General features: G+C 35.7%; 7 non-coding genes across 7 annotated transcripts; 3 read left to right on the forward strand and 4 right to left on the reverse strand.

Moving 5' to 3' along the window:
- Positions 1 to 35,032: 35,032 nt before the first annotated feature.
- On the forward strand, positions 35,033 to 35,121 carry TRNAY-GUA (transfer RNA tyrosine (anticodon GUA)). The gene is given in 2 exon segments: positions 35,033 to 35,069; positions 35,086 to 35,121. It is a non-coding gene; the product is annotated as a tRNA-Tyr (tRNA).
- A 7,063-nt stretch (positions 35,122 to 42,184) lies between these two features.
- Positions 42,185 to 42,303, reverse strand: LOC114361381 (5S ribosomal RNA). The gene has a single exon (XR_003656591.1). It is a non-coding gene; the product is annotated as a 5S ribosomal RNA (ribosomal RNA).
- A 1,490-nt stretch (positions 42,304 to 43,793) lies between these two features.
- LOC114361377 (5S ribosomal RNA) lies at positions 43,794 to 43,912 on the reverse strand. The gene has a single exon (XR_003656587.1). It is a non-coding gene; the product is annotated as a 5S ribosomal RNA (ribosomal RNA).
- Positions 43,913 to 46,037: 2,125 nt separating this feature from the next.
- Positions 46,038 to 46,156, reverse strand: LOC114361380 (5S ribosomal RNA). The gene has a single exon (XR_003656590.1). It is a non-coding gene; the product is annotated as a 5S ribosomal RNA (ribosomal RNA).
- A 5,142-nt stretch (positions 46,157 to 51,298) lies between these two features.
- Positions 51,299 to 51,370, reverse strand: TRNAH-GUG (transfer RNA histidin (anticodon GUG)). The gene has a single exon. It is a non-coding gene; the product is annotated as a tRNA-His (tRNA).
- A 2,044-nt stretch (positions 51,371 to 53,414) lies between these two features.
- LOC114361379 (5S ribosomal RNA) lies at positions 53,415 to 53,533 on the forward strand. Its single transcript, XR_003656589.1, has one exon. It is a non-coding gene; the product is annotated as a 5S ribosomal RNA (ribosomal RNA).
- Positions 53,534 to 54,442: 909 nt separating this feature from the next.
- On the forward strand, positions 54,443 to 54,561 carry LOC114361378 (5S ribosomal RNA). The gene has a single exon (XR_003656588.1). It is a non-coding gene; the product is annotated as a 5S ribosomal RNA (ribosomal RNA).
- The last annotated feature ends 17,528 nt before the right edge of the window (positions 54,562 to 72,089 follow it).

A 72,089-nucleotide genomic window follows, 5' to 3' on the forward strand; every position in this document is an offset into this window, starting at 1 on the left:
AGTCAATTATTAAATACGTTATTGGTTTTTTTTATTCTCAATGATTGTCAGTCTGTAACCAATCAATAAAAAGTAACGAAATAATTTACGACTCGCAAAACTATACACCCACATATAAACGCTTATTAGTGAAAACCCATAAATATGTCAACTTAAAGTGGCCCAAACAAAATGGCAGAGATTTTCAAAATTGACCCCTTGTTAGAGGTGCCGTGACCAATTTTATCACATTTACACTTGATTCAACGAAATGTCTTTAAAAATACATTGTCCGTGAACACCGGGGTCATTTAGACTCGGTCATAGTGATTTTTGGGTTAACAAAAAAAATGTTTGTGTTAGAATTTTATCAAACATACGTGACACAATCTAATATACATTCTACATTGTAATATTATTAAAGGTAATTTCAAATATTACCTACCATAAAAAAATTGGCTTGATGAAAATAATGGATAATTATTACTAATTAGTGCAAATAAATTGTAGCTGCCACATAAACCTTAATGTTTTCTTTAAGTAACACAATCTTGTGACCTGTCATGATAAAAATGGTCTTGGAACCTGTCACGTAGATACAGGAAAACGAGCAATAATTTGTGACCGACCGGGACTCCAGATGTAATTGCTAAAAGCTGTACATATTTTATTTTCCTTTATTTCAAGCACGTGACTTGAAGCAATAACAACACCAAATACAGATGTGCTATTATTTTACTTTTGTCAAGTAATTTACTACCAAACTACGTGACGGATACAATAGTTCAAATCGGGCGTCACATTTCTTCTATTCGCTACGGTCAAGACATTGTCCCACAGTGCAAATCTGCTGACCACGTGCGGGTCATTTTGACCCGTCACGGTCAATAGTAATTATGACGTCGGCACTCGAGGGTTAACAATTTAAACATTGTAGTTCGCTAATAATTAGATATAATCGTGGAAAGCTATTTAACTGTCACGGTAAGACAGTTGGATGTAATAATTTGGAGTAAGATCAATTTTGATAGAGTCAGTGTTTATTATATTTAAATGAACATTATTTTACTTCCAAATAATACTTTTATGCAAAATTTACATACCTACATTTTCTCTAAATCAGATGTTAAAGTAAACTTATTACATAAAAAGTTACTAATAAAAAATAATATTTGAATCAAAAACAAATTATTTGAGTTACCTTTTTTGTTTTGCACTAGATGCGACCTATTACGATTCAAAAGGTACCTATTTCATTAATTAATCAAAATCAAAACTATCATCAACACTTTTAGAACGCACACCACATTGCGTGTGGTCTAAAAAGCCCCTGTTTTAATAGCATCGGAAGGGTTGAAGTAATTAAGACTAATTAATTAATTTGCAGTGTAATCTTCACATTATCTCCCTGTTAAGTGACAGTTACATGACGTTTTGACGTGATGTGGGTTTTAAATTATAGCTTATCTGTGGTAGCATCATTTTAATTGGTTTATTAGATCACTATTAATTTGATCAAATTAATAAAAAGGACTAAAATTATTTGAGTTATAGGTGTAAGCCAAACAATTTTGCGTAACCTATTGAATGATAGATTTTTAAGAATGTTAACGGCCATAGTAATATTAGGTATCAAATCAATATTTTCGAAATAAAACTAATTCGAAAATGCATGAAACTAAATTTAAAGGGAATCAAACAAAGAACAAACCATAAAACACCATTAAATACTTGAGCGACATTTTAAAAATGACATCAACTGTAAAATGTCCTGTCAATACCAGTCAATCTATTGACTGCGAGCTGTCAAAGTCAATGAAACTGGAAGCTTAATGGTGTGTCAAAACATATAATCAGTTAATGGTGATGTGCACTCTGATAAATGGTGTGATGATAAGTCCTCGATGATTCTCATAGTTGATTTTTTTTAGTTCATTGAAATTTCATTTTAAATGGATAAGACGTAGTTATTTTTGAAGAAAAATGTTGTAACTGTCACATTACGAGTAATAATGATTCAATGAATGTTACGTACTGGTGCTAAAGTTGGTATTTTACATTTCAATTTACTTGGGTATAAAAGACCTATGCGATATTTTAGGGTTATTTTTGAGTTTTTTAGAGAAACTCCGAAAAAAAAAAACATTGTAAAAAAGGGTCGATGATGAAATTACCTTGTGAATAATAATATTTTTGATTTGGTAAAAGTTCATTGCAGTCACCAAACACAACTTGTATTATGGGCACTAGATTTAAATAATTATGTGTCTTAGGTATTATGAACATGTCTGCTACTTGCTAGCAATTTATCTCTCGCAGTCAATATGTGGTGCTCCAATCCAATTAAATAGAAAAGCAACCTTTTTATGGCCAATAAAACCTACGAGCTACGCAGTCGAAGTGGAAAACTGACGAATAAAAATTTAAGTGGTTCGGACTCACTCAAAAATATGAGCGACACAGGTCGTAAACGACGGTAAATAATACAAAACACAATAAGTGGCGATATTGAGGAAGATACGCGAAAAGCGTTGGGTTTGGGACACACTGGGGTTATGGACAAAGTTAGATGATCTTTTTCTTTAGTAACGTAGAGACTGTAGTATTCAACAGTGCGTTTGTAGTATGAATGTAGGTTTGACAAAGGCCTCCTCCAAGATTTTCCACAACGCGGTCCTGATGCTGCCGATTTAAATTTTTGTGTTCAAGTACTATGGTGTAACTTATGAAAATAGTACTATGGTGTAACTTTTTTTTCTTTTTTCTTTTTTTCTTTTTTTTTTTTTCCTGTGGCAACACTNCATAAGTGCCACTTGTGGTCTAAACTGAATAAATATTTTTGATTTTGATTTTGATTTTGAATGTATTCATGAAATGAAATTACACATTGTTAAACAAGTGATTTCTCTTGTACGAGCGACGGCACTCAAACTAAATAGCTGCGGCATTAGTATCAATGGCGATTATTATTCTAAAAAAAATTTACCTAGTCTAAAGAACTGTCAACAAAATAAAGTTTTATCAACGTAAGTAAGTATACCTTTTACTTGAATTTTATACTGCTGACATTTATAGGTATTGAAGAACTACATAGGGGAGAACCAGGTGAGTTGTAATAGGGGAGAGTTGTGACATTGTTGATTTTTTGGATTGTGACATTGTCTACCAAATACGCGCTGTTGCGAGCTCGCTGATAGTTAATAGGTTTTCAAAAATGGACAATGTCACAACTCTTTTCTGTTACAACTCTCCTAAGTCTCCCCTCAGTGCAAAACTCTTTCCTCAGTGCGTCCCCAGCCTTACAGACAGTCGACAGTGTCTTAGGCGTCATAAGGGCGCGTTCACACCGAGTCGCGCTCGTAAACATTTACGACCGGGGATTAACTCCGGTCCGGATGTATCCGGTTTTATTAAAAAACGTCTATCCGTGTGTTTGCGGAGATCACAATCGGGGTATTGATGTTTAGTTCTTGTTATTGTATTGTAGGTATTGTAAAAAAAGATTTACCTCGTCACAGTCTCATACTATCATATCATTCATAGCTTCATCAAACCATTTTGGTCTAAAGTGCATTCGAAAATATGAAATTTTATATTTGTTTACAGGATGATTAACGAATAAAAATATAAATTTAAAAAAAAACATATTATAATTAGGTAACACTCCAATGGATATGTTATTGAGGGTTAGTAGTCGAGATTTGGTGTTAGTGCAGTGCACCACATAATCAAATAGATAAATATTGAGTTGATCCACGCACAACTTAAATACCTATTTAGACTGAATAACACAAAGTTATAATACTACTTATTTACATCCCGGGTGATCAAACCTAGAGCTAAGTCGATAGATCCTAATTTTACAAGCTACTGAGCAGTGCCGTAACTAGGGCGGTGCCAGCGGTGCCCAGGCACAGGGCGCAGACCCTGGAGGGGCGGGCGCAGAAATGACCCGACCAGTATCTAGTTTTGTTTCATGCATGGTAGTTAGTAGGTACATTTTGTTTTATTGCGAATATGGTGTAGACGCGCCCTCTGTACTATCTATATCTATAGGGCATTTTTCAAGCGATCTTGAAACAACAACACTTGTAAAGGTGGTTTTATATTTGTTTGATGTGTCGTGACGTGACGACGCGTCAGAACGGTATCGGTTTCATACATTTAGTACTAGCTGGTGCCCGCGACTTCGTCTGCGCAGGATTAGTATTTCGAACAATATGTTTATAAATTGTAGCCTATATGTTATTCTGATGTATAAGCTATATTATTGTAAAGTTTCATTAAAATCCATTCAGTAATTTTTGCGTGAAAGAGTAACAAAAATCCATCCATCATCCATACAAACTTTCGCGTTTATAATATTAGTAGGATGGTAACGTTCAAACTAGTGCGTAACGTGTTGTGTTGTGATGGCTTATGTATGGAACCGATACACCAGATAAATATAAATCCACCTTGTCTTGCTCGCAATATTACATACTCGTACACAAACAAAAGCCTACCTATACCGTAACTATGAGACAATTTCTGTCTATATTCATTTGGAGGGCGCCACTTCTAACTTAGAAGTTCTAAGCAAATCTGTCAATCTAGCTGAGGAGATGTACATATAGTTCACGTTACGCTGTCATTGCTGTCAGCCACATTCATTGGTCCTCCCTTTATCTTTGATTTTATTCATTAACTAAAAATTATGTCATAAACTGCATTTAAACATGAATTTGATTTATTATTTGTTATAAAAAATGAGTTTTAGCCAATGTTTTTCGTTAGTGAAACGCAAATCCATGAAACGTTTTTATACGACCGGTCACTTTTCGGTCTTCATGGAATGGTCAAAATTTCGAATTTAGGTAAATGATTGATGATCAATTGTATTCATTTTCCATCCATGAACAACCTTACACAATCGCTCCGCACGCACCCCCCCGTAGAAGGTTACTTTTTATTCAAAAAGGTTACATTTTTTTATATTTCTGACAAGAGCATTTTTCAAGGGCGCAGTTTTGAAAGCTCGCACCGGGCGCATTAAAGGCTAGTTACGGCACTGCTACTGAGCCATGGCGCCTCCATTATTTTATTATTATTATTTTATTAACTGTAATCAGCATGTGCTTACGTAATTTCAGGTTTTTCCACCTTCTTAATATTTTCTGTTTAATGACTTCAACGGTGCGTATTTGAAGCACACTAGTTTCATTAATATCGAGTGTTTGAAGGGACTCTGCACGAACATTGTTCAGATTTGAAAGAATGAATTAACCGCGTAAATCATAGATCTAATCAATTAATCAAACGTCAATTAACCAATAGCGATCAGTGACCATTCGTATCTTTTCCCACGACATGAGAATATCTATAAATCCCAATTCACACAGTTCCTTTAACCTTGTTATCGCCGGTAAACTGGACTAAATCGGATTAAGGCTGACCAGTGGCCAGTCCGGCATTTTAGGGTTAAAGGGTTGAAATCCGCAGTTTACGGTAAATGTGCGGATTTTGCGGTAAGTGGGTTAAGATAGCGTGGGAAAGGGATCGCTTTATGACAAATACATCACACATCAGCACACCGAAACGATTCAAAATAGACACTAATTATGTAGGTACAATTAGCTTTTGTTTAAAGCGCCAAATATTTTACGCCAGTTAGGAAAAAATGTAACAGAAAAAGTTTGAAACAAAATAAGCTAATAATTAGTATTTATTGAGAAGAACGTTGTAACTCTATAAAATATTAATTTTTTCATGTGACTTACATGAAAAATGCCCCTTTTTATCCAATGGTATGATACTAATGACTTCAAATTAAGTGATTGTGAAAAGTGCATGTAGGTACTTATAGTATCATCAGCTATGAAAGTAGGTATAAATGATACACACAAACAAACTTCACTTACTAGTTTTCCTCACCCACCTAATTTGGATCTCAAAAACAAAAATAAAATGTTCCACAAAAAACATGCTTCATATTGGAAGACAGAAAATAATAACCATTCAAAGATACCCTATGTTTATAGGATAAGAACAGTTGTCTCCTAAATTCGAAGCGATAGCATGAACTGCGATCGCTTACCTACTACAACGCGAGCGATAGGCGAGATGGAGTGGGTGAAAAACGGTAAAATTGTATGGATACGGCGGAAAATTTTCACGAAAATATTACCTAAAAAAGCACGCCTCTTAATAAACGACTTATCGAAACAACTTCTCTGAAAACTTTTGTGTAAGCAGTAATGAAAAGTTATACGATTCTTACTCGACTTTCAAGTACTGTTTACTAAAAGTTCAAAAAGTTAGTACAAGTTACTAAGAAGTTAAAACATTACCAAGATTATGTTGAGCTTAATAGGTAGATAGGCTTACATAATAAAGTTTAAGTAAGCACAACATTCGGTACCCATTTTTTCAGCAAAGTAAACATTTTTGCAACATCATTATCTGTCAAAAAATCTAAGGATTTTTTTTTATCCACAACGAGGAAGCTCTTGGCCTGTATCTCACCTGATGGTAAGGGAGAGTCCGCTAATTTGGACCAGTTTTTTTCAATCCCATTTTACACATAGTTTTCTTTTGTTTTTGCTAATGTCCATGGTATATAATAAAAGATACATTATTCAACTTACTATTTCATAAGTATTAATTAACATGATTGTTGTATATTTAGCACAAATCAACAAAGTACGAGTTCAGAGCTTCGGTCCAATTTAGCCAACCGGTTCGATAATTTGTACCACAGGGTTACTAAATTGGATTTCAATAAATTTCAAGCCTATAAAAAAACTATGGCAAAATATTATACGATACATTCTTAACAAATTAGGAAACGAAAAGGAACAGTAGTTAATAACATAGACAATCGATATTGTTTTACACGTTATCACGATTTTGAGTACAAGTTTTGTAATTCCAATTATCGTAACGCACACTTGTACCTAATCTACTTTGCCAGTCTTTTCCTTTCATTTATTGTTAGTCAAACATAACTACGCTATTATAACTTCAAAATATGATTTACAAAAAAAAAATTCAAAATCCTTTGGTAAAGTTCCATACAACTTGATGTGGTACAATTTAGCCGACTAGGTGATAGTGCTTTTAAAAAATCGGTAAAAAATATAGCTTATAAATACCGAAAAATGTTTCAAATAATTGTAATCCACACTAATTTACGCTTCTAAATAATATATTAGAAACACCCTGTGATTAAATTTAACAAAATTACAAACTAAACATGTATTGTCAAAAGTTACTTGAAAACAATGAAAAAATACTTTTTAAAATAAAACACACATATTTGTTGTCACGGCAATAACCACATGGCCGATATTAATTGATTTTAGTTGTGTATCGCTGAGTGTTACAATTACAAACATTCAATAAATACTTTACGAAATATGAGGGTGGTACAATTTATCCGGCGGTACAATATACCGAACTCTCCCCTAAGTGATGATCAGGCCGAAGGTGGAAGCGAGCTTCACCCTGAATGCTCAACCTACTGACTAAGAGATTTAAAAAAATGACTGATTTTAAGTTAATAGTGTAGGAATATACTTCAAGTAGGTAGTAGTAGTATGACATTCGGTAGGTAATATCTATTTTATTCGGAAGTGTATAGCATTTTTGCAAGATCATTATCTACCAAAATATCTAATGTATATCTAAATAACTAAGTTAAATTGATAAGAACCAACAATGTTTTTCAGCGAATTTTCTACAGACATATCCACAATATCCTCAACGGAAGACTGTAAAGGAAAACCTTCAACGGAATTGTAAGAAAATATTGGATAGCGATTAGGTCATATACTTTTATTGGTTCCTTCCACTATATTTATTTAACGTCGGATTGCGAACTTATCTGGCACTCGGGGATAAATCTTTTTGTTTGTTAACACACTTTTTGGGGGTTCCTGAAGATAAAGCTGCGCAGTGTACTTTTGTATTGTAGGTAGTCAATACATAAATGTGGTTTTGTGGTATTCCTAATATTCCGATAAACTACCATTTGCTAAAATGTGACATGCAATAAAATAATTTGAATTTGAAAATGTTGAATGCAATTAAAAAAAATATAAGTTTTAGATAAAATCATGTATACTCGTAAAATACCTATTAACATCTACAATGACCTGCATCCGTCTCTACATTGGATGTAAACGCCTCAACGCGACTGCGATTGCTCTGCCTAGAGCGAAATAACAGAAAAGAAGATTATTTGGTGTTTATTTTAGTTTCTGGATCGGGTAATTTATTAATAACTAGCGGCCGCCCGCGACTTCGTGCGCGTGGATCTCGTTTTACCCCCCCTTCATCTATCTTACGCGGTTCAGATTTTTTCATACAAATGTTTTTTCCCGCTAACTCTCGTTCCCGTGAGAATTTTGCAATATCCTGTTGTTACTAAGCTTTAAGTTTACTAAGGTACCTGCATGCCAAATTTCAAGAGTCTATCTTACGCGGTTTAGATTTTTTCATACAAATGTTTTTTCCCGCTAACTCCCGTTGCCGAGGGAATTTTGCAATATCCTGTTGTAACTAAGCTTTAAGTTTACTAAGGTACCTGCATGCCAAATTTTAAGCGTCTAACTTAAGCGGTTTAGATTTTTCGTACAAAAGGATTTTCCCGCTAATTCCCGTTTCCGTGGGAATTCCTAAGTATCCTATAACCTGCCCAGGAGTATGAAGAATAATTGTACCAAGTTTCGTTAAAATCCGTCAAGTGGTTTTTGTTTCTATAAGGAACATACAGACAGACAGACAGACAAAAATTTTACTGATTGCATTTTTGGCATCAGTGTCGATCACTAATCACCCCCTGATAGTTATTTTGAAAATATATTTCATGTACAGAATTGACCTCTCTACAGATTTATTATAAGTATAGATAATTCGCTAATAAATTGTTAACCTTGTTGGCAGTTTTTTAAGTTAAGTAGGTATTATTAATAACAAAATACACTAACCGTTTAAGTTTGTCATAAAACACATTACTTAACAAAGCCATACACTTTCAAATATAATCTTTGTGTCAACGGAATAAAGCCCACGATTTATTTCAGTATTAATATGTGGGTTTTGTATTTGTCCGAGTGGGGACAAGTTATTGTACAAATAGAGGTCAGCGATAATGTCTGACTGAATTTATTGTGGTTTGTATTTTCCTTTGCTATGTTTTTTCTGCGCCACCTTTATTTTGTTAAGAACCATCGTGCAAAATACTTTTAGCAGGTACCTGTTGAGATTTATACCTCAGTGACTTGAGAACGTTCGTAAATACCAATACCGTTTTTGTTTCTAGCCCAACCACCTAACCTAGATAGAGCCTAGACTGCATCTCAATTAACATCAGGTGTGATTGCGGTCAAATTCCTGCCTCGTTTTGCATAAAAAATAAAGCAGAACTGTGCCTTCAATAGGTATAGGTACCTATAACAAATCGTGTATCTTAAAATAATGACAAAATAATTATAGGACTAAAGATTACAACATCGGAAAATTAGGACTACAATAAAAAAAAGTATAATTGCAATCATAAACGCGCAAGCATCTTCAAATTCTTCCTTCCTACAAGTTTTTACTGGAATTACCCGTATATTTTTTAAATGGAATCAAGTTTCTCCAAATAAACAGTAAGTAATCTGTACACAAAAACTAAAAATGGACAAAACCAAACGTTATAGTAGTTATTTACCCGATACAGACCACAACACCGAGTTTCCCACATCGGAAGCGTCGCGTCCGAGCTACGACGACGTCGTAAAATTTTACGATAACTGACGCACGTGCGACGTCACCCGCGACGAGATGGACGGACGATATTTATGACGGACGAATATTTTGAGGGTCGCGGGAATGATTACTGATGATGAGTAAATAAAATAAGTATATACAAGAATATAATACCTAAAGAAATCGGCATCTTTAGTAGTTTTTAACATGTCTTTTTTTGGCGAACCTTCGCAATTCTTCTGTAATGGTACGGTCGACAAAGCATATTTAATTATTTTATTTAAATCTATTTTCGAAATACACACGTTATCTTGCTATTGTATAATCTCTTTAAATGAAAGCTCACGTTCTAAAGAACATCAGACTACAAAATACATTTAAGACGAAAAACAGCACTTGAGTATTACAACTAAATAAGATGCCGCAGTGAAGCATCATCTAAAAAGTAGGGCGAAAGTGGAAAAGTGTATAAAACACAATGACAGCTTACCAGATTACGCGAAAGAAGTAAATACTTCACTGACATTTTTCTTTACGCTGAATTACAAGTTTTCCTTTCATATCTACTACTCATAGGTATTTACGCTAGTAATATTACTCCAATGACTGAATTACTCTATTTCTATATTCCATACTAGCTTTCCGCCTGCGGCTTCGCCCGCGTTGAATTTTGTCTGTCACAGAAAAACATTACCACGCGCGTCCCTGTTTCAAAAATCGGGATAAAAACTATCCTGTGTCCTTTCCCGGGACTCAAACTATCTCTATGCCAAATTTCATCAAAACCGTTCAATGCTGAAAGCAAGACAGACAGACAGACAGAGTTACTTTCGCATTTATAATATTAGTATAGATTCCCAGCAATCAAACTTGGACCCTCGTCCGATTGACAGCGTCCGCCACTCATTGTTCATCAAACCATCGCCAATAACATAAATTTTAATATGGCCGCGAATTAAAAGAGAGTGTGCTACTCGTAAACTTTACGCCTCTGTCGATCATCGCAGGGTTGCCGGCTTTTATGGGTATTGTTGTATTATGCTCAATAGCTTAATTACGTCTGTGAATGTATTGCAATATTAATTTTCGTATACGGGACTATTCCCACCTCTCGTTCCCACCACTGCAACTCCTGTGTAGCCAGGATCTACAGCTTGACCGCCACAAAAACCCAACCAATGAAGGTCAAGTTTGACCCGGGGTAGGGTTGCCAGGTCCAGAATCACAAAAGCCGGACTTTGTGCTTCATTTGGCCGGACATTTTACCCTAAAAGCCGGACATGGTGACGGGGGGGGAGGGCAATTAGTGTCAGCTCATGAGTGGAGTACTATCATCATATCGGTTGCTAACCAACATCCTGATGCGTGCGCTTCATATGATTCTGTGGCTCGACTTTTGCCTGGTGCGGCAACCAAATAAAAAGCCTAACAAAAGCCGGACAGGCCGGACAAGGCAATATTTGGCCGGACAAGTCCCTAAAAAGCCAAACATGTCCGGCTAAAGCCGGACGCCTGGCAACCCTAACCCGGAGGAAAGTTAAACTGTCATTGGACCCGCAACGAAATTAATCAGAAGAACATAGGAGGAGTTCGAAATTAAGGTTCGACTTCCCTCCATTGCAAAGCGGATGACAGGTGACAAACAAAGGTTTAAAACCATTAAGAAAAGATTATGCACCACGGACAATAAATTAAATTAAGGGGGCCTATCTTATGAGCAACTACCTGCCAATAATATTTTTCACAAAATCGCTTAAAAGCACGGAAATTTTTCCTTGTCGCGACAAGATCGGTGTAATAAATTGCGGAAACAGATGTATGTTTTATTGAATTAAGCATTATATCACGTTCATGTTTCCAAAGATCACACTCCCACAAGATATGATGGGCAGACTGCTCATGACTGACATCATCAGTGGAACACTCGCAAAAAAGAGACGGAACTACTTAGTTTGAATTCGTGAAGTTTATGTTTAAAGTTGCCATGTCCCGTGAGGAACTACGACGAGCAATGGTCGATTTCTAACCATCGCCTAGTTAGACGTTCGCGTACATTCGGGAAGAATTTATATAAGTGACGTCCTTTGACTGACGTATCCCATCTTTTTTGCCATTCATTAAGTAATTCTTCTTCAACGACTTCTCGGGAATCAAATAATCGACTTATATTAGAACGATCGCGGCTATTTAAGAAATCGGAGGTTATATTTTCCCTTGAATTAATTTTCGTATATAAGTATCATTCGTTGATATTATATTAAAGGTTCTCTACACTAATATTTTAGATACGATTATTATTTGTTTGTATTGAATAGGCTCCGAAACTAATGGACCGATTTGAAAAAATCTTGACACGGTAAGTATAAGATAAGTCACCCAAGTTAATTTATTCTCGGCTATCAGGGCCTGTCTCTACAATTATGTATTATTGCGTCTACAACGCACACAAAATATCGTCACAAAATAAAATTCCATGACCAGTGTGACAAGTAAGAGCTCAAATCTACGCCAAACTCATCGGCTGTCATGACTTTTGTGTATTTTTTTTATTAGGTAAAGGTTAGTCGATCAGTTAGCTATCGTAAAGGTTGACAGCCCTAGTGGTGAGGGTCTGAATAATCATGTAAGTTAGTGCTCGTGGAGGCCGTTAATGGCGTCGTAAACGGGCTTCGGCTGCGATTGGTCATTAGTGACACTTTACACATTGTTCATTTATCGCCTTAACTTGCGACTTTTGAGGATGTAGAGACTTTAAGAAAACTTTGGGCCCCTTGAAAAAATAAAATAATATTAAAGTAAATTCATCCTATCTATCCAATCATCCTATAACTTAAGGTTTTTGTAAATAATTTTATCAGAAGGTAAGGGAAGGACAGAGCTGAAAATGTATGTTACAAACTTATGCGATCTGTCAATCAAAACACTGGCAATAAAATCGAAATTGCTAAATGAAATATAAATAAAATAAAGTTTAGTATGTAGTTACGTATTGTTAAATGCAAAAACGAACTAAAATTCCAATCAGTTATTTAGCATGTGCATATTTGCACAGAAAAATAAAATGCGTAGTGGTACTTTAAGATGAAACTTTTATTACTTACGTTACAGACACAAAACATCCTCTTTTAGAATAAATAAAATTATTAATCTGGATAACATTCTTTGTTTAGAAATAACTTTGATTTTTTTATTTTTTTGTTTAGATTTCCCTACTATATTTTTTTAATCATAAATTCACAACAGATTTTTATTATAATTATCACTCTGACTTGCGAATTTCGCGGTCAATTCTCATTCCCAGCCCCGGCTATGGCTATTATCCGCCATTCACACATTCAGCAGAAATGTCCCATAATCGAATTACGTTATGTTAGGCTTAACCCATTAGCCGGCAGAGGTTTCAATTTGCGACACGACACTCGCGATTGGATTAGTTGCTCGGTTATGGGAAAGTCCACTGTCTGTAAGTGGATTGGGTAGGTCTATGGTATTGTTAATAGCCGAGATAATGGCTGAGAGAATTTGTAGGTAGATTAGTTTAGTTATAGATGAACACTATACATATTGTACACGTCACAAAACGAGAAAGAAAAGAAATACAAAAAAGAACGGCATACTTTAGGCAAACTTAGCGGTTATAAACCTACCCAGATGATATTTTATAACTTCACTCTAAACTTGCTTCGGTTATGTTATGAAAAAGTAAGAGCAAGTATACACGCATAGGTATCCTTATCCGTAACTTTGATACTAATGTTGTTTTCTGTGATTATAAAGACGTTCTGTAGATTAACAAACTGATAATAATATGAAAAATTGACAGAAGCTTAGCAAGTAAGTAGGCAACTAGGCAACGTGTAAAAATTGGTAGTGTAGATAACGCTGGCTGCTGCTATGGATTAAATTTTACTTGATTTTGTCTTGATCTAAATTTATTAGAAACTAACTAATCTCTTAGTCATGACATTGGAAGTTTATAAAGTCTTATTATTTGTTGTTAAGTCAATAAAATTTTAAACGTCGTCATAGTCCAAGTGGATTACTCATTCCCACTTTACACAAACGCTCAAACGTACAAAACGATTAAGTAAAACCACCATATGGTGGTAATGTTATCAGAATTGACTGCTAGGTGGCGTGAGCGGCGTTTTGTCACGAAATTAGCGGATAATTACCACTTACGGAGCGATTGCATGGATTTTAAGCTTTTAGATTGAGCTTAGTAATAGCACAGTATATATATGAGCTAAAGCAGTACGGAAACTTATCCCTTTCGGCGAGTTAAATACCTACACTTCAACTGAGTGTTAGGGTTGGCACTCTTAATCTTTATAAAAATAATAAGGTTCTTACTTACTTATTTATTAAAACGTTTATTTAGGTTTTTTTAATTATCAAATACCTAATGGAATAAATTAATTGACTAAGTAGTTAACAAAAAAATAAAACGTTAATTAGGTTATATAATGATCGAATACATAATCGAATAAATTGATTAAGTACTATTAGAGGCCGGTAGAAGATCTATTCTCATAAATAAAATACCGGATACTTACTTTCACATACCTATTGCCTCATTTTTACAATTCAGAATTGTTACGAAGTTTAAAAAATGAAAGTTCTGGTTTTGAAGATGCCGAGTTCAAGCAGCCGTATACTACGCAATACACTCGTGGCATGTTTTTAAAAATACAGCTGACAGTGCATGCAATAAAATTATTATTAAAAACACAACGCGCGCGACACTCGCGACGGATGGACTGCGAGGTTCGCTTAGAGCTCGTGTAAAGCGTGCGTCTGTGTGCGTGAGTCTGATTTCGAGCGTTTGTATGAAGCTTCCGTACTGTTTGATTTATCTACTGTGGTAATAGTGAGTAGCTATTTAGTTAACAATCGGTTCGGTTCCCAGATAAGCTGCATGATGATTACTTTTCAGATTAACATTTAATTTTCAACTTAATAATGTTTTGCATCCATAATGTTACTAGAGCTGGTATTTACTTATTGTTTTAATCAAAAGCCATATCAAGCTATGGCGGATCATCAAGAAGATTGATGTGGTAGCCTTCGTTTATTTGGAAGGTGATCTTTTGTTCGACTTTGCTGAAGGAAAAATTTATTTGTCCTCCGAAAAATACTCTTGAATTTTTATAATATTGAAATCATCTTTAATTAAAATTGCTTTTCATTTTTTATACACTTTTCCATCATTAGGTAATTTTTCTTTTCACCAAAACAAATAAGCCTCTCAAAACGTAAAATTGTCAAAAAAGCAAACGAACAGAAGGGCGACAAATTGCTATAATTACCATTTCCCTTACATTTGATTTGGCTGAGATAATAACTACGTAATTTTTGCTCCCCCGTATCCAAAAAAATCATAGTCTAGTAAGATCAGCCATTTCACCATCAACCAGTTTTACTAGAGAAAATTACTTCAATGGGTGAACAGAACTCACAAAAATATTTCACTATGCCTGGAGCACCAAAGACGGATTTTAGCATAATATTTTTTAAGTTTCACTAATCACAGCAAACTTTTAGATTTTTTAAGATCTTTCTTACTAAGTGCATACAGACATTAAAACTTATTACTTGTAACATAATTTTAGTTCTATTTTTTTAGTAGTTCTACCAATTCTTGTTAGAACTTCTTGTTGTTTTCAGGAAATGGCAGCTATTATAGAAATATTTTGATAATAAAAAAGGGCGCACAAGGCGCGTGGTCATTTTAGTAAACTGTCTTTTCTTATTTTACTATATCACTATCGGCCAATCAAACGCGAGGCCCAGTGTCAAAATATGACAAATATTTAATTAATTGTGTTATTTTTATCTTCGCGTTTTATCTTTGATGGCGGAACGCATGAATTGAGCTTGATTAGCAGGTGGTCAGAAATGTGAGAGTAGACAAGTGGTAGAAATATTTTTTTATTTCGATGTTTTCATTTGGTTATCCACTACTAGATTAGATAAATCTTGATACTTGTAACTGTCATGTTCACGATAAAAAAATTATAAATAATTTTTCACAGCGTTCCGTAGGACAAAATGTTTTAGGCTGAGTTACACCGCCTTACTTTAATCGTAACTATAACCATTACCGGTGTTTTTTGTAGTACGGAGTTTGTCAGCCTTTTGACGTCAACGACGTTTTACAATTCATAAAAAAATCTCAGCACAGAAGTAATACCTACCTACCTATACATTTTCTAGTTCATTTATGATTTTTTTTTCCTTGGTACATTTATACAATCCTCGGTACACCAAACGTTTATTTGTTACTGTCTTCAGCAATCCCGTTTCTTTATTAGATTCCCTTACACTCATTAGCGTTGGTCTCCACAAAATACGGTTGCAGTAAAAATGCTTACGTCAGCATTATAGGGGGGTGCTGTAGGCATTCGGGAGGAATCCCTTGATTTGCCTCTAATGGCATACCTGTCAGGTTGGTACTTTATTTTTCTCGTTTTGTTGTTGATTGCGAGGATATGATTTGTTTGGATCTTTCAGAAAACAGAATACTGTTGTCTGGTTTTTGTTGGTTACCCACTTCGTCTCTTGATTCTGAGAAAAAATCTAAGCGCATAGCTCTAGTCGAATAGTCACTTTACATGCTTGTAGTTATATACTTGTTATGTATGTTATGTAATGTTAAATTATGACGAAATATTAGAAACTAATTATTATAAAAGTACATTTTCAAAGTTTGATAAAGCGTTACTAAACAACATTACGTCTTTAAATTACCTACCTATCACACAAATTCTACCCTTACTAGTTACTTGATCATTACCGTAAAAACTCCAGTGACCTATTTCTTAAAACAATATTTACAAAGCTACCTTTGCCAGCAATAAAACAAAATAAAAAGGAGTTACGACCCACAGTTCGCAACATCTGGCTTCTTAATTCTTATTTACTAATGTTCCAGCGTCTAATGAAATTGTCAGGGGTCCCCAACTGCGGACAGAGATTAATTATATTTAAAGAAAGAGTCGTTAGAGTGAGGATTAAGAAGCGAGACACAAGATAACATGATAGTAATGGGAAAACAAGTTATTAAAGTGGAAGAGATAACAATTCTGAAACAATGACAATAATGGTCAGATTTTCTGTCTTAATAAAAAGTAGCTTTTAGCCTGCATCTCACCTGATGTAATGATCGGGCCTGATGTAATGATAATGGTCACCAGAAAAGTAATGATCAGGCCAAAGACGAAAGCGAGTTTCACCCAGAATCGTCAATCACAGAGACTACCTCTAACTGCTGGAACAAAACAAATTAAAACAATTTTAAAGACATTGCAAATAATAAGATTTACCGTAGGATCTCGGCCTCCATAAACCTATAAACATCTGATAAACAGCGAAACAGACGCACAGAGTCATTTTATTTCATAACCGAATAAAACGAATAAACCCTTCCCCCAATTCCCGAAGGATCTAAAACAAAGGACTTACGGCTTTTTTACGAGCAAATTACTGTTTTCTCTAATTACTGAGACTATTACAAGAAATGATTAAGGTTTTAGTGCGAGTCTTGTTTGGTGATGAAGACTACGAATGTAATGAAGTTTGTTAATAACGTATTATACTTCATTAGATAAATTCTGGTTTAATGTATTTAGGAGATTCTTGTTTCTATCAAGTTTTGGTTTACAATCAAATTAGAAAAATAAACCATTCAAAGTTCTTCTACTTCTTTATGCAAATCTACACTAATATTATAAAGAGGAAAACTTTGTTTGTGTTTTATTATAGAGGTGTAACAAAAGTAATTAAATTACTTTAAGCAGTTTCAATTGTGATACGTCACATCTGTGGAGTTTACTCGTATTCTTCACTGGTGTTTAATTTTATTAAACCTAAAATTCCCACCCTTGTTAGTTCAATCTTCTATTCTTTCACTGGTGACATTACGCAATTCTTATTCTTAATTAGTCATACCATTTCACTTATCCCAACTCATTCAATAATTCGCACGAGCACCGATTCTCCACACTCCTCAACTGTCAGTCAGTTTGACGCAACGCAACGCATTTTGTAGTACCTACCGTAGATAATTTTGACGCGATTTTAAAACTGTCACTTTAAATTAACCCTTTGATAACACTTTTACTCGTGGGAACCAAAAAATTGACAATTTTTTATTTCAAAAAACGTTAGCTTAATTTTTGATTCAAATTTTATCACCACCGTTTAAAGTTATAACCGCAGATGTGTCTTGAAATTAAATAGAGTTATAACTTTAATGTCAGTATTTTACTAGCGATACATCAAAAAACTAGTAAACGTCATCTCTTCAATCATTATCACCAACACCCGGCGTTTGGTCCTTTCAGAAATCATCGTGATTATGCAAATTGGCTTCATATATTAACAAATCAACCGTTACAAATTAATGTTTACTATCATTAGCATATTTGACAATGAAAACGCGTGTCATGTCACCTATTACTTTTTTATGATATGCAAAATCTTCAGTACCATTTACGGCGTCATAAACTTTTTGTCAAAAAAATCCCTTTAACCGATTTATTTTTACAGCATCGATCGATCTTCTTATGCAAATCCTTGTTAATTAATTCATTTGACTTGTGTTGAAATGCCGATCGTAAATTGTTATTTTATGACGTCATTTGGCAGCACCATTTGCAGCAATATCTTCCGCGCGAATTCTTCGATCGGCGATTTTAAAAGCAATATTTTTAATGGTATGTCAAATTAATATCAATTCTTTTGTGTGCAGTATTGACAATATGTCGATAGGGTTGTCTAAAAGGAAATTCTCTGGTGTTGTGCCATCCAACCCCTTCAAATTTCATGGTGAAGCTTTATGTTACAAATCGAATCATCACAATGCGACCCTCCGCGCAGTTGGTTCAGTACATTCCTAAATCTATGTTCTGTGTGCTAATTTTAAAATTTATTGGACAGGAAATATTGACAGTTCGATTTTTTAATGTTCTGTTATTGGATTTTTGTGTTGATAAAGTACATTGTGTCTGGCATGTTAGAAGCATTCAGTAATGTTTTTAAACTTTTAAAGTGTAGGTAATTCAATACGCCAATGATGATTGATTTTTTAAACATCAATTTACAAGATAGGAAAGATTTTATTTTATCCTGTAGTCTTACAAAAGAATAAAGAACAAATTCAACATCCAATATCTATGACCCTTCTTCCACAAGAATCAACCACTCAAAATTAATATAACATAACAATACCCAATAAAGTACAAATATCCTTAGCAATATTCCAAATTGCTGCAAAAATACGAAAACACTTACGTGTGTCAGCCAGATGAAAGCCCAAACAAGGAAAATGAAACCAAAATACGACGTACGTGAGGTAACTCGAATCTATCAAGCAGAAATAACAAACAATGGTTAGGAACTGATGGGTTTATCGAATAATATAAATATTATTGATGTGCCTTTTCTAAAAGTCTTAAAGTGCTTGAATCATCTACTAAAGAATTGCAAGAAGAATCAGCAGTAAGAATAATTAACACAGTATTATATTGGTAGTTTATTTTACATCAGGGGGCCGTAATGTGACTTTACGTCAAACACATTCGATGTCGACTGCATAAAAAAGTGACATTAAATGTATGACGGATTGTACAGCGCCCCTAGCGGAAACTTTTGAGAACTAAAATCTTCATAGATTTTTTTAACGCGCTCGCTAGTGACGGCATTTGATGTAAAGTCACACTAAGCCCTCAGGTCAGATGCAGGTTAAGAACTTCTCATTTGTGGTTGAAGAAATAGATGTATTCAGTGTAATTAACCCTTAACACGCTGAGGACTCTATAAATCATGTAAAAAATACCGAGGTCTTGCATTTAATTTGTTTAAAATAAATATTGTTTACTTCTTCTTCTTCTAGTAATACGTGAATTTAAATAAATGTGAAAGAATAAAGAAAGCGGATGAAAACTTTACATTTAAATGTATCTAATTATATACATTCAAATAAATAGTTATTTTTGTTATAGTCCAATAGAATTTGATATAGCTAGTATTATAGAAAGTTTAAACTATAAGCAAATAAAATGTGAATGCTTGAACAAATTTCAGTAGCAAATTATAATAATCCTGTATGCCACCATAATTTAAGCCGCCATCTCGGTAACGGCTCTAAATCATGACGCCTCTTCAGCCGCGTGTGTGTGACGGCGATTTGCATTCCCATCGGCACTGGGACACGTGGGACACTGGTACCCAAACATTTTGGAGTGAACCCCACTTAAATAATGACTGAAGTGGAAAAGGAAATATTAGCCAAGTAAAAATACAAGTTTATTGAAGTGTTATCTTCAATCCTCTCCTATCATAAGGAAATATTAGTAATGACGTGTGCAATAAAATAATAAAAATGAAACAGCGACTAATGAACAATTTCTCTACTTTTTCAGTTGAATACAGAGGATATGTGGCATGTCTCGTTTGATATCAACAAACATAACGATTGTATTGGGTTTCCCGTGTACGTTGTCACTACAAGTCTAGCTTCTGAAAGATATCGAGTATTATTAGGCACAAGTATTTCAGGCCCTGTATAAGATTGTTTCTTCCACGAAGACGCGCCCCACCAATTTTTAGTCGAGGGAAGCGCGGGGTGCGGAGAGTTTGATCCGAGCAATCCGAGCGTCATTATTGTAATGTGCGTGTGCACTCATAGATGATTTAGTGTGTATCGATAACACTCAAACATTAGCGGAAGAATGGTGGGGCGCGTCTTCGTGGATGAAACGATCTATAAAAAAAATCGACATTTTTGACTATCTCTATCTACTTATCTTTAAGTCAAATCGAAGTCATAATTTTAATAAGTAATAACGAGATGCCAGTTTGAGAACCACTGTCTCCAAGAGACGTGGACTAAGATATATGGGGGGTCGAGTGCCTGGATATGAAGGTGTATTGAAACTTTACGCTCTGTTAGAGCTGATCACTTGTGGTCCAGTGATGTGGGTCGAGGAGCTCCGAGATTGCAGTGATTTATTACCGATTCTCTGTATGGACTTATGGAGCATATATTATGAGGTATTAGCGGCGATTATAACTATGGCAATAAGCAATAAGCTACTCACTGTGGCAAGTAATCAAGGTAATATACCGCATAATATTCGCGCACATAGAAACAAATGATGATTGGTGTAAATAAATATTAATGAAAGTAAATAATAATAATAATAAATATCCTTAGACATTTTACACTGCGTTTCTAGTCCCAAACTAAGCAAAGCTTGTACTATGGGTACTAGACAACGGATATAAACATACTTAAATAATTTTTTTTTGTAAATACATACTTATTATACATAGAAAACACCCAGTCCAATACAAACAAATAATTATGTTCATGCACACAAATGTTTGTACTGTGCGGGAATCGAACCCGCTGCCTTCGGAATAGTAGTCCGTTTCGAACCACTACACCAAACGGCCGACGTAATAATTTGGCATTAGAAACTTATTATGGTTGGAATCTATAAGAATAATCATACTAAATATTGAAATAAGTTTGTATGGAGCTATCTATTCTTTATGTAATAAATATAGGTACTCGATCTTATTTGTAGAATAGGACAATTCCATTATTCACATAATTATGTTTTCTTGGCATTTACCACGCGCATAATCTTTACATTGCACCAGAGTTAAGTAAGTGCTTCTTAAAGAACATCTACCAAACTGTTAACCCTTCAAGTGCGGCGCGAATTTAAAAATAACAAAGACGTCAATCTCGCGCATTAGATCGCCCGCATATTTCTGGAGGGCACTTAAAAGGATTTAAAAAGATTTCGAGAGTTAAATGCGGTCCTTCTTAGACTATGCAAATGTATTATCGAGTGGTACTTGTGTTTTATTAGAGAAATCTTTTAAGGAGATTTTTATTACGATAAAATTGAGTCATCTCGATTTGTATAGCTTGCTTTTAAGTGGGACTGGTAGCTTTTTACCCGCATTGAAGTTGTAAAATGAAGGATTTTCCATTCTAGTCCTTTTCATCTGAGTCAAAATCCTAAATATCTTTTATTTGAAAACTCTATGCAAAACTTTCCTAAAAAATATTTATTTCCTGATCCCATAGAAAAATGTAGGATAAGTGTAGTGACTGTGTTATTTGTATTTCAATCTATTACTTGGTAGTTCAATCTCCAAGATTGATTTTCCCGTCGCATTCAAATCACATAGGTTAGTAATACACGCCGCACTTGTGTACGCGTTACTGATTCACAAAGCGCACCCGTGTCATTGCTGATCGCTTGTGCCTTTTCAAACCAATAGTCCAAGGGACTATTAACATTTATTTAGCATCTTGCAAAATGGAAATTAAAAAATGTGGAAAACAAAGAAATTGGCCTAAAATTAAACATTTATGTCCATTGTCAAAGCTACAATGAATCTTAGCAGAAAGCGTCAAATATTTTCTGAATAATCATAATATTCATAAGGATATCGTAAATTATAAAAAATCACTTTCAACTTACGAGTATGACTCACTACGCCACTCACGTGATGTTGGCGAAATGAAATGTGTAAAATCAGTATGCCATTATATTAATTGACATTCTAAATGAGGAAAGCTTTATTAATATTTCACCCAAATTAAAAAAAATATCACGAATTAAAACCTATTCGCACCGGTTAGAGTCGTATCAATTTTCTCTGTTAGAGTGAATATTGTGTTAGTGAAACTTGCGAAGGGCCAACACTCGTTTAAAAATTTAAAACAGTCTTTCCAGTCCCTTGTACTACAAACCCTCAAAACCCTTTATGTCGGAAAGGCGTCGGAGCGTCAAAACCAATCTGATGCTTGCGTGGTCGATTTGCCCTTTGGTGTTGTGGAGTGCGGTTGAGAGAGGACCAAACTCCCTTTTCAGTTTGTGGACGAATGTACTCGTAAATTCTGTTGAATGTTGACCACTGCGACCATTGAAGGGTTAAGTGGCCACTGCCAATGCCGAAATACTAAAGTGATTTGGTGAAAAAAAAAACATCCAATTCATTTTTTTTATGTAATAGGTGGCAGACGTGCAGACGGATTGATTCATGAAAAAGCATTTTTTTAATAAAGAAAACTATGCCGACTAGTTCATATACCTTCAATATTTACATACAAAACTTTGAAACATTTTTTCCCCTTAGATCCTCAAAGAATTATGGGGCTATTTCAGCTTTTCTAGACTTGATGAGTTAGTAAATCGGAATAACTCACTTTACTATACTTTAGTATAACTAGTTTATATAGGTACTAAAGTATAAAAAAATGTGATTTTCTTGCAAAACTCTCTTAATTTTAAGTTTCGAGCAAAAAAACACGCTTTTCTACCCACTCATTACAAAAATTAGTATCACTGTCCACTGCCCCAGCAACCAACATCGAAAATCCAAAATTTAAAACTTAACCCTTTCACAGTTAAGTCGACTTAACCCCCGAATAATCATCCGGTCTTAATTACCCGTGTACTTGTCTGTAAGAGGATTTGGGCTATCAGTATCCGGTTGCTAATTGAGGCTCGATAATCTGACATACCTACATTGTATCCGGTTACAAGGATGCTTGGCATCTTAATAAACTATCCGGTTAATTCTGGTTAAGTAGTTGCAAATTAAGCTGTTTGTTACTGCTTGTATTGTAATTGTTGATTTACTCGAGTTATGGAGAAGATATACATTACATATTCAGTGATTGAATTAATGGAGAATTGGGGATGTTGCCTGGGTCAAAAAGCAAGAGTTTTAATTAGTCCGTCAGTTAACTTATAAAAAAATACTCTACACGTATTTTTCACTTTTTCAAACTAATGAAAATTTAAAGAGATAAAGCGCCCCAAAGTTCATAAGAAGAGGCCCGTGACGTCAACGCTTGCTTAAAAGTGCCGCACGTTGTGACGTCGTGCGCAACTTCAACGCACCATAACTGTGTAATTATTTGTTAGATTGACAAATAAAAATATATGTGTCCAATATTTTTTGATATTAAACATTACGGACTAAAAAAATTTTTTTAGGCAACTAGCCTATTAAGATGCTTCTTATACAAAAAAACAGCGTGTTGCTTGTTAACTCTATTTTCAGATAAGTTTTTTGACATAGATAAATCCTATCCATTTTTGAGTCAGTAGATCCAAATTTTTTCGATGCGACCTTCATTTTCGGCACTTAAACATTATTTTGTTTAGAAAAAAAAAACATAATAACCTCATTACTGACTGAGGCCCATTTTTTGATCCGTATTTAAAACAATTAATTTTCTTATGAAAAATGGTTAAAATTACTTTTTTAGCGAGCATTTTTATTTAACCAGTTTATAAATTTTATTATTTGACAATAATTGGTTGAGTTAACCATGGATCAAAAAACTAAACAAATAAATTGTTTTCTATGATGCAACTTTTTCAACTACTGTATCAATTAACTCTTTAAATGTAATTACACAGCTTTAGTTACACGTACGAAACTAATCAAAAGCGAATGAATTTGGGTTTTAATTGGCCAACATACCCGGAGCGGCTAATAAGGCCTGTCAAATTAATTGGCGGTAAGATAGGGTTGAAATAATCTCTGGATGCCGTTAGGAACGTTTACAGAGGAAGCTGAGCTTTCTATTGGCTCCGTACAGATTGACGAAGTGTCAAATTTTTGCAGCAAAATCCCCACTGAATATGATGCCACAGTATTCAGCAGTGCACAGATTAGGGGAGACCGGGGCTGAAAGTGCCGGGGGTAAATTGTTCCGATGCAAAATATCTCGACAACAGAAAGAATTAGATATGTGATCGTATTATTTCGTATAATGCCTAACAGTTGGCCACATATCTAATTCTTTCTGTTGTCGAGATATTTTGCATCGGAACAATTTACCCCCGGCACTTTCAGCCCCGGTCTCCCCTATTTATTATATAAGCATTAGTTGACACGACACAGTAAGGAGAAACTAGAGAGCTTTAAAAAGTAGCTAGGTAAATCATATAAAATGGACATTTTTTTCTGTGGAAAACTGAAAAATACGAAGACCGTGAATTTTTTAAGCCTTTTTTGTCTACAAATATTATTATTTGTTTGAAGTATTTTTCCCTAAACCACAGAATAAATATTGGATAGACCTTCATTACTAATAGTTAGTAACGATAATGTATAATGAATAAAATAATATCATTTTTGTCACTAGCCTTTAAATCCTATAATGGTAAATCATCTGCTAACACAATTTTAACAACTGCAAATTTATAAGTTATTACTGGAGCACAAGCACTATCTAATCGACCCTTCAACACTCTACCCTATCCATACATGTACAGAGCTGATTTTCCCATAATACTTCATTTGCAATACTATTTCGTTCCCGACATTCGTCCCATAGGCTTAGTGGACGCGTACTCCGAAGCTTGTTTAATTAGTCCACGATTGTGTAAGGTGTGTGATAAATGAAGTGACAAGTTTGCTTCTGGGTTGATGTAGTGGAGTTTATTAATCTGTGATTGTTCGAGACCCTTGGGGTAAATAGTTAATGTGATGAACAGTCAGCACGAGAATTTTATATTCGGATTCAGGAACTATTTCTGCAATCAGCCTAAATTGAGTCATTTTAATGTAATATTCGTACTGATAATTAAATAATAAAGTAACTCTATCAGCCTGTCTATTGCTACTCAGTTTTTTCCTCATTGAAGTGATTTAGGCGGCGTACAGATTTTGTGACCCAAGAAAAAAATATAAGCATTTTATTCCGTTTTCTAAAAGAGGAATATGTACGCGATGTCTTTAAGGGACAGACTGAAAACTAGATGAAAAAAACTAGTAATAGAGATTCACACAACAATTTCATAGCTGTTCCTGAGATTGTAGTCTGCAATCTTATGTGTAAACTTTATAAACGAATTATTATGGACTTCACTAAAAATACTGTCTAGTTAAAGTATGTTCCCACATTTTCCAGCATGAGTCACATTAATAACAGCATCCGCATATTTACCCGAGCTCATTCGCCGTCTGAGTCCCGTGTAGCACACATAAGCACTTACTGGAGTTTGTTCTCAAAATACTGAGACAGTTCCTACGGGATTGAGAGCGATCCACTACTACTAGTCTAAAATAAATAAATATGATTATGAACCCATTTTTTTGAAAATATTTTTGTTGGAAAAATGACTAAAATCAAAAGTCTAAAGTTAAATAAAATTAAGTATAAAAATAAAATTATTAAGTTTTTTTTAATTGTAAGTAAATAAAAACATGTAGCACTTATCAAAAATAAACATTTCATAAAAATCTGGTTTTAAAATCGTCTCAGCGTTAAAAATGCATACTCGTACCTACTTTTATCTGAAAGTTGAGAAAATTTGAATCTTCTTATTGCAAAAACCTGTAAAAATTATGAGGCAATACATTTATCAGTAGCTTTAAGATATTAAAATACCTAGTCTTTATCATACATTATTAGTTCTTGCAGACAAACCGACATGTCTATCACGTATCTCCAGCAATGCTGACTTTAACTTCTCGTTTGTGGAATCGCTATACGTCACGTTCGTCAAACAGCAAAATTTCGATAACTACACGTCACTCATACGCTCTCAAGTTCTCCTTGCATGCATCTTTCATTAATTGACAGCTCGTTTCTTTTCCGTCAGTCCATCGATATCAAATGTCATTTCATCGCTACAAAATTGCTCGACAATTTTCTAAAAGTCACTCCATCATCATCATCATTTCAGCCATAGGATGTCCACTGCTGAATATAGGCCTCCCCCAATGCTTTCTATGTTGGTCGATTGGTAGCGGCCTGCGTCCAGCGCTTCCCTGCTACCTTTACGATGTCGTCGGTCTACCTTGTAGGTGGAAAAAGGTCACTCCGTTATCGAAAAATTCTAGATTTTTATCTTAATGCTAAAGGAACAATAGTAAGATCTAGACTGGATCTAGCTATTACCATATTTCCGCAGAGCGTTTGTCTTTTTAGCACATTTGTCCCGGAGCAAGAAAAAGGCTTGGGTGAGGAATTGGGCTCTTTCTATCATAGCAGGGAAATATGCACGATTGCTTAGGGTTGTCTACTGTTTAATTATATTGACGGTAGGTGTAGGATATTAATACATTTTTTTTTTTTATGTGATAGGAGGCAAACGAGCAGACGGATCACCTGATGGTAAGTGATATTGTAGGACCCCTGAAGTTTAAAAGAGGATAAAAACCTGTTTACCTTTTTAGAAGTGTTTTGTTGCAAAATCCCGTAGCAGTGATAATTTCCCCTTGAAGTTTGTTTTGTGGTTACATACAATTTATTGCAAGAATAGTTGTCTGTTTGTTTGGCGTGGAATAAACCACAGAACTACTAATTTTAATAGATTGATCATTATAAAACGAACGAATATAATGTAGTAGCTACTGTGTATTTTTCAGTTTAATAATATGATAGTACCTCTTCTTTCTTTTTGGCTGCTTAAACTGTTCGGTTTGAAATGGCACCAAAGACTTTTTGTGGAATAAAATGGTGATCCAAACAATATCTGCATCGCGACAACCCTGAATAAGCAGATTATTAAAAGGGGAAAATATTTTAACTAAAAATTGTAGCGCGAACGTAATCCGACAGCTTCTTATATAAATCTTTTCTTTGGCCAATTTAATTTATCACTGAAATGCTATTTACATAAAAACGTAATAAAACATAGGCTCCATTTTACGAACGTTTTTCCTTGTAAACCTATGGTATGAGTTCGTCGATATTTTCAAAATAGTTGTTAAGCATTTTAAAATATAAATATTTAACATAACAATTTTCATCAATCCGAAAACTCATTTTCATTATAATTCAATTAGTTTATTCAAAAATCAACCTTATCACAATTAATTGTAACACAGATCAGAATAACGTAACATGTTATAATATTGTCTACAATATCTAAATACCAAAATCAATATTGAACCTTAACATCATCACCACAGAGTTTGCAAAAGCAGTTTATGATTAACAGAGTAGGGTGACCACCATTCAATCAGCAGCGGGACATAATCATAAAGCGTCCGGAATGCCGTAAATTCGGACAGCCGTCCGGGCCGTAACTGTCCGATATAAAAGTCCGGTTATAGTCGCCATGGTGTATGAAGGGAGCGTAATTGATACGAGATTGTTACGGTTTTTTGGAGAACATAAAATATAAATAGTATTCAAAATCCTTATAGGTTGTCCGCATTAATAAAAACGTTTCTACTTTGTCAGTAAGACTAGGCGCAGACTCGATTTTTAGTTGGCCGATAAATTGTGCCCGATCTTAAATTGTATGAAGAATCGGCCAAATCAAATCGGTGTAATGTGCGCACTTCCATACATGCCCATACTGATCAACTGCCCGACTAAACTATCGGCCGACGAAAAATCGATGATCTGCGCCTAGGCTAACTTTAAGTTTATTCTGTAGCTACTCCTACTATAGTTGTACTTGAATTAGACATTCTGAGCCTAGGAGAATTTGAATACCTTTTTCTCTCAATAGAGAACAAAATAAATATTCTAAATGAAATAGTCAACTTGTATTCAAATTCGGCCTTCTTCTTGAATTTGTAGTAGGTACAACATTTTATTCCAATTTAATTAGACTTACCGTATAATTCTGTGCTGTTTTACTCTTTGCTATCTTAAATTTTGTGTATTTTTTTAACATTTGACTTTCTAGGTGTGAGAATAATTTCAAGTGTCTACTTTTTAAAACAACTGTCAATTATAGCTTCAAAATCACGAACAATTATTAAGATAAATAAATAAATAACTCAATACAGACGTAGACAATAAACCTCCGCCATTAGCATCACGCACACATGCGCGCGCCATTAATGAGCCGAACCGTAAAGTTTACGAGCGGTGCGCGGTGCATCCGTAAAAATGATCCGCGCGTGACGTCATCAGATCGTACCGGACGTCCAGTGGGGTTTACATGAGAAGACACTGATCGTGGTGTTTCTGAAGTCGTCGATATTTGACGAAGTGTGGTCATTATACAAAACATCTTGATGAAATAATACGGCTTCTTCAAGGACAATTTTTGTCTTTAACTGAGTTTCTTTAACCGGAATTCTACAATCAATTTATTTTTGCCTTGTGCACTTAATTTCACGAGTATTTTAGTTGTAAAAAAAAATATTCTAAGTAATAAGTAGGACAAATTAAAATTTTGAAAAAAAAGGTAAATTAAAAAATTCCCACGTCAATGGTTTCACCAAACTAAAGTGGGATATCGCTGCACAAATCACTGTGCAGACAAAAGTCGCACCATATAAACTCCATAGGCAGAAGCAGTCAGTTTATGAGCTTCGATTGTCGTAATTCATTGGAGCCATAAACGGTACCAATAATGTAAAAATGGTTGTTATACTGATAATAGTGTATTGTGAGAATAATACAAGAGCGCACTTCTTAATAGCATCTAAAAGGGATGCAATGCACTTAATTTTAGTATTTATGTTTTTATTGGATAATCAAGGCGATCAGAGGTTAATGTTCTGGTGAAATATTTTACTATTTGAAGTGTCTGTAATCTGTATCAGTGAAAAACTAAATTTATGCAATTTTCCAAATTTTAAAACAGCCACAGCCCAAATCACTGGACGGATCGGGCTGAAATTTGGCATGCAGGTAGATGTTATGACTTAGGCATCCGCTAAGAAAGGATTTTACGAAACTCCACCCCTAAGGGGGTAAAACGGGATCCAAGCGTACGAAGTCGCGGGTGGCCGCTAGTAGAAACATAAATGTACATCTTCAAATGAAAATAAACTTTATAGGGCAATTTATCCCAATTCAAAGACAGTCAATTTGGAGTTCCATTTCATTTGAAATCCATTATCGCCTCATCAACATTATTACCAGACTTATTTTGCCAAATTAAAGATGACCCTCTTGATTGCGACCGAGTGATTTACTTCATAATCATCAGTTAATTTAGACTCTTCTACAGGACCCTCTTTAATTTACCAGAGGCGAATGTAGGATTTGGTGGGATGGGGTCTGGTCAGACGGGTTGGAAATTTACCTCAACAACTAATTACCGACCAGTCATCAAAATTCATTCACCTCTACCACTATCCTTAATTATACCATTCATTACAGCATATTCAGCTTTAATTACACCTACGATTATTACCCTTTCAATGAGACTAATGAATGGTCACAAACAAATATGTTCGTCATAATTGGCGATAATTCAGCCATTCAAATCTGGTCGCAAATCAGAGCCCGTATCGTCTATGGGAAAGTAGTCTGTTTAGGGTCAAGGAGACAAAGGCGGTGGACAGGGCCCACCCTTTTGTTTGGAACAAAAAAGGCGTGGAGATGCGTTGAGCTTATTTAAATAGTAAATGATACAAAAATTTTGTAACAGTTTTTCCTATTTAATTTATGAAGATTTGCCGAAGTGTTTGAACTTTTTGCCAATATTCTAGTGAACAAAACTTTTTTATTTCAAGAAATAAATATTATACTGCACTTGAACTGTTATGCAATCTGAAAATTGGAATAATGTTAAAATTATAATTTTAATGAGAAATAGATAACACAATCTAACCTAATATTTTTTTACTTTTTAGATCGTAAGTTGACCACTTGTACCAACACCACACAAAAACTAAAATTACAAAATACATATTAGAAGTTTTCAAAAAATACACTTGGCATATAAAAAAAACAAAGCTTATCTCCACAGCATTCCCTATTCAAATATTCAAAGCGCGCGTTTCCGACGCAATGAAGTGGACATTTTTTTTATTTCGCATTGATAGCCAGCATCCAACAATTAAGGACGGCCACGCGCAGCTCTTATGCAAATGGCGTATTGACTCCGCACGCCTTTCTTCTGGACCCTCCTTTTTGACAACCTTGCTTCCAATTTCAAATGTCAACTCTTTCTTTTTTTACTTAGAGTCTATTTTATCTGCATTTGTTTTTTGTTCGTTAGCAGTTTCGGATTTCAAAATTAAATTTCTGTTATCTTTAAACTCAACCTTATTTTGTTTTTTAAAGAATTCATTTTGGTGAAATGAGTCAGTGTTTTGAGCATGATTATTGATAGCTTCCGTTTCGCTAAGAGCGTGTAAGGGAGATGGTAGATAGAATTGTTTTGCATGCAGACCTTTAATGGACAGGACATCATGGGGGTTTATTGTACACTGACCATTTAGGTCAATAAAACGCGTGAGAATATTAATTTAGGGTCATAAAATGGAACACTTTGAGCCATAAAAAACTTAATTGCTTTAATTACTTATTATGGTACTTTTGTGTTGGTAAACTGAGATTCAGAATCCATTTGCGTTTGTCAATCAAACTTCTATTATCTGCTAACAGCAATAATAAAAGCGGTTAGTAACAAAGAATTATATTGTGCCTAACTGCTAACGTACTTCAACACATTTTTCCAAGGAATGCGCGATTTTTTGCGCCCGCATCGCACACTCCAAGAAGCCACACGCCTGCCGTTCATTCATCTTTCTACCATTCACACCTGTCCACCTAAAAACGCAACTTTCACCTTACCTCGTTAGGTAATTAAGACTGCAATTCCTTAGCATGGCATTTTACATAAAACAAAACCTAAATTGTGCTCTAATACTCAGAGTTAGGGTTGGATTTCAATTGACGCGTCGATACCAGGGTGACCAGGTGTTTCACGGTCGGTAAGACACGGAGGGGTGGTCTATGACTCAGGCTGTCCTTAAGGTCAGACGACACGTGGTCACTTTTTGCAAGCGTTGACCTTTAAGTGGACAGTTTTTGCATAACTTCCGTTTAGCTTAATCGTTTTGCGGAATAACGTCTAACGGTATTTTAATTTTGAAGGCTGAAAATAATACTATTCTTGCGAATTTGTTATTGTGGTGTGGTAAATAAAATAAACTAAATTAAAGATTTCACTTACCAATAATTCTCGTCACGAAAACAGATCTGAAACAACAAAAGAAACAGATAAACACCTGGACTAGAAAAAACACACAAAATTGTAACTTATACATACAACGAGCTCCTTTTGATTTCTGAAAATGATAGTTGCATATTCTATGAACAAAAACTTCTTTGAAGTGGTCTTATTAATACCCTAGACTTAAGAGTTCCAGGAAATCAACAAAAAGAGCAATTTGTATAATATTTTTGTACATAAATCACATACTAGCTTCGCTGGTGAGATGAATCATTATTATACCCACCTACTACCTACCTATGTATTCGTAATAATACAAGCATCCAAAAACGATAGATTGACACGGAAAAATAGAAATGGTATTGCAAAAAAAATAACTGACTTAAGGTATTAATTATTGTGCAAACGCTTACCGTATCGCAAACATCTGTCTGACCTTTCGACACGCGGCGATTGCCCGACCACAACTGGGCGTGGGCATATTAATGAACGATGCTTTTTGCCCACACCTCGCGCATTAATAGTATGTGAAAAAATAATCACGAAAAGTGGATCGTAAGCGTGGTCACCGTAGTATTTGCGAAATTAACAGAACATGAATTTGCGACTTGTTTTGCGCTTTAATATAAATATTTTAAATATTATTCTGTTGCTATACCTAAGTAAATAAATAAGTTACTATCAAGGTACCTATTGACAAAATTATTATCAAAAAAATTCAGTGCTCGTAGAAATTAGGATTTATCTTACTTAGATATTAATCTCAAACATTCCTGTTGACGAATCTGGGTGAAGCTTACTTCAGTCTGATCATTATTTTCCAGTTTCCATCAGGGAAGGTAAGAACTTTTTCGTTGTGATACTTATTTTCAACATAATTTTAAAATTTATTGGCTTTATTAGCATGTTTTTTAACATAATTTAAAAATGTATTGGCTTTATTAGCATGTTTTTTATCTAAGTTTTTCCCATATTCTACGTATAACTATGGCCACCGCGAGCAGATGTCATTTGCTATGCCCTTACATCGCGTGTCGTGACATGCATTTTGCAATACGAGTGCATCGTATAATTGCTTTTATTTGCACTTTAACAGTTGTATTATTTGCCTTACTAAACCACAAGCTAGATGCTTTACGCGGTTGTGAAATAAAATAATGGTGAAACAATACTTTTGAAAATTTTAGCCTATTGTAAAGAGCAGAAAACTTAGCATAGCATTCCATAACCTTACGTCATAAAGGATGATGGGCACAAATGTATGGAAAGTGGTACCCGCTCCAATAGCCATAACCAATATATATTTCAAAAGGCCTTTAGATGCAGGAAAATATCTGCTATGGGGCCAGTTCTAATTCACGTTTTGAAAGCAGTAATTCCACTAAGTATTATAAGAAAGTATAACACAATCATCCATGTATGCGAGTATGTACTATGACTACAATCTATTAATATAACTAAAAGAAGCATTGAAAAGGAAAGTATTATACCTACGACGAACTACCCAAGCTATTAGCCCTTGATTCTCTTTCATCATCATCATCATGATCATTTTAGCCATAGCACGTCCAGTTGAACATAGGCCTCCCCCAATGATTTCCACAATGGCCGGTTGGTTGCAGCCTGCATCCAGTGTATTCCCGTTACCTTTATGAGGTCGTCGGTCCATCTTGTGGTTGGACTTATTGGGTCTTGTGAGTTTATTCACTTTAGCAACCCATAATAAAATTTTTAAGAAGTAATAAAATTCTAACCCCTTTATTAATAAAATTAAGTTACATCCTAGTTGAACTCTGGCTTAATTGTCATTTGGTATGGAAATGTCATTTTAATCCATGGTTCATCCTAGATGTAACTTTTTATTAATAAGGGGTAGTAGTTCTTCAAATAAAAATATTTATTTCACAATTATCCCTATAAATAATTATAGAGTTAAGGAAGGATGCTTTAGCGGTAAACCGTTCTGCCTCGCATAACCTAGGTACCATACGATGGACACGTGTGATATGTTTATCTTCGAACGCAACCAGATCTGAGGCTGGTGGCCATAGTAAATGTTGTTCGTCTTGGTAAGACCTTTCAAATGACACTACAAACATAACTATTGGAGCCGGGTATCATTCTGCAAAAAAGTATGTTTATCTTCGAACACAACCAGATCTGAGGCTGGTGGTCATAGTAAAAGTTGTTCGTCTTGGTAAGACCTTTCAAATGACACTAGAAGCATATCTATTGGAGCCGGGTACCATTTTGCCCATTGTCCTTTTAATCCTAATCCTAGGTAGAAGCAAAGATGGAGCCACATTCAAACGGAAACAATGAATATCTCCCGAGACTCAATTTCCATTACCAGTCGCTTCCAATTCCAAGTTTAAAAACAAAAGACGGTTCGAAAAATTCAAAACAAAATTCGAACGGAAAAAATGGCGTCGCAAATTCCCGCGCAATCAAGAATCAGCACTTCGCGATCCGCATCACGGCCCCAGATTAGTCACCCCAGTGGCTCTCAAATTAAATCCATCAGAGGAAATTGTGACAAACGTCATCCGTCATTCCAACCCCTCATTTGCATGAGAAAAACTGTTGAAGAACAACTATTTATCAAATGGCGGAGGACTTCCGGCGGCCATGACAGTAGGCGCGACGCGATTCCGCCCGCCATCTTTGAGCATTTCCGGGTGCGGGTGGTGTGATAATTTCTTACTAGAAGTGGTTTCTTAAAAACGCAGTAGTAAATTCTTTGTAATAGTCAAGATAGGTACGTATAGTGATTTGTAAAATCAACAAGATTTGCATTGATATTGTGCATAAAAACATTTTATTACTATGGTTATAATAATATGTTTGACTTTATTTTGTGACATAATACTCTTAATATGGGAATCCATAATAATTAATTATAATAATTTCAATTATGCATTCCCATTAAAATTAATAGCATTAATTCCCTTTACAGTGTTTTGCTATTCAAAATATCTAGGCGTTTATTTCAAACCGAAACTGTTTACCATCTTTAAGAACCACATCCAGTAATTCTCACTTCAAATACAAATCATGAAACGGGGGATGATTCGCGCGCAGATAATTTAGTGGTTCGCCCGCCGTGAAATATTCGGTTCGTCAGCGCTGATTGCGATGCCCTATCAAGATCGATGCCATTTTGTTTCATGGTGCGTGCGCGACTGAAAGTATTTACGGGAAAAATTTTGGTCTTAATGTTCCAATAATAAAAGAATGCGTAGAATACTATGATACCCACTAAAATCATTACAACATCGAGCAGATAATTATTATATGGACGGTGGCGCCACCAAACCAACTTGTGAACAACTTTACGTAACAGCGCTGAGTTATAGAAGCGCCCACACAATTTTGCGCCAGCTACCACACCTTCGATAGCTCAGTTGGTAGAGCGGTGGACTGTAGCTGGTATAAAACTGTCATCCATAGGTCGCTGGTTCAAATCCGGCTCGAAGGAAATTTTTTGCACTTTTTACAAACGTTTTTTTTAATCAACACAAAATGTAAAATTAGTTACAAATAAATTAATTTAAGATTGTTGAAATATTTAAAAATTGATACTGAAGCTTTTGCTAGAGGATCCTCATCACTTCGTGTTAAAAAAACACACACTTACTTGCAATTTACAATCATACTATCACAACTTGTGTTTACATAATTTAATTTATTTTTAGAGAAAAAACAAAAATACCTCATAATGATTTTAATCGGATTGCGCTAGCGCATAGGAATCTAATACGCCACTAAAGTTTAAATATGTGATAAAATATTAAAATGTGTAAGAGGGCGCCGCGTTGGGACGCCCAATATGTAGGAGGGCGCCGCGTTGGGTGCCAGTTTGTAAGAGGGCGCCACGTTGGGTCGCCCAATGTATAGGAGGGCGCCGCGTTGGGTCGCCCTATTTATAAGAGGGGAACCTAACCTACAGAGAGAAATGACCAAAACCAATTTTATAGGGCTTTATCTCGTGTTTATTGCCAATAAACCTATGACTAAATTACAAGATCAAAGCAGACAACCTCTCAATTACGGAGCTATTAGTCGGTAGAAACAAACAAAATTATCACAGTAAAGTTAGGATCGGCATATACATATGAACAAAGCAATACTAATTGCATTGACTAATTAATCTTATGGCAAAGCGTCATTTTAACATTTGAAGCAAAAATGAGGATCGGTATATGCATTTGAGCCGGATCCAATGGTAAACTATAGAATTGTATTTACTTGATAAACTTTATTACAAAAGCGTAATTCAATTAGAACACAAAACAAGGATCGGTTTATGCATATGATCTAAACTTAATTGAAAACTAAACAATTACGTCTAATTAATAAAGTTCATAACAAAAGCATGTGCAAAGCATAAAACTAGGATCGGCGTATGCATTAGGGCCATATTTAGTACAATAGCATTTACTTAATAAATTTATAGCAAGAAGCGTGAATAATTATCTAAGTCATAAAAACAGGATTGGATTATGCATTTGAACCAAGCATGAATATAAACAATGAGCAAATTCTAATTAGCGTAATTAACTTAGCTACTACAAGACAACAGTTACTATTTCTATTAACTATCTAGTAGGCACGGGAAGCGTGCATGGGACGATACAACGCGATGTCCAGTCAGTTCCGTGTTACGGAAGCAGACCTTACCATCGCGGTGTGGGCGAGTTCAATCCGGCGGGCGCATCGTGTTCCGTGGTACGGAAGCGCGGAGCGTCGCGGATGAACTGACACGAGGCTTTGTTGGGACGGAAACCTTTGATTATCGTTCGCACCTCGTCGACGTTGGTCGGGTCTAGGGTTGTGGTCGGAGGGAGGGCGGCTCTACGTTCGACTTCGCTGTCCACCATGCGGAGGTGAGCAGAGTCTACTGGGAGGGTACTGGGGGAGCACTGTGCTTCTAGACTGTCGGCTAGACATTCGGCTTTGGCGTCGTCGTCAAACGCAAGCGTTTGATCGGGACGTAAAAGCGGTGGCGTGGACGCTACGGTGTCAGACTTAAAGGCTCTCGTCAACTTCCAATAGGCTTGGTGAGATGGCGAGATTTCTTTAAGTAGATCATCCCACTGATTGTTACGGAGTTCCGCGATACGAGCCTTGACAGCGCGCTGTAAGGAACGTAGGCGGACTCTGTTTTCCTCGGTTGGATAAGCGTCATAATCGCGAGTGGCTGCGTTCTTTGCCCTCAATAGTTCTCGCGCGTCGTCCGGCAACCTGAGACGGTGGTTAGCCATCGCAGGCACTTGCCTAGACGAGTCGCCGATGGCGACCGAGATGTGACTAGTGAGCGCATCGATCGCGTGAATAGTTTCGTGAGGCGAAACTATATCGTCGGGGATTGAGGACAGTTGTGGGCTCTGACAGTTCCCAAGTTTTACCTTGAGTTTGTCCCAGTCCACAATTGTCTTCATAGTGGGTGTAGACTCAGGAGAGCCTAGTTGTAGTACGACCGGGCGATGGTCAGAAGTGAGCGCGTGCATGGTTTCTATAGAGTGTAGGCGGAGGCCTATATTCTTTAGAATTGCCATGTCCAGAATGTCGGGCCGATGCTCGACATTGTAAGGATAGTGAGTGGGCGTCATAGGGACTAAGATGTCAAAAACAACCAGGGATACGCTCCTTCAGGGATGGAAAGTAGGGAGGGGTAGGGGGGGTCACGCCCGGCAGTGAAAAGACTGTGAAACCGAGTGTCTCAAGGGCGAGGAGGAACGCCTCACCCTCTCAAACGTGCCTTCCAGGAGGCCAAGGTTCACAGCCTAATATACCGGCGGCGGCAGGAAATTTCAGCGCCTTGAAAAAGGCACTGTCGGTCGCTCCCAATCGAACCGAACCGCCTTTAGAAAGGCGTTTAACTACGCTTGTTCGTTATCACCGTTAGGTATCCCAAGCGCAGCCGCGGGCAAGCCACGTAATTGTGACAAAACACCACAGAAACAAGACTCGCAGAGCGAGGGCGATAAGCTCGAGGAACTCGGAGCGCAGCGCATGCGAGCGGGCGGGCGAGGCGGAGCGCACGTCCGTACCGTGCGAGCGATGCGAAGCGAATGTGTAACTGACTTCTAGGCTGGCTCGCACGCCTTTTATAGCCAGCCGGTGAGCGCGTGTGACGTACGCGGCGGCGTGCGGGGTCTCGGGGCAGGGTAAACCGGCTGCGCGCGCGCGTAGTTCTCGCTGTGACGTAGTGGCCGGCTCGGCGCTGGTCGCTCGAAGTAAATAAAAGGGCGCGCCGTGTTACAAATGTTTTCTTTTTTTTTAAGTCGGTCCTATCAAACCTTTTTCAAATCGTATAAACAGGGAAAAATAAAAATTATAATTAACGTACCTACCCACAGAACAACAACCACAAAAACGTCAGATTAATTACTTCCCAGTTGAAAAGGAAGGACTCGGTAGAAAAAGTCCTCAATCGCATTAGAAGAATTCAATTCAGTTCCATTAGTAAGAATTCGTTTTACTTAAATTTTGAATTGCCCTTACCGGTGTGGTGAAGGCGAAAACGCCACAGAATTGCGATTTGTTTATGTATTCCAAATATTACACATTCATGCAATTATTTTTTATTATTTTCTTAATTGATTGGAAAATATCACTATGATGGATCATAAATCATGGATTGTCACAGCATTAATAAAACAAAGAAAATTACCTAAGGAATGTAATGTAGGACTGATTCAGATGGCGGAGTACCATGAAAATTATGGAGCTATTTTTTAATTCTCCGTGTTATTTTCTTGTGTTAAAGAACAAAAACATTATTGTATTTTAAAATGAGCTTTTTAATGACTAAGGGCTGATTTTTCAACCGTCGGAAAACTTTTAAATGAAGAATAAGTTTGTCACATTGACAGTTTCAGCATAGGAAATATGTCAAAATGACAAGGTTATTCTTCTGCTGTAAGATATTCTGGCGATTGAAAAACCAGCCCTAAATATCAAAATCATATAATAATAATTATCTTTCTATAAAAATTAAGAAAAATGCGATCACGACATAATAAAAAATGTTTATAGACGACTTTGTCGCAACCCTGTGCAAACTTTATTCGCATCTTAACCCTTAACCGCGGTGGCATCTCAGCGGAGCGTGTTGAATCAATTACAGGGGTCTATTGTGCCCGTCTACCAAATAAGAATTAATTTGGGAATCGAAAAAGTTAAGATCCAGTCGGTGGTTTGCTATTGAGAATTCTTTCTTTTTTTGTTGTTTGTTCGTTTACAGCTTTATAGGGTGAGAATTCTCTAGGCGTTTCGTTTTGTGTGAAAATAAGGATCTTGATTGTTTCGTTGATATCAATATTTTTTTAATTCAATTTAATACTACCTACTAAATATTTTTTCTTTACAAAACTGCTTGAAGAAGACTTCTTGTAAAAACATCACAATATTATTTTGTATTTATTTAAACCAACTCATTACCAAGAATACAGATTAAGCCCAAGGCAAGCATTATAGTTGGTAGGTACCTATTATGAATAAATTCATTATCATTAATGAATTCTTTTTCTTTAGGTAATTTTGTGTTACAATCACTTCGTCGTCTGTTACTATATTTTTTAAATAAAATAGTTAAAGATTTTTATTTGAAAGGCGAACCGTCTAGCCTCCACAAATCACATTCCCACCAAAACGGCCCAATTATAAGCAAATGAAGTTAACCCTTTGGATGCTTTGTAGAACTTTTTAATTGCTGTTAAATCGAAAAGGGATCGGTCTGAACCACCCATTGTTGGCGGGACATCATTAATCTATGTGGGTGGGTTGATTTCATGCCTTCATAGACTTGTTTTGTTTTTTTTTTTTTTTGGGGATTGATGACACTTTTTTGAAAGTTTGAGTGTGAAAGATTTTGTTTCGTAATTTAATAAGATCCTATTGAGAAGCATCTTTGTAGGGCAACGGCATAGCAACATCTATGCTAGAAATGTTTTAAATTCAACTCGAATATCCATATTATAAAGTCATTTTTATTGATAACTAGCTGACCCGGCGAACTTCGTACCGCCTTAGCGTAGAGATTTTCTTAATATTTTTTTCCGTAAGAACCATCCTTGGACTTCCACAAACATTTAAAAAAAAGAATTATCGAAATCGGTTCAGCCGTTCACACGTGATGCCGTGACAACGCGAAACGGGTTTCATTTTTATATACAGTGTGAGTCACGTTAAAGTGTACATATGAAAATAGATGAAACTAGACCTATTTTTATCGACAAAAAAGAGGTCAAAAAATTTTTGAGATTTTTTTTTAATTTTTTATAGAATTTTTTTTCTTCCAATTACTTATTGTAAAGAAAACGTAATAACTTTTAAACTAAGCGGTATATCCTGATAAATTAAAAACAGTAATAATGCTAAATAACAGGCGATACTAAAAAAATACATAAAATACACAAAAAAGGCCAACAAATAATAAAAAATGATACTTTTTGAAAAAAATCTGCTTTAAAATTCGTGTTTTTTTTTGTTATTTGATAAATTTCTCCAAAAAATGCCCCTATAACCGGTGGTTTTTATTACTTTGTATTATTCTCTATCGTATTACCTCGCTTAGTTTAAAAGTTATTACGTTTTCTTTACAATAAGTAATTTGAAGAAAAAAAATTCTATAAAAAATTAAAAAAAAATCTCAAAAATTTTTTGACCTCTTTTTTGTCGATAAAAATAGGTCTAGTTTCATCTATTTTCATATGTACACTTTAACGTGACTCACACTGTATATAGATAACATTTTTTAAAACACGCTTTTACACAAATTATATAGCCGGAATCGAATTTTGAAAATCTTTTGTCAATACCCTGCACCTAATATTGCTGCAATGTGTAATCTACAACAAAAATTACCAGTATCATGAGTACTGTCGTACTAAAACTTGAGGTAGTTAGTAAAAAATATTGTACATATTTAACCACCCAATCCCTGGCGAATATTGCCATTGATAATTACAGTGTTCCCGATCTGGCCCGCGAACAAATCCGGTAATTAATGGTGGCCTAACTCTTTGTCCGTGACGGCGGATAAATCGCAACACAGTGGCGTTGGTTCTCAAACTTTTGTTGAATTAAAATGGGTTATTATTAAGCCATTGTTCAATAGACGTGTCTTTTTCTCTTCTTAGTTGTAAGGCTCTAAGCTCTTTCTGATGTTTTATGAGTTGTTACTAGTCAGCCTCTGACCACACGGCCGGTGCAACCCGGTCGAAACGTCAGGCGAATACAGGTAGGTATCGCGTTCAATTCAAATAATTATGTGTGTTCGAAAAAAAAAAGAATATTATGGCCTGGTAGTGGTAACATAGAGTAGTGGTGAATAGGTAATTCTATTTCATAAATATTATGTACATCTAAAAAAAGTCAAAGGTTTGAATTTGATCATTTAAATGTAAAAAAAAAATATTTATTATAGGCAATAGCTTGGATTTTGTAATAGACAAAATATTGAAATCATAAAAAAAATACATCACAACTTTGAATATCCATTCATCCAACCCTTTCCCGATTCATCTTAACCCGTCAACGGCTGATGGATCAAGATATTAATACCGAAAGCGTGGCAAATCTGACCAACGTTAACCCTCTATGCATATTTAATTCCACCCGTTACCGCTAGGGTCTTCTTGACTGATGGGCGTGATTCGGCTTTCAAAAAGACTGATTGCGATGTGTAATGATGGGATCCGAGACGCAATTCGATTGTGTTTAGGACCGAGATTGTGTCTACAGATGTAAGGATCAAGAAAGGATGATGGAATGGTTAAGTAAATTTTGTACATTAACGGTTTGTCCTGACTGCCTTTATCAATTTTTGAGTTGAGTTGAGTTGCTAAAGTTATCAACGTAAGAACGTAAGTGGGTAACTTACTAGGTACCAACTATAAATCTGGTAATCTATTTATTTATTAAAATTGTTAATTTTCTTGTTATTAAAAAAATATCTTATTTAAAAAGCTATTTACAACTTTACATTGCAATTTCGGCAGAAGTGTGATGTAAACCCCTACAAAAACATTCTTAGCAATATCACTGTAAGCGCACAGCTTGACGATGTTGCTTGTATATTAATAAAACGATAATTAATATAATTTATTTTTATTCAAATAAGCAAAGAATGGTGGCAAGGAATGGGTTAAGAATGAAAAAAATGTTTGTAGAATTTTAGATGCTTAGAACACACCATTTTTGTGCTAGGAAGTAGAAACTATTAGTACCTAACTTCCACTAAATAAAATAAAACCTAATGATTGTAAGTAGGTCCTTACATTAGTTGAGTGGACGTTAAATAACATCAATGGGAAAACTTTGCATGCGATTATGAGAATTATTGAGCTAAATTGCCCGCATAGTATACAAATCCGCTAACTGGTCACCTAGCAATAAGTACAGTTCAACCCATAATTCTGTTCAGCTAAAATTTTAACACAGTGTGCAGTGCGAGTGAAGCTCAGGGGTTAAATTGAAAAATAAAAAAACACGTTTACTGAAAAATCTTAGTACTTAGTTCGAGTGAAGCAAAAAGCCAACATCACGCGGTGTTCCCAGGCGGTCACCCATCCAAGTACTGACCGCGCCCGACGTTGCTTAATTTCGGTGATCGGACGAGAACCGTTGTTTTCAACGTGGTATGGACGTTGGCGAAAGAAGGTTCGAAATAATGTGTGAAATATATTGATAACTATTATAATTTCTATCAACAAAAATTATAATTTATATCGATAACCAGGCGGTCCACAGTTGCCAAGGACTTAGAGCGTGCCCGGGCAAATATTTAGTCAACGTAGGCCCAGGACAGATTGTCCTGGCGCCTTAGAACAAGGATAGCAGACCCCAAATAATGAGAAAAAGGGCTAGGGAAAAGAAAAAGATATCAATACCTATTAAATTATTAAAATTTACATCAATCATTATAACTTCAATTATTTTACTAGATAAATAAAAATAATTATTTAATATTTACTTAAGACAACCGCTACAGGCCGCTACCAACCGAGCAACATGGAAAGCATTGGGGGAACCCTATGTTCAACAGTGGACGTCCTATGGGTGAGATGATGATGACGATGATAAGCTTTTTGATTTGTCTCATAAATATTGGGGCGGACTGTACCCGCGTTCTACTTTAAAATTGCCCCTGATTAATAAAACGTTGGCAGGGCGAATTAATATGCAGATTAGTGATGTTGATCGATCGACGCAAGACGCATAATGTGCCCGCATGGTATCGGGTTCGGGCTCGATGGTGTCTCAGAATTAGTCTATTTTGATGATTTGAATGGCTAATTGAGGGTGTATAAAATAAGTTTATTAGCTTATTGTTTCTTTGGTTATCTCGTTTCGCTACTGGCAAAAGAAAATATCACAAAGTTGAGTCATTTTGTGGGTTCCATACAATTCCATACTAATATTAAAGAAAGAAACACTGCTTCTCTGTCGGTGCAACAAAATCATTTGAAAAAAAAAATCTTTAATTTTCAAGTATGAGATAATACAACTTATCATAAACTAATAAACATTTTCTATGTAAGTTAAATTGTTTTTTTTTGTTTTTTTATTTTGGTAAAGTTTTTGTTACGGCGCTGAAGAATTATTTTTGTGAAATACCTACTGAAACGTATGCGAGTGAAGCTGCATGCTGAAGCTAGTTTAAACTAACTTTCAAAGCACGAAATCAATAAGTTAAACTTTTTAAATAAATTACACCACATGATTAATGTACCTTAACCTTCAATAGAGACGCTAATCGTAAACAAATGATACCGATTCGACACAGTTTGTTTACCATCGATTTATCGTGTCCGATGTCATCGATATTCGATACGTCGTCGTTAGTAAAAAACGCATAATTTGACAGGTTACGAAGATTGAGTAATGTTAGATGAAAACCGTTCAGGTTTTATTTGCCCATCGGTAGTGAAAGGGTTAAGTATTTTTGCATTGTGAATGATTATTAAAATATTTTGTATTTTTTTATTCTAATTATGTATTTCATTGAATTTCCGTTTTTTTTCTCAGAAAATATTATAAATAATATTTAAAAAATTCGTAATATGACAAAAATTTAATTAAAAATTTCGTTTTGGTTTAATTTAAAATATCAAAGGTACTTTAATGAAAATAATAGCAAAAAGCCAACATCACGCGGTGTTCCCAGGCGGTCACCCATCCAAGTACTGACCGCGCCCGACGTTGCTTAACTTCGGTGATCGGACGAGAACCGGTGTTTTCAACGTGGTATGGACGTTGGCGACTGTTACGCCGAAATTATTTATTTTATCATCAGTACGGGAAATATTTTTAGAACACAAAATGCAAAAAATGGGCCAAGCTCCAAAAAAAAAACCTATGTAAATTGCATTTTTTATCTGAATACTACGATATGCTGAGAATTTATAGCTATCCCGTTGTACACTGAACATCAAAAAAAACCGCACCTTCCGCGACGCGAACTTTAAAGATTTTCTTCTGACACAATCATGGTACCCCAACAATATTGGTGTTATTTGAAAGCCCAATATGTCCTTAAAGAAAAATACATTTCATTTCTAAATAAATGATTAACATTTACCATAAATGTGACTTGAAAATAGACCTCACTTTGGGCTCACCTCTGGGATCAATTAGACCAATTTTTATGGTTATAAAACCAAATAAAGATCTCACGTGTCCTCTTTAACAGATGGATAGCGATTAATTCCAACTTAACAGTTTTATAGTCATAAAAAATGGCTATAGCGTAACTACCTATTTTTTGAAGAAGTGACTCTGGATCCTTGTAAAGACACATTTTTGGGGTAAAAACCTTTCCTTTAATGAAATGAAGTTTATAACTAGGCTTTCAAATGGTACCAAAGTTGGTGGGAAGTGGGGATGCATACGTTTGATAAGTGCTTGTCGCGGGAGGTGCGATTTATATGATGCCGAGTGTAGTTTATAATCGAAATAACATTCTTTTACATGTTCATTTTATGTAGATAATTAATAATTAGGTAATATCCCACCTAATAACTATCTACATCGGCTCACATAATTACAAAGTTACATTGTGTTTGTATACCTACTACTTAGCACGTCCGTGTCAAATCAAAATAGCAATTCCGTCACTAATTAACAGTGATATAATTAGACGTATATTACAGATAATTAACAGTTAATATCGCTGATACGGATCAAGTAATTAGGCGATAGCGAACTCGTATAGTATTGTAATGCTATCAGGTGGCATAAAGCGGGTGTATATTGTGCAATAGTTTATTAAGATTTGCTAACAATATGTTCCATTTGAGAGGTAATTCTATTCAGATCAATACCTATATTTTTTATTAATATTACGACTCCATAGGTAAGTGTACCTTACTTACCTATGGAAAACACTATTGTATTAATAAACATTCGTTATTCAGGAAAAATAAGACAGGACCGAGAAGGACAAACCCCAATTAAATGGGAAAAGGAACAAAAGAGTCTAAGAAGAATAAAATTGTTGAGTCTAAAGCGATTGAACTGAAAGTTGTACTTTTTTGATAACTAGAGAACTCTTTGATTATTTTATTTTGTAAATAAATGCATCTTAATACATTTTAATTGGAATCAATTGAAACTTCTACACCTGATTATTATTGTCATTTCCCAGCATAAGTGTTACATTTTAATCACACTGTGTGTGATAATTAATGCGGTCGGTGACAAGAACCAATTACCTGTACTATCACTAATTCAATATACAATGTTATTGGCAACTAAGTAAGATAATACACTTTAGATTGATTTACACAAATTCACAGTAATAAAATGAAAATAATATGAAAAAACTTGGCATTGTTCAACATTCTCAATTTTTGAGGCCATTTTTCAGATATAATAATCTAGCCGGTTAATCCCTAGACTGCTTGATATTCTTTATTTTTTATTCCGGTCATTATGAAAATCATCGGGCGAGGCTTATGTTCAGCTAAGGACGTCCTGTATGTAGCTGAAAAATGATGGTTATTCTTTCTTTTTCAAGTGTTTTATAATCTGAGAGATGATGATTGCGCGTAAATGAAATTGTTAACTAAAATTAATTATTTTAATTAAAGCATCTGCCATCTAAACTAGCGTGTTTGTTATCAGAAGACTTAAATAATTTCGAAGGCCTTGTCACAATAATTAGCTCGGTGATCGATGCGGTGTTTTACCACAATTTGTGAACATTACCGTGTAATGGATGAGATGGGGCATCATTTTTAATTGTAGACAACAGCTTTCATTAGGGATTAAATAGTAGGTATTTGGCTTTTTTTGTAATAGAGACTAGTTCCAAATATAAAAAAATAATGTAAATTAAACTAAAATACATTTTGCGTAGTAAAATAGAAATAAGTGATAGCAAAAAGCCAACATCACGCGGTGTTCCCAGGCGGTCACCCATCCAAGTACTGACCGCGCCCGACGTTGCTTAACTTCGGTGATCGGACGAGAACCGGTGTTTTCAATGTGGTATGGACGTTGGCGTTAGTTATGCTGAAACAACATCTGCCATTAAACATTTTAAACAGTTTAAAGCTACAGACTGCTTCCACATCTGCTACAGAGCTCTAAAATAAAATTAAAGCAGTAGGAAAAAAACGGCCAAGATTTTAGAACTTTTTTTTTTCAAATTCTTAGTAATCTCACAAGCAAAAGACTAATGAATTTTATGATCTTTGCAACTAAACAATATCATTAGAAAATAAAGTAGACAATAGTTAAATATTTGAAATAATATCAACTTATTTCTCACCCCTTGGCCACCATTTAATCAAATAATAGAAGAGGTAATGGGAATCAAAATGTTTACCATAACAACTAATAGGAAATAATCAAACGGTAATACTATTATGTCCAAATTCGATTGTCCAGGCTCACTCGATATTAGGTCTGACAATTTTCGAATTGGAATCCGTAATATATTCACCCCTGATGTCAGGGTGTCGAGTTGTGGTGCTGTAGGAAAACTTATGGGGATGGTCCTCTTACTGATTTACTGCAAGAAATTTAAAACTGTATGCTTATGTTTTGAGAATACAAACGAATAAGCAAAATTTATTTGAAAAATTAGTTCATGTACAGTCGATAAACTATACGTTTTTATTTGAAAAATCACCATTATCACAACTGCATAAATTAATAAAATTCATTTACGACTTTTATACTTCTATTATGTATTTGAGAAATTGAGCATCTACCTGTCTATGTTAATTCAATTTGCACCTTTATTTATGTTTTTCTTATTCTTACACTTGTGCATTGTATATCAATTGCATCGTTTTTAATTATTTTCAATCTATCGCAACACTTGAACTTTTATTTTACAACTGAATACCACACCCCATCCCACCGCAACACGCCACCTATGTCTACATGTCTACATATGGCGGTGTTTGCCAACGCCAGATTTTAGATAACAGCGATACCTCAAATTTCAGATGGGGATTAGAAAAGAGACACCAATTTGGGGGCAATAATTCGAAAAGACAACTGGTGATATGGTTACAAATTGAATTAGAGTTGAACAGCGTAATGTTTAAATAGGATTATTTAGACAGGCAATCTATTTTATGAATTGGTTCTGTTAGGAAAATTTAATACAATAAAGATACTCACATTTTTTTTATTGTAAGATGATAATATAACTATTTAAAATTTAAGAACTCAATATTTATAGAGCTGAAGTTCGAATGGAATGATCAAGGAAGATAATAATTCGAACTTATCAAAGAATAGTATAATATCATGCCATAGAAGCAATTTTTTTTCTTTTACGTAAGTACTTACATAATCAAACAATACATCTCGTCGATGTCAGGAGGGAGATAATATATGTAGGTATAGAATAGATATTTTTTTGATATCCATCCAACCCAAAAATTCTTCATCTCCAAATTGATCACACATTCGCACTTATAAATTCTAAAACATTAATCGCCAGAGATTACCCCGCGTCAGATCTGTGTATTAATATTCAGTCAACTAGCCAGAAAGGGTGAAGGGGTAAAAAGGGGCAAGGGGTGAATAAATTTGATAACAATAAAGTGTCTCGACAGAACCGGCTAAGCGTGTGCAACGGTAATTAATACCCTTATATTACACTGACTGATTACGGTATTCGTAATTTTGTCTCCGAGATATGTTTCTGCTTGAGGACAATAACCGATTGTTTTGTTGAAAATGTTCATCGTTTTGAGTTTAATTTCATGAATTGTGATGCGATTAATTGCCAAGTCTCCATCATACTCGTAGAGTATAAACATTCATTTTCGTTGTAATTACCTCATGAAAAACGCTTGATACTATTATTAACGCTAGTTAAGTTATGAAAAATGAACTTGTAACAGTGTTGAAAAAAAAATAGCTGACACCTCTTTGATCCTAATTACATGATACAAATTAAAGGCAGTGGAAATAATTCACTCGCATCCAAAGAAAAATCTTCTCTCTCCAAATAAATGTGTCTGTCCAGAGATACGGCAGACACTCAAATTACAGAAGCAGCTTCTATTTTAGCATAAATTACTCCAAAACCCCAAAGAAGATCCATCACAGAAATTGGAAAATATGCCTAACAATAAGAAGATAAATGTTAAACATGATTAAGTCCGCCACAAACCAGCATCAGCACAGTAGCAAGACCCCAACAAAAGTATCGTTTTAGATCAAACACGTGATAATGGCTATAAGAGGGCCCCTATTATTTCGTACAATAAAAGTGAAGTGCCGACATATTCCGGATTCTACTGCAACTTCACCAATGCAACATTGGCCAAAATTGACAAAACCGTCCAATACAAAACCACTTCTAATACAAAACTTTAGCGTTGAAATTCCTTTACTGGAGAATCCTGTTGTGGAAAAGGACGATGAGTTTCGAAATACCGAAAATGAATCGTATTTTTTAAAGGATAGAGATGAAACTCGATGAATTAAAGAAGATGTTGGCGAAAGATTTAAGGGTGAACACGCACAAATAATGTACGTATCGCAAGCAATGAAAAGGTGGGTAGGCAGATAGATACCGACTAATGGTGATTGGGAAAAATATTGCCACAGGCCACAATTCGCGGTTATGTCCTCATGAATATTGAAGAAGCGATGGTTTCATTCGATTAGTAATCGAGATGAGAAGTGTCGTAAATATGTGTGATATGTCGGGATGTAAAATTTTTATTGTCTTTTGTCATATAAACTTGTGATATACAGATGCTGCAATAACCTTTATTGGCGAGAATTGTTATTGTCAAAGATGAATAGGTCTTACTAGGTAATCTAGGAAGAGATATTGCAGATAGTCATTGCCTAAATATACCTGCACATTATTACACATCGAAGTATTGTTTTTTTTTTTTCAATAGAAAATATTTTACTATGTTTTATTTTTTATTTTTATAAATTTAAATACAAACGGACAAAGCAGCAACTTAGTCACTTTCAAAATTTGTTATCCTGCCTGGTACCGTCTCTGTGGTCTAGTGGTAAGACCACCTGCTCCAGACGCAGAGGTAACGGGTTCGTTTCCCAGTGGGGGCAGATTTTTCTATTCGGTTTGGTTGGTGGTAGGGCTTGTTCTAAGTCGGCCTGTCTAGCTATCAGGTGATGGTAATCAGGTGAGATACAGGCCAAGAGCTTCCTAGTCGTGGATAAAAAAAGGTCTGAATCAAATTTCTAACTGTGCACTCTCCGTTTACCATCAAAAAGTTATCAAACTATCAGATATCACATCCATCCGTATATCAGTAATATTTAACAGCACGAAAGCCCATTGAAACTTCGTCCAAAATGCTTTATACAGTCATTTCCCTGCATCATTTCTGGAGACAATAAAGCACAAACCGAGCGAGGACGCCGTTTGAAGCTTAACTTCGGCTATAGTATACCTTCAGATCTGCTATAACCGTTTCCTACTCTCATATAACGAAATACAACGCCATAGTACAAGCTAAAGTAGCAACGTATAATGGGAATAAAGACACTTAACATATTTATTTTCAGGAATTTGGTTGTCTGAATTAAAAATAATTTGAATAATGTTCATTTGCAAATTTGGTGTTAAGGGCTATACAGGTTGTCCCAAAAAGTAGTGTCAACGATAGGGGTGATTCGGGTAGCCCTAGTGATGCTCTACCTCTGGGCTTCGGCTTGACACCACTTATAAGCATTTTCAATGTATTTTTTCACAGTTTTTGAGAGCTATGGAATAACGTTAACTTACTTATCCATATATTTACTGTGCCATTCAAGCCATCCATCGAAACTATCCTACGACCTGACGCGAGCAATCAAAACACAATACGTTATGGATAGCTCGCATTATACCCTAACTACCTACTTCCTAACCTTAAACAGACCATTGTTGTTCAAAACTGAACCTTCTGTCTTAGGGTTACGGTGCTTGAATGCTAAGGGTATTCGTAAACCAAAGTTTGCAAGTTAGGAGCTTCTCAACTTTGGCCCATAGCCGTCCCGCTGTGATAGGTAAAATGGATTCTGTCAAAAATATTTCAATGTGAAATTTCGCCAAGATTTAAACAAAACTGTATTTTCTACTCGATGGTAAATAACAAAAAGATCGAGAATGCTTTTGTCAAGACTTAGAGTCTCTAACGTTAAATTGTCACTAACTTAACTGTAGGCCATTATTGTTTGACAGTAAATTATTTTGATTCTATTAATAAAAATTGATTTGATTGTTATTTCAATTCCAAGAGCGTGATTTTCTTTCTCAAAAATACCTTACATTATTTAGAAAGAAGTGTTTTATAAAACCATAATATGGTACTAACTTGCTCGATTAAAGTCACAGAAATTAATCAAACTTATTATTATCTGCAATACTGATTAATTAATTAATCTTTTGATTAATTTTTGTACATCTTTAGCTAAAAAGCTAAAAATATTTTACCACAACTTGGCTCTCCTCTACCATGCGCCCAAAGCGATAAATATGAGCGTTATTTATTCGCACTGTTTGCGGAGAACATTCCGGGTGATTGCTTTGATATCTGACGGTGGCTGGCCGGGGAATCGAATTTCTATAGCGAACTATTCCACACGTTTAAGGAGCTATTGTGTTGGGGTATTCATATTACGTTTCCAGCATTTCTGTCATGTTTATTTACGAAACATTATTATTTTAATGTTGATATTATTATCATGGAGATGTGTATTTCATTAGGTTTAAGATAACGCAAAGTGCAATTTATTTGTACACTGTGAAATGCAAAATACTTTAGAAGTATTTTAAGAAACAAAATACTGATGGTTTCTTATGGAAAAGGTTATTTTATTTGTATAAACTATTTTTTGGCAACCCTGTATTTTCATGATTTTAAAGTGAAATATTTTTAATAAAGACCGTAGAAATAATAATAACTCCAAAAAATATGCAGGCTCTGAAACCCCTTTAATACCCCCAAATCACATTTAAATATTTCCATACCTCATGTAAAGCTCATGAACTAATAATAACTTTATAAAATGTAGTGTGACAATAAATTCTGAAAACGCTGGATTTTTTGCTCCAATTCAAAAACATTTTGAAAATTAAAAAACAAAATATTTTAAATGTCATGATGACAAACAAAAACAAAAATATAGCTCCGCCGTAACAGTGTTTCCACTGCCGTGACCAGGATTCGAACCTGGGTTACTACGGCCACAACGTAGGGTCCTAACCACTAGACGATCACGGCTATCGGAGCGATGGGTGAGCGGGCGAAATTACGTTGCGGCTGGCTGGAGGGAGGGCGAGTGACGTCACGATATGGTTCAATGGACACTCGGTTACGAAAGTTTTAGTTTCTTTTTATTATTGGGTAATACGAGTACACCGAGTTACTGAATATTTTTCGTCAAAATATGGTTTTTAAGGGAAAGGCTAGTCTTTAGGTGTGAAGGTCGGTTTATTCACTTAAAAGCTAATTAAAAAATTCAATTAGTAATACCTTTTTTTCTTCAAAGTCTGGCCAGACTGAAAAAAAGTCTTTAAATAACTTTTTTCATGAAAGTGTTATTTACAACATCTACTTACACGTACTATGTATTTTCGTACAAAACGAAATATTTCATAACACAAAGTAGCATTAAAATTTGACATTAAAAAATAAAGATTTGTATACTGACATGAGTACGACAACTAAACAATGCGTTTTAAATTAAATTAATACTTAGTTAATAAAATCTCATTAACGTTTTACCGAACTACATTATTATTCTGTGGTTTTACATACAGTAAAAAATTAATAAACATTATTTTCTGTCTTGTAAATAAAATAATAACTATACTATTCAATCGAATAATAGCACCACACCCCAAATCAAATTATTTATGTAAATAACCAACCAGAAAACCACCGAAATCCGTAACACAAACATAACAAGCAATTACCCAGTCGGCTGAACAGAAATAGAGCAACCAAAATTGGGGACGAATTAGTGAAATTGTCTCCAATCTTCGGCACGTGTCTATGGAAAAATAAATAGGAAATTGTTGGAAAGAAAATACTCATACAAAAGTGGCATTTGTTTGGTGTCTATTATGTGAGACTATAATGGACTAAGAAATAATTAATTTGGTGTATTTGAAAATGGGCATTAAAAGCAAGTTCACATTTTTCATTATTTTGGGACCCTATAACAAAATAAAAGGTTAAAAAAAATGGTGGGAATAGTATTCCCATAAAGAGTTGAATCAATATCTTTAGACGCTAGGTGGTGGGTAAATAAGTCAGTATAAAAATATCACAGTATTCGTTAGTTGCCTGTTGAAAATGTTGATTATGTTGGAACGATGCGGACTTATCAAAAATGTACATAATAATAAATGAATAATTATGTTCCGACCATTCGAATTCGTACGAATTTTCAGTTTTATGCGAATTTACTGTATACTTATTCCTGTTTTTTGTGATAATTTCATAGGGCTAAATCTGGCTTGTTATACCTAAAAAAAAAAACATTTTGTTTCTGTCAAAACTTTATTAATGACTAGAAAACGTCGAAAGATGACAAAATTTATTGAATCACCTACACATTTTTTCGTCAATACGTCTCACCCGCACTTAAGGGTTGACTTGACAGTTTAATATTAAACATCACGGCATTAACCCTCCAATGCGTGCGGTGAACGAGACCGGTAACCACCTCATTCATTATCAAATAGGTTTTTCTTGTCGTGTGGACACAACATGACAAGGTATACATACACTTCCATCTTTATGCAGTTCGAATAAGTGTTATTTTTGAATAAAATTGTATATTAAAAGTAGGTAAGTAAAGAACGTCAGTAATAGGCGATTTGATTGTTGTGTCATTATTTGCATACCAAATTGGTGTTTTATTATTGATGAGTTACCTTCTTTGTTTTCTTAGAAATCCGTCTATTTTTTATCAAATTGAGGACTTCAATATAACATCGNATTCTAAGCACTATAACCTTATGCACATTATATGTTACTCCAGAAAAAATAACGCATCGTTTGATATACAAACCATTTAGATACGCCTCGTGGTTTAGTTATTATTCAAAAATTTCACTAAATCTCTTCTCCTGTAAAATTGTGTTTTGTCTATTGCGGATTTATTCCAGGCACCCATCGACATAATCAGTAGAAAATTGGTTTGTTCGTAACAATAAACAATAGTAAAAGATCTGAGATTTAATTTTTTTATATAAATATGATGATACTATAGTTTGAATTCTCGAACTTATTCATTCCGATTTTTAGCCTTCTAAATGCCAACGTCCATACCACGTTGAAAACACCGGTTCTCGTCCGATCACCGAAGTTAAGCAACGTCGGGCGCGGTCAGTACTTGGATGGGTGACTGCCTGGGAACACCGCGTGATGTTGGCTTTTTGCTTCCTTAATTTTTAATGACTTCAAGCCAAAAATACGTAAAAAAATATGTTTTTAAGGCTCAAATATTATTTTTTAATAAGTAGGGTGTCCACTATTTTACATTTTTGTAGGACAGCAACAGCATTTGACTGTTGTGATGTTGTGCCTAAATGTTTGTAAGAATAAATGCGTTTAAAAAGTAAGTGGTTAATAAATTATCCAAGTAACTTATTTATTACTTTACTTGATCAAAACTACCGTTGCAATGCTCGCATTGAGTCAATTTTCCTATCACATACAGATCAATCTTCATAAACACGGGCATATGAATAATGTTTCACGAGGGCTCTCGTTAGAAAAATCGTGATAATTAACGACATTAACGATAAGGGCGGTGCGCAGCGGAGCGGAGCGGAGAGTAGGGACTGCGGAATGCCCCAGCTTTGAAGTACTTAGATGCTTTCTTTGTGAAGCTTACGCATTTCATTTATTTTTCCATATTTTTAAATTCGTTTTTGTATTCAAACCGGCGATTTGGACCGTGGACCAAGCTAAAAGTGGGTCAAGTCGCTGAAAGACTCGAGATTTTGACTGCCGCAGATGAATTTTACGCTCTATCTGTGCATTTGCATTCAAAAACACTAAATATCTTACCAGAAGTAGGTATGTAGAAATGATCATCCATATTTTTAACAATGTTTGTAGGGTTTTCTTAACACAGGTTTTTCATTCGGTTGTATTATGAAGTGAAAAAATTATCGGTAACAAATTCTGTATTCGTTATACAAATACAAACGACAGCATTTTAATTTTTGTAATGTATCATTTTTTTGAATTTTATAAATAACTTGGTGGTCCGAGTCAGTCTCATAATTATTGCAAACTGCAAAAAATATTATGTTTCAATATTATGTTCCAGCTTTCGCCAACGTCCATACCACGTTGAAAACACCGGTTCTCGTCCGATCACCGAAGTTAAGCAACGTCGGGCGCGGTCAGTACTTGGATGGGTGACCGCCTGGGAACACCGCGTGATGTTGGCTTTTTGCTCCAGAATACAATAAAATTTTATTCGTATTAGATTGTTTAGCTATCAACTATTATTAATCTTTGAATAGCTAACAAAATTGGTGTGTCCCATTTGGGAATCAAACCCACACACTTTTATTATCAAGACAGTCCCAACTATAACCACTGGCCCACAACCTCCAGTTTATTTACGATACACTTCAGGCGTTTAATAACATAAACTGCCTTAGCAACCAACACAATCCTAACCGCGCTCTAACAAACCCAACATAAACGTATTATCCTAATCACTGGAACTTGGAATTGGCTCCATTCACAACACCGTCATTACGGGCATCAACCAAATTGTAATCCCGGTTATGACGTCATAACTAAGCGGCCAAAATGACGGGTCAAGTTTCAATAGCATCAAAAACCTAACGCGACCCACAGGACCTGTTTGCATAAAGATATTCGGACATAAAATCTTACGACACCTTGGAACGATGTGGAAATTAAACTGACGAGGGAAATTGAACTCTATTGTGGTTGGGGTAAGATCGTTTCGACTGGTTTTGTGGTGAGCGGGATTTCGGTACGGGTACGGTCGCCAACTATTCGGCATTTTAGAGATTTGAACTTGTTACAGTTAGGTAACCTAATGATCTTTATAATTTTATTTTCGTTTTTAGTTTTTAATTTCCGTTTTTTTGACCAACTTTTTTTTATGTGACAAGATATTGTGAAGTGTAATAGTTAAATATTTTTTATAGTTCAATAGTGTGTTTCCGTATAATTAACTAGAATTTTGGTATTAAACTAAGTAATTGTAAATTATTATTAAAGTACTTGAAAATTTATGTTTAACCTGCTCACAGGTGTATAAATACAATAAAATATAAAAAAATATTACTACATTACTTATTAAATTCATTAATAACTAAGTTTATTAAATGAAAACTTTAAAAACAAATTTAAAAAGGCATTTTAGTTCACGATTTTCCGCATTTTTACTAACTCCTGGTCACCCTACCGAGGGCCTAGTAAAATCATTACGCGCCCCGGGCGTTTAAATTAAACGCAGGACAATGGTCAGCGCCTCCGACTCGCACTTGATCCTAAGTTATGTGCGGATTAGCCTATCTTAATATTCTGCGTTAACAACCAGGATAATGGCTGGCTTTGATTGAAGTGGAGATTGGCGAGACTTATTTGGTGAAATTATGTACATTAGTGATAAAGTAAAAAATAACCAACTGTGCTTACCAACCGTGAAATTAATTAAAATAAAAAAATAGATTTGCTCTTATTACATTTACCATTTCATACTCTTTTTGCCCTACCAGCGCTTCGGAATCTTTGGCAAGTGCTAAGAAGGAAAATAGGTATAAATGTCAGTAGGTACCTACTCCTACATAAACTTTTATAACGATTGCTTGGTCGCGTCCAGCTTACTTTTATTGAGCCCTACATTAGAAAACTTCACTAGCCAAATAATACAGTCTCACTCGCAAGAACAAGATTTGTTGCTGTGAATATTTTGTAGGCGCTCACTTGTCATATTTTTTTATTTGTAACTGTTCGTATATTTAAGTAAGGCTGATGTTTTCAATTGACTTTTTTGTATACCTAGTAGATTACAAATAGGTACTACAAAATAATGAAGAATCATGATTATAAATCGAATCTCAGATATATTTTTATTATTTTCCTTCGATAAAAATGAGTCTACTTTCACCCATTTTCATATGTGCACTTTATCAAGACTCACACTCATAGCTGGGCACCGTTAATCAAATAGTTAACTTCGTTAATCGTTAAACCGTTAATAAAAAAATTAACTTCGTTAAACGTTAAAACGTTACATTTCGCAAGATTTAACGCAAGTTAACGTTAATCGTTAATCCGTTAACATGATAATAAAACGAAAAAAATAATTGTATGCAAGGTTCAAATAATTTCGAAAGCTTGTATCGCGCATGGAATTTATTCCTCTTTTATGTTTGCGCTACAAGCTTTCGAAAGTACTCGTATTTGAACCTTGCATAAGTACAATTTTTTTTTTGTTTAAGTACAACAGCATTTCAGAATAAAAGCTTGTTTTAAAAAAAGTTTAAAACACTTTTTAGTAGTATCTCAATCTCAGAGCCTTGGTTCAATTACCTACAATACAATTTAGCACCAAAGTGCTCGAAAAGACAAATCCAGCAAACCCAAACTCGATAAGTTTCCACCGTTTCGTTTAGGAATTCCTATGGCCACTTCCTGTCTCCATCATCAGGACCCTGGGCATCATCTAGTACTAAAGTGCTCGAAAAGACAAATCCAACGAACACAAATTCGATGCGATACCGCCATTTCATTTAGGAGTTCCTATGGCCACCTCATGACTCCATCATCAGATCAGCTCAATGGTACCATAACATTGCATTGTCATCGTACTTACATAAGTATACCAAATTTCAGCTCAATCGTTTCAGGAAAACTGGTCTTAAATTCAGTTGCAAGAGTTGTCCCACACATAGGTACAATGGTGATCTGGTTACAAAAACTGTTGTTTTGGGTTCTGTAAGTTCTGGAAGCCCGAACATACTTGTCAGAACGCGTTTTTCTAGCGTTTTTCATCGTGCCTGCTGTATCTTTTTGGTAAATAGTAGGATACTGGATTAACGATTAACGGACTTAGGATAATTTAACGGAAGTTAACAAGTCCGTTAACATTTTTTAAAGTTAACTTAAAAGTTAATCCGTTAATAGAAATGTTAACTTCGTTAATTAACGATTAACGGATTAACGAGTTAATGCCCAGTTATGCTCACACTGTATAATTTAGTTTTATTACGAAGTTCAGGTAGCCGAAAAAATCGATCCCTAATAACATCTATGTGTAGAGAACATCTATGTTTTACAACTGGTCCCTATCAAAATCTGATATTTAGCGAATCTAATTACGATAGTGGTGTACCGATCGTCACATGTCGCCTAATGTGACGTCACGCGTTGCGACGCACGATAATGCGTTTAATTAATTCCATTTTATGTAATGATCGGCATCACTAATTGATTCGGACTCGGCGACCGGCCGATGGAATCCTGTAGCGGTTAGTTGGGAAATTTAATTACATTTCTGTGATATCAGAACCGTTGTGTACAACATCCTACATAGTACAGTACCTATCTACATCGAGTTAAACATTGTACAGCGAGATTGTAACAGAAATGTGAAGTCTGATAGTGCTGCATCTAGCGTGACTACAGTAGTTATTTATATGTCTGTCTTTAGTCCAGTAGAATTAGCTTTTAAATCGGAAATAATTCCTACAAAAGATTTTATTGTTTTAATGGCTTCATTGGTTGCCCATTAAGACTCTTCTAAGTTTTCGACTTCGACGGAGTTGTGCTTAAGTTGTGGGGGCCCCCGAAAGAGGCATTTTTTCGGTTTTCCGGTTATACCGCGTAAAGGACTTACCCTATCAAAAAGTGGTCTTTATGACGGTTGAAGGGCACTCAATCCTGCATTGAATAAGACCAAATTCATATGTTTTGGACAAACCGTTCTCGCGCTAAAGTTCGGCAAAGTAGAAAATATACGTATAATTAATGACCCTCTCCACGTCCAATGGTTTGTAACCCACAGGCTTCCAAGTCTTGAAAAGGGCCACCTCAACCAGTGTAACCCTATCAAGGCTTACGAGCTTGATGCGCCTATCCTTGTTCGTCCCAGCCGTTCCTTAACTGCGGTTGCTGCACCTCTTCCTGGCACTCACCTGAACGACTCTGTGTTACCTACTGTGGCTGCCCCTCTTCCTTGTATCCTCCTGCATGACTACGTTGCCTAGCCGTATGCCTGGTCTAAGGTTCGACGCCAAAAATCAACAACAACAAGTTCATATTAAAACGCTGAAGAGTTTTTTGTTTGTTTGTTTGAACGCGCTAATCTTAAGAATTACTAGTTTGATTGAAATCATTATTTTTGTGTTGAATAGCTCATACATTGAGGAAGGCTATAGGATATATACAATCACTCTGCGACTAATAGAGGCGAAGAAGTTAAGAAAAATGTTGCAAGCACGGAAAATAGTATTTAAACTATTTTCACCCGTACAAAGTTGATTTTGTGGCGTCGAACCTTGGACCAGGCATATAGCTAAGCAATGCAATCGTACAGGAGGGTACAAGGAAGAGAGGCAGCCACATTAGGTAACACAGAGTCGTTCAGGAGAGTGTCAGGAAGAGGTGCAGCAACCGCAGTTAAGGAACGGCTGGGACGAACAAGGATAAGCGAATCAAACTCGTGAGCCTTGTTAGGGTTACACTGGTTAAGGCGACCCTTTACAAGGCTTGGAAGCATGTGGGTAACAAGCCATTGGACGTGGAGAGGGTCATTAATTATACACATATTTTCTAATTTGCCGAACATTTGCACGAGAACGGTTTGTCCAAAACATATGAATTTGGTCTTATTCAATTCAGGATTAAGTGCCCTTTAACCGTCATGGAGACCACTTTTCGATAGGGTAAGTCCTTTACGCGGTATAACCGGAAAACCGAAAAAACGCCGCTTTCGGGGGCCCCCACCACTTAAGCACAACTCCGTCGAAGTCGAAAACTTAGGAGAGTCTTAATGGGCAACCAATGAAGCCATTAAAGCAAAAAAATCTTTTGTAGGAATTATTTCCGATTTAATCAATTTTTGTGTTTAATTCTACTGGCCTATTATAAACTCTTGTAAAACTAAAAGAAACAACATACATTTTTTTTTCACTGCTGCTTTTAAGTTCATGAAAGTTGGTATTTTACCTTGTCATCAGTCTCAATGTATGAGAGGATAAGATTTTGTGCAACCTATTTCTGCATGAAACTAAACACCAAAGCTTCTTTATACAAAAACTTTTAAGCAAATCTAAAGCCATACAATGTAAGTCAATACTTACCTATAAATTCCTACCAGTCCTATGCCCCTGCCTTCGTTAGGTCGTTCGTTCATTCGTTCGTTTCAGCCAAATGAGTCCACTGCTGGTCAAAGTCCTCCCTCAAGGATTTCCACAACCCTCATCATCATGTCAGCCACAGGACGTCCACTGCTGAACATAGGCCTCCCCTAATGCTTTCCACGTTGATCGATTGGTAGCGGCCTGCATCCAGCGCTTCCCTGCTACCTTTACGATGTCGTCGGTCCACCTACACAACCCTACTAAATTGATATTATGGTGACACTATCTACATACTATATTACATAGACTAGACATACTGTAATACAACGCCGTCGGCAATAAGTCCGCACATCGACGTCTGACGTAATGAGACTTCCCCCGCACGTGACGTCACTAATGAGATGCAACTAATTACAGGTCCGATTGGACAGCCGGCGCCCTTCATTATTAATATTGCTATGTACTTACTTACTGTATCTGTTATTGCTGTGTATATGTACTGACCGTCTGTATGTGAGAATGCTGACGCTCTGACCGAGCCATGTCAGTTACATCTATTTACCTCAAGCTAACAGTTGATGGCGACATGATAGTAGATAGCTGGACTGAACTATCTGTGCCCAGAAGCTGCCAATTTGGTCAAATTACGTTTACTGAAATCACTTTAAGGCGATAGGTGAGGCAAAACTGCAAAATAGACCTCTCTTTGAATCCCTACTCCTCCTAAATGGATGATCCAAACAAGAAAAAAATATATGTGTGAGATGTATAATATCTTAAATTTACTGAGCGCACTTTGGTATCGGCAGGCCTCCGTCACTCGCCTATGCCGGCCGAGATAATTACCTACAGCGCGCGACAACTTCAAGTTGCAGATCAGTCAGGGCCGCCACGCGCCGTGACGCGCCTGTGAGCACACGCGTACCTATACACGCTCGGTCGATCATCGTCACAATCAAGGTTTATTGTTCCAACAGCACTGTTATTCTTATTTAATGGAAAATCGTAATATTTAGGAATAATAATTAACTGTAGTGATTTAAATAATTTAAAAAAACTACACTTTTTAAATAATTTTGAAATACTTATGACAAAAAACTGTAGCAAAAAAATTATTTTAGCTAATAAAAACATGAACTTTACTTCACCGTGTCTATTTTCCGACACTACACCTTTTAAAACTGTTTGTCCAATTTCGAAATATCGCAACACTGAAGTTTATTAATAGGTACTTTAGAGAGTACGATTATACAAACACCACTAGATTAAAGTTTACCAATCGTAAATACAATAAATGCTTCTTAAAATTAAGTTTTTATTTATTTTACTTTGCTTATACAACCCTGACGCTTGAGCTGTGAGGTAGATCAACTCTGAACACAAAAAAATTGCGCTCTTGTGAGCGTAGTAGTAAGGTGCGATTTCGAATGCACCAGGTGCGTTGGATATTTTGCATTATTATTATTACCGTTAAAATGTCGGCATCTGATCCTACACAAAGGAGTGCAATTTCTGTTGCTACTATTATGTATTCTGTGGTATCGGGCAAGAAGCGCGGGCGCGCGGCGAGTGGCGCGTTGTCTCGCTCTAATGCTCAAGGTCGTTCGGCCATGTAATCGCCTTAAGGTGTGTACTTAAAGATAAGTAAATTATAATACGTTTTCTCGGTTTATTTCAAACAACATTTAATTTTGTAACAAGGAATAATAAGGAATTATACCACCTGAAGAGAAAAGTGCAATTTGAAAACATTCAATCATGTGGCAAGATAAGTAACTACCCTTCTTAACATTTTTTTTTTCAAATAGGTAAATCTAAACTGAAATTCTTATTGAACTCAATCTATATTTTTGTTAATTAATTTATTTAAATCTTTGCACATAAAAGTAATGTACCAGTAGCGGACTTAATGCCGGGTGGCATTCTCTACCAGTCAACCACGGGTCAAGCAGAGAAATTAAAGCGGCGCAAAAATTAAGAGATTGGATACTAAATAACTATAATTTAAGGTAGGTTAGTAGGTATACAGGGTGTAACAGGGGGGGTGGATCATCGTAAGTCAAACGATGGGGGACTTAAATACCTATCGATATAACCTCCATGTATGTTCCGCGTTTTTCGTGATTATTAAGACCCACTATTGAACTACTTCTAGAAAAAATCATGCAAGTAGGTCCAGTAGTTAAGCTACAGTGAAGACTTTTATACTGAATTCCGGCTTTTTACTTAAATTTCACAAAAATCTCAATAACTTTGGAACCTTTTCAAATCGCGGAACATACATGGGGGTTATTTCGATAGGTATTGAAGTCCCCTATCGTTTGACTTACAATGATCAACCCCCCCTGTTACACCCTGTATAGGCTCTATTCGTATCAATTTAGAGGCACACCTATTATAACTAACACCTAACTGGCATTAAATTTTACTAATGTATATCAGCAATAAGCAGTAAGCACTGAACAATAAATATGTCGTCGCTGAAAATATCATAAACTGGCCCGGTGGCGGTTTTAATCAGTAAAGTGCAAATGTATTTATCGCCTAATACGCCCAAATCGAAAAGGGATAGGTACTCTCACTGGAACGCCATAAAGGCAAAATTATAACAAAAATGATGTCCAGACATGTAGTTCAATTACAGTACATACAAGTATAATCTTAAGAAACTGATCTATTTACGCATACGGGTCTATTCCCACCTCTCGTTCCCACCACTGCAACTCCTGTGTAGCCAGGATCTAAAGCTTGACCGCCACAAAAACCCAACCAATGAAAGTCAAGTTTGTCTCGGGGGAAAGTTAAACTGTCATTGGACCCGCAACGAAATTAATCAGAAGAACATAGGAGGAGTTCGAAATTAAGGTTCAGATTCACAAACATCTATTTACGCATGACAAATATAGTGATCTGATAAAAAAACCCTGCTAAAACTATTTTTTTTATTACAAGTAGGCTTTTAAAAAGTACTTTTGCACGTCCCAGTATTAACCCTATCACTGCTTCGGGACAATAAATAGGCCAGTGCTGAGAAGAAGCAGCGCAAAATACCAGTCCCTATTATTTTATATTTTCGTACAAAAAAATACTACATTACGTGACTCCACTTTAAATAAGTGGACCGACCTTTCTGATCGTTGGCGCTGACTGATCAATATGTATGTAATAGGGATGTTTCCTGGGTCAAAAAGCAAGAGTTTTAATTAGTCCGTCAGTTAACTTATCAAAAAATACTCTACACGTATTTTTCACTTTTTCAAACTAATGAAAATTTAAAGAGATAAAGCGCGCCAACGTTCATAAGAAGAGGCCCGTGACGTCAATGCGTGCATAAAAGTGCCGCACGTTGTGACGTCGTGCGTAACTTCAACGCACCATAACTATGTAATTATTTGTTAGATTGACAAATAAAAATATACGTGTCCAATATTTTTTGATATTAAACATGACGGACTAAAAAAATTTTTTTAGGAAACTAGCCTATTGAAGGTAACGTCCCTGAGTGACGCTGATCGCTCGGCGCCAACGCTTCATACATTTTGGCTGTTAGCGCTGACGGTCAGCGTGCGTCAGCGTGACTCTAAAACCAGCCTTAAGGATAAAGGTCGGAATTATAATAAAAATTGTATTTAGGTGCTTGTGATATTTTTTCAGATTAAAAAAATATGTTCCATCTATTATGATTTCTAGCACTAACCTCAGGTACTAACAACCTTTAAAGGGTGTCTTAGTATGAAAAGCGTCTAACTCTAACAGCTATAATGATGTCGGATGCGCACGCAAATTTAGTTAAATTTTACTACATATCGCATTTTAGGGTTAGGTTACTAATAGGGCGATAATTTTAATATGGCCGCCAGTTGGATTACTTAGTAAATTATGATTTTCAGGCTCCAGCGACATGGTTATTTTAATAAGCACGAAATAAATCTATTTTAGCAATAGTTTTACGTATTTTAGCGCACTCACCTGTTCTGCGGATGTTTGTAGTTTCCAGCTGCAGGAGTTTCTGCTCTCGGATGAATGTGACAATTATTCACAACACTTCACAATATTAGTTCCAAGTACAGGTTGGTTGCACAGTAGGTACCTACTAACTTAAACACAGTGATATGGAATTTCTACGGTAGAATATTCCAGAAAAAACTGACTCCTAGGACCCGACAATGTCCGGAGTGAGCGACGATAATTCGCAAACTAGCGTAGAAAGCAGCGAAACGAATCAGGAGAATATTAGAGAAAAAGTGGGTAGTTTAGAAAAATAAAAACTGCGTGCTTACATCGGCATAACCAAAACTGAGACTGAGATTAAATTGTTTTAGTGAACTCGACCTTATTTCACTTTGTAATTGAAGACAATTTTGTTACACTGGCCCGTCAAAAATAATTTGGCATGTTGCCAAAGTTTTAGGCGCGAACTAAAGATGATGACGATTTTTAGCCTTTATAATGTATGTTTATAAATTTTGTTACAAGTTTGACATGATAATTAGAATCCTAAACCCTTGAAATAAGAGTTGAAAGGAATGAAAAAGAAATGGTTTTATGGAGTTAATGTTTGTCATAATCACAAGCGCGTTAAGCCGAGTCCAGACAGGTGTAATGTAACACATGGAATTCTACGTGTAGACGGCACTATGAGCATTACATGTAAAAAGTTGCCCATACTATTTCCATCGAATCCAACTCGGCTGGATTCGATGGAAGCTGCAGCGTTCAGTACCTCTAGTAGGAAAAACTTTCGAGTTCGTTTCGTTGCGTATTCAAAGTGTCATCGAAAAATTTTGTATGAAAAATTAAACAGCGCCCCCTAGGGCGGCTATAATATAGGGGACGCTGTTTAATTTTTCATACAAAATTTTTCGATGACACTTTGAATACGCAACGAAACGAACTCGAAAGTTTTTCCTACTAGAGGTACNCCCTGCGTGATCGAATCAGAAATGAGGAGATCCGCAGGAGAACCAAAGTGACCGACATAGCTCGCAGAATTGCTAAAACCAAGTGGCAGTGGGCGGGGAACATAGCTCGTAGAGAAGATGGCCGTTGGGGCAGAAAAGTTCTCGAGTGGCGACCACGGGCTGGAAGACGTAGCGTGGGCAGGCCTCCTACTAGGTGGACCGACGATCTCGTAAAGGTCGCGGGAAGAGCCTGGATGCGGGCAGCGCAGGACCGTGCATTGTGGAAAACCTTGGAGGAGGCCTTTGTCCAGCAGTGGACGTCATTTGGCTGAAACGAACGAACTATTTCCATTACATTACACGATACATTCCATTACGTGTTAGTGTTACACCCGTCTGAACCCGGCTTAGGCTGTGGTCTCCTTTAAACGCCGTAGGCCGCGTCGTGGCATCACAATGCTTCCTTCAGACGTTTGACGTTGGCGTATCGATTGCTTAATGAATTGAATGATCTCCACGTTTGACGTTGACGTCGTACGCCCTGTATAGCGTTTAATAGAAGACCATAGCCTAAGCTATTATATTCACCATCTTAGAAAGCAGTAAGCGCATACACCATCAGCATTAACTTTTGATTGGCGGTCGTAGTCCAAAGTGAAACTATAAACTGTTGAATGTACATCTTCATCGCTTTGTTTACTCAGCATGGCGATCTTGCCGTTAAACTTAATTGGCTCTCAATCTATGATGGCTTTCTTTTAAACTCGTTAGCAAATTATAAAAGAATTGGACGTAGAAACCAGTTGAAATCTCCGTGAAATGAAATACAGTTAAATATAGATTTGTTTGAAAAATGTAACCTAATTCAGATGTTGGTTTTTAGTTGAAGCGACAATTTTATTATACCCGAACGGCGAAGGTGTCGTATGAGATTCGAGAAACTGGTTCGAACCAGGTTAACTCCATAACCCCTCGTTAAATTGATCTCAATCTTAAAGTAAAATAGTACTTGGACTAGTATTTTATTTGAATGCAATGCCTTTTTGCGTAATACTTATTTGTTTAATTATTATTAGAATACTAACAAAAGAGACAATGAAACGGTAAGCCAAAGGGGCAATGTCGGCGGGAAATTGTGTAAAATGCCATTCGGGAGCACTACATCTTGTCTCCAAGCTAGTGCCGAGTCACATTTATACAGGGTGGTAGGAGAAGAAAATATATTTTGAAATCTTTACCTATTTACCCGACTGCGCCAGAAGGAGGGTTATCAAATATATATTTTGTGTGCTGGAGGGTATCCCATTTGGAAATTAGCATGGTTTTGGTTTGATTTGAACTTAATTCTTAACGAAATTGTTTTTACAATGTCTGTCAGTCAGTGCAAGGATTATTTTGATACTTAGGTAGGTGTACTAATTACATATATAAATGTTAAAAAAATTAACTATGTACCTAAAGTAATTTCTTAAAACAAAAGCTGCAAATAATTTCCCTTTAAACATGTTGACTGTTTCACTGTTAAATGCTTGCTTACATATAGTTACATCTCTAGAAAACTCTGCTTTAGCATATTGCCACCCTGTATCCCACTGCCAGCGAAGTACATTTGTGCAAAATTTACAGTGCTTTTAGTCACACACCAGTGGTCGGCTCACACGTCGACTGCCGATCTGTTTCAAGCGACAGAGAACAAGAAAAACCTTTGACAAAATTGATGTGGTAGATTCATTGACACTGAAATAAAGTAAATTGCTCTATCAAAGGTGAAAAGTTTGTTCGCATAGTACATTTTGTAAGCAATACCCAAACCAATTAAGATTTTTTATGCATAACAAGGCAGGTATTTAACCGCAATCGCACCTGGCGTTAAGTGAGATGGTACGTATCTGCCCTGTAAGTGCCTATTCACTCTTGCCTTGAAAAGGTTATTAAAGTCTAAGGGAAAGACTGCAATATTAGAAATAATGCTTAAATTAGCTTCAATTCGCGGCTTCTCCAGCGTATTTCTTGACCTGTCACCGGCCAAAATTTGAGTTTTGAGCAATTTCTAATTTCTAGCACAAAAAATAAAGCACAAATTGGCAATATTACTGTATATGGACAGGACCTGTCTTTAAAACATAATTTTAATTGATACAGCAAAACTTGTCTTATCCAAAATTTCTACGCTCCTTGTTCGAAGTTGGCGAAAAGTTAGCAGAACGAGCAAAGGGGAAGATGTAAATTCCCCTTAAACCATTAACATGTATATTGCCCTTAATTCATTGGGAGCTGTTGATAGCGACAAACGTTTTATGTACTTGCTATTTGTAAAAGAAAGACGTTCGCCATTTTTAGAATGATTTTGATAGATAATAAAAGTAATGGGACGTTTTGTAATACAAGATAGAAGAAAAAAACATAAAGTTAGCGTGAATCGTATCGTTTCAGCCAAACTATGACGTTCACTGCTGGACACAAATTGACCCGAGGTTTTCCACAGCAATCCTGCGCTGCCCGTTAAAACAAATTCTCGATAGTTATTAATTTCACTGTAAGAGCCGTTAAAAGTAAAATTTTCCTTACTTCACAAACCCAATACAAACTTAAATGCAAACCATTTAATAGTGCAAATTGCTTTCTGACTGCAATCACTTTTCATTTAGCTACATTATCTTCAACAGCAATATTGCAATCAAGGAAAATAGTGAAATAAACTTCAATTGTACTCGCCTTTACCAAACCAGTTCAGTTGACCTGTCGTCGCGTAGTCGCTTATCAACATCTCAAAGGGTAAACGAGTGTTGTATACTAAAGTAGGGGTCTGTTTATACTGGTGGACTGTTACAGGAAAATGTTCGTAGCATATTCGCGAAATCTTGAATATCACTTAGGAGTTATAACAATAAATTGGGGATTTACATACGGGGTTGAGGGGTGATTTCCAACCGGGTCACTTAACACGGAATTTGTGCTGCCTTTTCCCGCTTTTTTGTGTTTTGAAGTATTTATTGCAGGTTGTGTGAAGTGCTTTTTTATGGTACAAGTTTTTTTCGTAAGCAAAATGGTGCTATAAAATACACTGGGTCTGATTCAGTTATCTTGAAAGAGTATTTATTTTGTGGAGTAGTGGCGCGAAGAATGCAATGAGCTCCAGGTTTGATTCTTGTTCTTTCTCTAGAAACATCCGACACAAAGTGAACACTAAAGTGGAGGAGGCTCATAGTCCAGCAGTGGACTGTAAAGGGCTGTTGATGATGATGATCCGACACAAATTGAGTTGCTAAGATTGTAGACCTTACCAAATTTGAACACAGTTTACCAATATTCCTATTTACCTAAGTTATACTGCTTTTGTTAGGAATAGGTTCACCAAATATAGCCCAGCGGTCGATAGTAATCTGCTGACCCTCGATAGATAGCCTACATATTTATTTTTCTATTGCCAGTTCCGTTAAAAATAATTTCAAACAACATCATTAGGCAGGCAATTAATCTTGCTATAATCTTTAAATCCTCTCCCAGAAGTTAAAATCGGTTACGAACGAGAAAATATGAGCGATTAATAAACTCGTCCTTTGTTTGGAGTCTCCACTTTTAAAACACCATCACGTTTCATTAATCCGGTTCCATATCGGTTTACCGGTTTCTTTTGCTTTTTGCGGATCCCTTTTACCTTTGCTCGGGAAAAAATGAGTGTTTTAGCTTTTTCTCCACATACTGCACTCGTGAGGGTAGTTAATGGACAGGGATAAACGTATCGGATTTCGGTGTTGTGTGATAATTTTATTCGAAAAATGTTGTCTGGTTTGGGGGCGGTAGAAAACAGAAATATAAATATTAAAAAATTAAATATGACTGTCATGCTGCGCTTCACATTTTCGCCTTCCCGCCAAGAAGTAATTATAATATTATCTATAGTATGTAATTATAGTATCTTATAATTACAACAAAACCCTTAAATTATATCCAACAAATTGGCTTGTTTTTATAAAGGTGCAGACTAAACGCAGGATATCAACCCGTGACACTGAAATCAAAAATTTAGGTTTCTTATCTTTCATGGAACCACAACAATATCATAAAATAATCATACCAAAAAAATTTAAAATACAAGAAATAAACAAAACAACAACAAAGAAGACAAACGAAATATGAAGACAGAAAACGAAGAAGTGTAGTCTATATTTTCTTCTATAAAAAAACAGAAGATTTACGATAAGAAGATAACCTCCTTAGGTATGTACCGTAAAGTCACACAAATACAAACATAGTCAGATAAAAGAAGCCAAACCGGAAAACCTCAATCTACCCATTCCTCTCCATCTTCAAAATGCAAGAAGATAAAAAGACAGACAGAATACCCATGCAACCGAACAAAAGCCATACAGATAAATCAAAGCTCACCTCATAAACACAAATGAACATTCGCGTACAGATGGCGCCCGTTTTTCCGTTTCCGCTGCGGCATTCAAATTCGACAGAGACAAATGAACGGTCATTTCCTTCGGTTTGAAAAGCGAACGCGGTTGACGCGTCAGCGGCGTGGGTATTTGGAGATCAGATTTGCTTAATGTTGAGGGTATGTTTGTACCTACATACCCTCAACATTAAGCAAATCTGATTTTCAGTTTGAGTTTTCAAGTTCGAGATGTGACAGCAAATATGACATAAGTTTAGAAAACTTGACTAAAGTTGACTAATTGTAAGGGATAACGACTACTTTCTAAATGTAAGTACAATAGCAGTAGAATCGGGTTGTTGCCTTGTAGAAATATTATTCCATTCTTGAAATCCCAATTAATTCTCATGTAGGTACATACCTAACTTAAAGATTTGAAATCAATAGGTTAGTGTAGGTTTTAAGCTAGCCTATAAAGTTTCCTAGTTCTATGAAAAATTAATGGAGGAATCCTTTTTTATCAGGTCATAAAATGTTGTTTTATTGATGACATCAACTAAGTATCCAATCCACATGTAGTAACTTGAAGGTAAAATTATGTTTTATATTCTATCGCAGAATTTTATTGTAAATATGTTATTGAGAATTTTAAGTGGCATAGTATTAAAACAGGTGTAAACTACAAAAGAAATATTGACAAGCATTCGGAAGCTGTAAATCCCTGAGGCTCTGAATAATTCCTGGCATCCCCGTTTTCCTGAAAAGCGAATAATGAAGACAAGCCATTACTCATACAGTCAGGAACGTGGGATGCAAATCATTTGGATTTGTCGCTTTTACTTTACAGATGCGTTTGATATATCGCCCGCATTGATAAATATTTATAATGTTATAAATAATGCGATGGTAATACGCCATTGTTTTTTTTTAGATTTAGAAAAAAGGTTACTTATTTGTGTTTGTTTTATAAAAAATTCTGACACAAGCCTTTGTCTTTGCCATGAAACAAATCACTCAATAGAATATGTATTATTTTTTCTTTTCAACCATTGAATGTGCTGATTATCACTTCACGACATTCTAGTAATAGTCGCGCGAAGCACCTGGATACGGGCAGCGCAAAAATCGGTTGCTTTAGAAACCCGTGGAGGTGGCTTTTGCCCAGCACTGAAAAGTATTCGAATATTAGGAGCATTTACAGTTTTATGTAACTTTCACGACCACGAGCCGTAAAACATAGTGGGCAGGCCTCCCACTAGGTGGACCGACAATCTGGTGAAGGTTGCGGGAAGTACCTAGATGCGAGCAGCGCAGGATCGGTCGTTGTAGTAAATGGGGGAAGGTCTTTGTCCAGCAGTGGACTTTATTTGACTGAAACGATGGAACCCTGTAACATGTGCTTCGATATTTCATGTTTTCTAAATGAATGAATAAAATAACCTTCCACTTTTATGTATGACTGCAGATTAAGGTAAATACACTGTCCTACTGAAAAGTTAATCGGAAGACTGATGATGTACCAGTTTGTTTTTGTGCCGACCCCCGTCTCATGTAGGGCACAAGTACACGTATGATCCTACACGCTACAATCACAATCACTGTGTACATTAATCACTGGTTTTATGTAAATTTGGATGAGTGCTGCTGATAAATGATGGTCAAGCTTAGATGGGAGGAGCACGAAAAGTGTGGACTTAGGCCAAAACACGGTAACCCCAGTCTGGTGGTCAAAATATTAGCGCATGTTATGGTTCCCATGGGGCCATAAATATTTTAAAATGGTTGTCAACACAAAGTTATTCACGGAATTTCATAAAAACTAATTTGGCTTCTTTGGAATTCTTTCCAAAACCAAACCCCTACCAAAATCATAACGAATCTAGTTTATGTTATGCGATTATTTTACTGTTTTTGTAATGATGCCGTTGCAAATGATTTTGCCCTGGCCATAAGCCTCAGCATCTGTGAGAACTGACTTTTTTAATATTTTTCTATGCTGTACCTACTTTTTGGTACCTTGTTTATTATTGCGTTTCGCAACTACTCGTATCAGGGGGCATTTTTGGGCCAAATAAAGTTTCTTGATTTTGAGCAAGGCATTGATTTCCACCTGGCACGCCCCTAGGTAGCTGTCCTTTACAACATCTAAGTAAAAAGTACCAAAAAATTGTCTACACTTACAGTGGTCAAACCTCGACTGTCCACTTGATTTCATTTTTCATTCTTAGCGTTTTGTTCGCTGACACGGGTCGCTAGTGTATTGGTAGCGAGTTTGTTTTGGACCCTCCTCAATCGGATGATGATCATTAACATGGGGTCCGATGGTTTTTGTGGAAAGGGTAGAATGATCACTGTAATGTAATAAAGTAATAGTGAGTTTACTTATGCTAAGGAATCTTGTTGCTCTATCATTACAGTGTTTATAAAATTAAAAATAATTTAGATGAAGGTAAACCATTAGGTCTAATAAAAATTTCGACACAGTAAACAATGTCTTTGTAGTAAACAAATAGTAATTGCATGTAGTTTGAAGCTCTATCTAAAGCAAAAATATTTTCATGTAAAATCATACTTTATAGGTGATCTAGATTACATTTAGTAAAAACTAGCGACCCGCCCTTACTTCGCACAGGTACCTTCCTCTTGAACTCTATCTATTAAAAAAAACACATCAAATCCGTTGCGTAATTTTAAAGATCTAAGCATACATAGGCACAGACAGACAGGAATGCGACTTTGTTTTTTATTATGTAGTGGTTCATAAGGTTTAGTTAAGGTTAAGGTTTTTTTACAGAAACTAAAGTTACACAGGAAGATCGTAGAGGACAACAACGCATCGTTTAAAAATTAAATATACTACTGAATGTACTGATATTTGCTACGAGTTAACCCGAAACTGTTGCTATTAAACTGATCAAAACAAATGCCTAACACCAATCTTAATGCACCTCCTGTTCATGACCATACATCTCCAACAAATCATACTTCATCAGTATAATCGCTCGCTATATCATTGGCATTACAAACGAGTGGCACGCCAGCGCCAGCTTGAATGGCAGATATTTGTCTGACCGGACTGTACTCTATCATGTTATACTAACGAGGAAATCTTAGAAGAATACTGTAATAGACATTTATGGTAGCAGCAGTTATGACTGGAAAACTGAAGTTTTGGTAGTTGTAATTGGGAAATTGAATTTTTTAGAATGTTGGGGCAAAGATATTCCTTATAACTGGTATTTTGAAAATAATTATACACTCGTTGGATTATGCGCTTAATTATCTTACATCCTAATTGACATACACCCTGTATTACCTTCATCTGAAAACCAAAGCCTGTGGTC

This window comes from Ostrinia furnacalis, unplaced genomic scaffold (assembly GCF_004193835.3).
Source record: "Ostrinia furnacalis isolate ACB-3 unplaced genomic scaffold, ASM419383v2 OfSCF5660, whole genome shotgun sequence".
Taxonomy (NCBI): domain Eukaryota; kingdom Metazoa; phylum Arthropoda; class Insecta; order Lepidoptera; family Crambidae; genus Ostrinia; species Ostrinia furnacalis.